The sequence below is a fragment of the Rhineura floridana genome, chromosome 2 (genome assembly GCF_030035675.1).
Source record: "Rhineura floridana isolate rRhiFlo1 chromosome 2, rRhiFlo1.hap2, whole genome shotgun sequence".
Lineage (NCBI taxonomy): Eukaryota > Metazoa > Chordata > Lepidosauria > Squamata > Rhineuridae > Rhineura > Rhineura floridana.
In genome coordinates, this window is record NC_084481.1 from 167,320,664 (window position 1) to 167,392,752 (window position 72,089).

Consider the following 72,089-nt stretch of genomic DNA (forward strand, 5'->3'; position numbering starts at 1 on the left):
TTCAAGGTTCTAGTTTTGGTGTACAAAGCCCTATAAAGCTTGGGACCAGGATACTTGAAAGACCATCTTATCCCTTATATACCCAGTCGATCACTGCGCTTTGCAGGTGAGGATCTCCTGCAGATACCATCTTATCAAGAGGTCCGTTCTGCACAACATAGGAAATAGACCTTTAGTGTAGTGGCACCTACCCTGTGGAACTCCCTACCTTTAAACATTAGACAGGCACAATCTCTGTTATCTTTTCGCCACCTATTGAAGACCTTCCTTTTTCAACAAGCCTTTTAAGTTGAGACCTTATCCCAGTCTGCTTCTATGTTGGAATTGCTTTTTAATATTTTTTAGACTTTCTTTTTTTAAAAAAATATGGTTTTTAACCTTTTTTAAAGATGTCTTCAAAACTTTTTTTAAAAAAATGCTTTTTAAGATTGTTTTGTTTTAATGTATTTTAAATATGTTTTTATGGTGTTTTAAAGTGTTTTTAGTGCTTTTGTTTGCCGCCCTGGGCTCCTGCTGGGAGAAAGGGCAGGATATAAATCAAATAATAAATAAATGAACAAACAAACAGGTGGAATTCCTATTTCCTGATCTGCCTTCTGACTGAGCAGGAGCACCTCTCTCTTTTCTGCATTAAGCTTCAGTTTGTTTGCCCTCATCCAGTCCATTACTGATGACAGATACTTGTTTAGAACTGATACAACTTCCTTGGATTTAAGTGGGAAGGAAAAGTCAAGTTGGGTATCATCAGCATACTGGTGGCCGTGGACCCCATAGCTTGGATAATCTCTCCCAGCAGTTTCATTTATACAGTATGTCAAATAGCATGGGGGACAGGATGGAACCCTGAGGGACTCCACAGACCAATGGACAAGGAGTTGAACAGGAATCCCTCAGTACCACCGTCTGGGCTTGCCCCTCCAGAAAGGAACAGAGCCACTGTAAAACAGTACCTCCAAGTCCCATCCCAGAGAGAACAATACCATGGCTGATGGAATCAAAAGCCACTGAGAAGTCCAGCAGAACCAACAGGAACATACTCCCCTGTCCAGTTCCTGGTAAAAGTCATCCACCAAGGTGACCACAGCCACCTCTATCCAGTAACCTGGCCTGAAGCCAGATTGAAATGGACATAGATAATCTGTCTCATCCAGAAACCACTGGAGCTAAGACTGTGTCATGTATAAATGTAATAAATAAATAAATAAATAAATAAATAAATAAAACAAAGCAAGTGTGTATTTTTACTGGGCTTTCTGCTTCAGGTTACATTAATCCGTGCTGCACTTCCATGCATAGATAATTTAGCTGGGCTATTGCTCTAGAGACTGAAGGCAAAACACATTGCCAAATTTGTTGCAATTTTTCCATCCAGAAACCATCCATCCACAGAGAGAGTTAGAGAGCATCATTTTCAGAAGATAGCTCTGTTGAGCACACACTGGGTCTGCCTTCTCTATTCCATGCCTAACCCCACCCACCCCCTTCCTGTTACTTGGGATGGCCTTGTTCTAGCCACTCAGCTTTTGAAACCAACCTGTAATTGCAATGGGTTGCATGTCTGGAGAGCACATTTAGATTCCATCTCTAGAGTAGCACATAAGGTTACCTAAACCTGTTATACAGGTATGATCGGATGAATTTTCAGCAAGTGATTCCTCCAGTTTTGAAATAATTGTGTATGCAAAAATCAAACTCGTATCTGATTGTCATCACCCACACTCAGTTCTTGGATCCTGTCATCAAGCACTGAAGGAATTAACAAAAGCCACTTCTCTTGCACCCTCTGCTAGCAGATTCACATGGAGTTTGCCACCTGTCCTATGTTCTATTGGTTATTATGCCCTCACTCTAGAAGCTCCTACCTAACCAGAGGTAGGTGCATTTCAATGAATTACTTACATCTATTCTTGGTAACAATTTATATTGTTCTGATGGAATATCTGTGATATTAAATACCACATCCAAACAGAAGAGGAACAAAATCTTCACATCTCCAAAATTCATTTTTACAATAGACCTTTCCCTGTATGACAAAAACATCAGGTCCAATCCTGTGGAGATTCCAGCTAGCAGAAGTGAGGGAGGCTATTTTTGCCACTGTTAACCTCACCCCCTGCAGCTTCCAGTATCACCTACCACACTGTTCTGGAGGGACTGCCAAGAGCAGGATTTGGGGGTGTGGGGGAAGGGTGGGATATCACCTCTCCCCCACCCCCACTTCCACTGGCCATAGCTTCCATTGGAACAGGAACATCATATTTTAGAAGAATAGAATTAAGAGATCCCACCCCAATACTGATACTTTGACATGAAAATATGAACACTAAGTTTCAGCCAGGGAGATCCATGCATGGAGCCAGATGAGGAGGCAGGTGTGCATTTATGGCATCTCCATTGGTATAACTATGTTCATCCTTTCAGGCTCAACAGATCAGAGCCAGTATGGTGTAGTGGTTAGAGAGTCAGAATAGAACCTAGCAGACTAGGGTTCAAATTCCTATGCAGCCATGAAGCTCACTGTGTGACCTTTAGCAGTCACCAACACTCAATGTAAACTACCTCATAGGGTTGTTGTGAGGGTAATATGGAGAGGAAGAGAGCCACATAGGTCAGTTTTAACTTTTTGGAGGAAAGGGGGTATATAGATGCAAAAATAAATAAACAAATGTGTCTTGATGAAAAAGGTGACTCTTGAACACATAGCTCCAGCCAATTTAACCTGGGAGAGAGGAAATTAATTCCTGAGCCAAATCTGCAAAACACATGCATAATGCATAATGTATTCCAAAAGAAAACTGGAAGGGGTGGATACAATAAGCTGGAAGGAAAAGGAACACCTGTTCTCATGCCATTAGCCATAGCACCTTTAAAGACATTGCACTGTGACACTCGTTCCAAATAACAAAGTAACGAAGCAGGAGGGAGGGATTCATATCGTTTTAGATGCAAGAGGGTGTGTGGCTCTGAATCACTTTTGGAACAGCTGTTTATCCACCTCTGCTGCTTTAAAGTCTGAAAATGTGTGGGAATATTGACAGTCTTACCCTTAGCTGCTATCAAGAACATTTGGCCTGTACAAACCTGCACAGAATATACAATGGAAGCATATGGTCGTTTATCAACTCTGGTAAGCATCGTGGATATTCCTGTTCCGATAGGTGGAGCAAAAAACAAATTGTGTGTTCTTTTCTGTTGTTATATGAATGTACTGTATTCATTGGTGCATGTCAATGAATACCTACACTACAAACCTACATTGGTTTTGTACCAATTCACGGGAAACAGCAGCAGGAGAAAGTTTTTGCACTCATGTCATGCTTGTGGGCTTCCCATAGGGGAAGCACAATGCTGTGGGAAATACTAGATAGGCCTTTGGTCTGATCTAGCAGGGCTTTTCTTGTGGCTGAAGATTCTGTTAAGAGGTTCCTTCCCTGTCCTCCAGATTACAGTTTCCAGGATTCCTTTTGTTTGTTCAACCAGCTCATGCTCTAAGCCCCATAGCATTTCCCATGAAGATGCTGGATTTAACTTCAGTTCTTCTGTCTTTGTTCTTTTTAGTTTTTATTGTATTTTCTTTGTATATATTTTTATATTTTAAAGCCATTAGCATCATGTATGAAAGGATGGGGTACAAATAATAGATAAGGATAGTGGGGTTTTTTCCCTCTTGACGGTTGGAACAGAAAGGATGTAAAAATGCTGGGTTTGAGTGTGACCTTTAAACTGCTCAATGGTCTGAGCCTAGAGTGCCTGAAGGAGGAGCTCCTCCATGAATGCCATTCTAGCTTTGAGATCTTCAGGATGGCTCTCTTTTGGGTGACACCACCATCAAAAACAAGGCAGACTCGGCTGCTGCTTTCTACAGGGTTTTTTTTGGGGGGGGGATAGTTACAATGTTTTCTTTTTAGGAGGGTTTAGTCCTGACTGTTCATGATCAGTGCAATCCAAACTCAAGATCAACCGGGCTGAGTGAGTTTGGATCTTGGGCTGTCCAGCCAGGGATATCCCTGCATAAATCCTTCATCCAAGATCAATCAGGGAAATGCTGGCCTAAGTCCCTCAACCCAGATCAGCCAGGGCTATGTTGGCTCAACCGGGGCTCATCCAGGGCAGCTTAAACTGGCAGAATGTATGTCAGCAAGAAGAGTGGTGTAAGTCAAACTCTATTTTCAAGGCTTGTTTCCCCTCTGGCTCAGTTGGCAGTAGCCCTGCTCCTGAATGGAGTTTGAATAGGAGTAACCTACAGCTTCCTATACTTAGGATTGCTCTGTAAGAGTGTTTCACAGATGCTGTGAATTCGCAGTTGTTTCTCTGGTGTTCTTTTTTTTTTAATCATTTTTCAACATTTTAACATTTTGTTAACTGACATTAGAGCTGTTGGTGGCCTATTGGCAATATACGTTTTAGAAATTATTATAATTCTAATTTAAGAGAGTGTAAGAGACAAATGTAGTGGCAAAGATTTCAAACCAAGCACCCTTTGTTGTGGCTCCTGCCCTTGTTATTTCTAAAATGTTAATTTGATGTGTGCTGAAGGGTACAAACAACAATGATCTGTTGAGTGACGTTACTCACTTCGTGAAAGGCAAGGTTATTCATTGCATTTGCTATTCCTCCGCCTCACTCTAAATACTGTATTAAAGCAGCGTTTTGATGATTATCTCATAATTGAGGCATTTGTCTTTCCTAACTGCAACCATTAATATGTGGATACGCTTACTTTTGAGCAGTGTCTTACAATGTCATAGAAACTTTGATCCTGTTCAGTGCTAGTACAGGCTTTCCTACATCACAGTCCAGGGGAAGGAAAATTACTTGCACTCAGTCCTCAGCTATATAGGAAAATGTGCATTCATGCATAAGGCTGCAGTCTCCATGGGATGGGATTTCTATAAACTAGGCCAGAAGTCCCCGACATAGTGCCCTCCAGATGTTTTTGAATTCAAACTCCCATCAGCCTCAGTCAGCAGGGCCAATGGTCAGGGGTGATGGGAGTTGTAGTTCAACAATGTCTGGAGGGCAACATGTTGGTTGCTCCTGGGCTAGCCTCTCAGAAGTATGTTGAGCGCAATCTTTCCATGATAGCTGTTCAAATATCTGGGGAGCTATCAACCAGAAGATGGAGCAGACTTGTCCTCTATTGCTCTAGAGGGCAGGTCTGGAATGAATGGGCAGAAATTGCAAGGAAGTAGATATCAGCTTAACATTACCAGAGGCGTCCTAATGATAAGAGCTGTTCTGCAGTGGAACAGATAGCCTGGGGAAGTGGTTGACCTCCAGCACTGGAGGCTGGAAGGCCATCTGCCAAGGATGCTGTAGCTGCATCCTACTTTGAGCAGGGGGCTGGAGTGGATGACCTCCAAGGTCCCTTGAACTCTATGGTTCTGTTATAGAGTTGTAACACAAAGCTATTCCCAGATAATTCACTATTCAAGATTACTCACATCATATGGCTAGCTTTCTTATGTTTGAAGGGAATGAGACTATTGTTTGGATATTTAATTTTAAAATTTGCTGGAGATGAGTCAATTCTCTGCTTTTAATTCATATTTTCATATTGTCTTTTGCATGCCATTATTATGCAGGCAGAAGTATCACCTTGTTATCTGCTTAAGGTAAGAGTGATCAGAGCAAGGAATCTCCGGCGAGCAGATAGCTGTGAGTAGCTTTACTATTGCTTTCTCCACAGAGGTGGCAGTGAGATTATGGTGCCTGATGAGGTTTTACCAGTTTTGCGTAATTTCCTTATAAACAAAGGCAAATGGAGAGTGGGATCCATGGAAATTTCACAGGTGGAGGTGTGGGGGGGTGGCTCAGAGGAAGCCTGTCCTTTGAAGCCATTCCTCCCTCTAACCCTTTAGAGCAGAGGTCGCCAACCTTTCTGGACCAGAGGGTATATTTCAAATTTTGAATGAGTGCAGCAGTAACAAAATGGCTGCTATGGGGTGTGACATAACAAAATGGCTGCTTTGGAGAGTGGTATACCATAAAATTAGAGAGTAGTGATCTGACTAGGGTGATGCATGCCTTGGTTACATCCCGCTTAGACTACTGTAACGCGCTCTACGTGGGGCTGCCTTTGAAGACTGTTCGGAAACTTAAATTGATACAAAGAGCTACAGCCAGAGTGCTAACCGGGGCTGGTTACAGGGATCATACAACCCCCCTGTTACAACAGCTCCACTGGCTGCCAATTTGTTTCCGGTCACAATTCAAAGTGCTGGTTTTGACCTACAGAGCCCTATACGACTCAGGTCCAGGCTATTTGGCAGATCGTATCTCCCTACATGAACCTGCCCGGGATTTGAGATCTTCAGGTGAGGCCCTTCTTGTGCTCCCCACACCTTCACAATTACATATGATGGGGACACGAGATAGGACCTTTTCAGTCGCCTCCCCTAGGCTATGGAACTCCCTGCCGAGTGAGGTGCGATTAGCTCCTTCCTTGCCACTTTCCGGCGACAAGTAAAGACTGTTTTATTTCAATGGGCATTTGGGATAGAGAACGACTAGGATTAAGTGTCCTAGGATTGGTGACTACATTATATGGTTTTATTATTTTAAATTGTCTGCTGTTTTTAACATATGTTTTATGGTTTTAATTTTTCTCAAAATTTAATTCTATTTTTAATTGTATACTTTGTATGTTTTAATAGTGTGTTGTTTTTAGTTGTAAGCTGCTCTGAGTCCTATTGGGAAAAGGGTGGGGTAAAAATAAAGTTGTTTATTATTATTATTAGTGACTGTGAAGCTTTTCCCATAATTGTATTTCTATACTAGAAAAGCCTTGACCTATTGAATTTCTGCCTGCCATACAACTGCTAAAGGTACAAGAAGCCTGTTTTCTCCCAATGCCAACCCTAAACCAAAGCCTAGGCTGCAAACAACTCAGTTATCAATCACAGCCCTGACTTTGCTTATTGTCTAATAACACTGACTGGCTGGAGGCAGCTAGGCTGTCTCATTTCACAGAAATGTTTTAGAAGAATACTTGCCCAGTTTGCTCCATAACTTTCTTTCTCAGAGGGCTAGAGGCTGCTAACGTAGTGGCCACACTTCTGTCATCACGGCATGTCCATGCAGAGGCAGAACATAATCGCAGATGAGGGGTGAGAAGCCTGTAACCTTTTAGACGTTGCTGGGCTACAACTCCCCTAATCCCTGATCATTGGCCATACCGGCTGGAGCTGTTGGGAGATGAAGTCCAACAACATCTGGAGGGCCACAGGTTTGCCCAGCCCTGTGCTAAAATATTGACTTGCTACGATATTCTCAATTTTGAAATTCTAATTAGCAAAATCTGGATGCCACACTTTAAAAAACAGGAGAAGTTGTAGGCCAGTAACATCTGGAGGGACACAGGTTCCTGAACCCTGTTCAAACAGAAAAAATAAATTCAAAGTATACATGTCAATGAATGAATTCTGTACATATAATCAACCCATTGCACGCCTGTTACATATAACTGCAAGGTATATTGTATCTGCTATCACATAATTGGTTGTAGAGTGCTTTTTTCTCTCTCTCTCTCTCTCTCAACAGTAAACCATACCGATTGCTATTTGATCCTATGGCTACCAACGGCTTCTTCTGTACAGTTCCAAACAAAGACTGTTCAAAATTCTAAAGACCCAGTCTGGAATGAAACTTTCCATTTCACGGTCCAGAGTAAAGCCAAGGTAAGAAACTGATAATCACTTCTTACTGGTGGACCAAAATGTTCCCTGAAACATTCATCTCCTTGAAACTGGTTTCTCAGGAATTTGAAACACAGCTTGACCTTATAAGCCAGGGGTGGGGAACCTTAGGCCTAGGGGCCAAATACAGCCCTCCAGGTCTCTCCATCTGGCCCTTGGAATTTTCTGCAGGCCACACCCCTCATTGGCCCTGCTTTGCACCCCGGCTGGAATTCTGTTAATACCTCTTGCTTATCTGGGTGGAGAATAGAGGTGTGTGTAGAAGCTAGCCTGTACAAAGGTAGGATTTACTGCACAAATATAAAATTTACATTGCTTAACCATCACTGGCATTCAGCCCCCAGAAGGTTACCCAGAAGAGAAAGTGGCCCTTGGGCTGAAAACGTTTTCCCATCCTGTAATAAGCCATGGTTGAAAATGATCTGGTCACAGAATTGAGCAGTAGAGCCCCAACATTTGTGTCATTACAAACCTTGGTGTAATAGTGCAATCGGTGTTGCTGTACCTATTATGGCTTTATGCTGATTGTAATATATACATGCAGTCATCTTACGAGTCTTATTATGGGTAGGTGCATGCTTCTTTGGAACGCATCTCCCTAATGTGTTTTCCATGAGCAGGGATATTCTGGGCAATTTCCTATGAGTAATCCCATGCATATTGTAGAGGTGGCACAGGGCTATAAAAACTGTACTATGTATTTGCATAAATATTTGAATTGGCTTCCACGACTGAATTAAACTTGGCAATAGAAGCTGCCAAAATGCACTTACCTATTCAGCTGATCCATACAGCTGGTGTAAAATGTAAAATGCCTTAACTCATGCTCTGGCTACATGCATGCAATGTCTTCATATAATCTGTTTGATAATGTTGTTTGTCTATGAATGGGCTGGGTCAGTTCATGTGGCGCCTCCACACTACATGCCTGCCACCATTTATAGAGCAGCCCTTAGATATGCCCCAGGTCAAGTGGGGACAGAGTAACTCAGCAATTCCCTAACACAGAAGTAGTCCACGTGGCGGTGGGTAGAGATGTAAAGGCCTAGGGGGGGATGGGAAAATAGGGGGGTGACCATGTGTATTTTATATGTATGCATTTCAATTTTTTGGAAAAACAAAAAAGGCTTTGGGAAAACAGGAGGAAAACTCCCCCTTCCATTTTTCCTTCCCCCCCCTGGGCCTTCACATCTCTAAGCAGGAGGTGGGGGGGATTGCATGCCTCACTGATATTCTCCATTATCCACCTCTTTTCTAAATTAAACAGCCCTAAAAATTTTAGCCTCTTCTTGCACAGAAAGTTACCATGCCATGGCTATAATTTTCCCTTTTCAACCTGGGCTATGCAGAACTATACACAGCTGTAGAACTTTTATTTACTGATCTTTCTCCTTCTCCTATCAGAACATCCTGGAGCTGGGTGTCTATGATGAAGATGCCTGCCAAGATGAACATCTTTTCACAGTGTGCTTTGATATAGCTGGACTCCCACTAAATGAAAGAGTTCTTATGACCTTTCACTCCAATCCAAAGGTCTGTATAAACAGAAATAACCTTCAGCAGTGCAATGCTATGCATCTTCACTCAGAAGCAGGTTTCACTAACTTCAGTGAAAGTTATTCTCTTACAGATGGGTTTAGCCCAAGGAGCACGTCAGTACTATTATTCAGAGGAATGTGTCTCTGAGTAAATATGTTTAAGACTGTACTATGAATAATATTTGTTGCCTAAAATAACCAGGTCCCATAATTCATCGCCTTGATGGATAATTAAGCAAAAGAAGAATTTGCTGCCACGTTTGCATTATTTAGGGATGGGGGAGAAATTAGATTTGGTTTTCATTTTAATATGAACCAACCTGATCTGCATTTCCTGAAACAATATGAGAACTAAAAAGCAACTATCCTTTGAAATTCACATTTTCTGGAGAGCTAGATCACAAAATTCAATTAAAAATGGGTTCAAAAATATGTATATCAGGGAAAGGGAGGCAATGCATTATGTTAGGGGAAATTGCTTGCAAAAATGTGTATTTTGGACAAAATTGTGTCTGTTAAGAGTAATGCACACTAAAATGTTGCCAAACTTCATGGTGAATATTTGTTTTTAAAAAATCACAAGGTAATACATAAATAGGGCAAACTGAATATAAGATTGGAAAAAATTAGAAACTGAAATTAGCACTATCCCTATTTGTATTGCACATAGTTTGGTAGCCACATTCACATGGAATCTGGTTTTCCTAGCTGGAAGAGGAATGAGCCAATGAGGTGTATGCGGTTTTCCCCTCTAATCCAATTTCCGGGGCTGTACACATTTATACCTTTTAAAAAGCTAAATTCCCAGCTGTTGGCCCAAGGAGTAGAAACCAGAGCTGAATTCAGTCATTAATTTACTACAGATCTTTTTTCCCACCCTGATCCATCCCTGATCCCACCTTTTCCCACCCTGATCCATAGATATGGATTATGTTAAAATGACTGTGTGACCAGACCTAGTTACTCCATTCATTCATTCATTCATTCATTCATTGGCGATCACTTGTGGCCGAGTAAGATTGTCTTCCAAGATAAGGTATTTAACAGTGGGTCCATAAGTGACAGTGGAGGCCAATTCTAGATCCACACAGCCTCTCACAATGACATAGGTTTCCAGATGGAAGATGGTCGCAATGAGGATTTGTTGGAGGTGTCTTCCGCTTAGCTCATTTGTCCATTCGCCCTGTATTTGTGCTTCTCCATTTGGGATGTTCATGGGCCAAGACTTCCCAGTTCTCAATGCTCATGTTACATTTTTTTAGATTCACTTTAAGAACATCTGTAAACCTCTTTTGCTGTCCACCGATATTCCGTTTTCCATCCTTAAGTTGGGAGTAAAGTAGCTGCTTTGGAAGACGGTGATCAGGCATTTGAACAACATGACCAATCCAGCGAAGTTGGTGTTGAAGGATCATTGTTTCAATACTGGTAGTCTTTGCTTCTTCCAAAACGCTAATATTAGTCAGTCTTCCCAAGTAATTTGCAGAATTTTCCAGAGGCAGCGTTGGTGGAATCTTTCAAGAAGTTGGGAGTGGCGTTTATAAATGGTTCATGTTTCACAGGCGTACAGTAAGGTCGGTGGTACAATGGCTTTGTAAATAAGCATTTTGGTCTCCCTGTGAACATTCTGATCCTCAAACACTCTACGCTTCATTCGGGAGAATGCGGCACTTGCAGAGCTCAGACAGTTTTGAATTTCAGCATCGATGTCAGCTTTTACAGAGAGATGGCTGCCAAGATAGGGGAAGTGATCAATGTTCTCCAGAGTCACACCATTAAGCTGGATTGATGGTGCTACAGAGAGACTAGTTTGCACCTGTTGATGAAGCACTTTGGTATTTTAATTTTTTAAGTGAGAGGCCAAGCTTTCCATATGCTTCTGCAAAGCCATTTAGGATAGTTTGAAGATCTTTCTCTGAATGTGTGGAGACTACATTGTCATTGGCATTGAAGTTCTATGACAGAGGTTGACATTACCTTACTTTTTGCTTTCAGCCTACTGAGATTAAAAAGCTTTCCATCGGTTCGATATATGATTTCCACACCAATAGGAAGTTTCCCCTCAATAAGGTGTAGAATCATAGCAATGAAGATAGCAAATAAGGTCAGAGCAATGACACATCCCTGTTTTATGCCTGATCCGACACTGAATGGATCGCTCTGAAAGCCATTGTTATCCAAAATTGTCACTATCATGTTGTCATGAAGGAGTCGCAAAATATTCACAAATTTATCAGGGGATTCAGTTTTCAGTCGGGTGGTCTAGAGAGCAGTTCAATTCACAGTATCAAACGCCTTAATCAGATCAATAAACGCCATAGATAAAGGTTGATTCTGTTCCTGGCATTTTTCTTAAAGCTGTTGTGCAGTGAAGATCAAGTCCAAGGGCGGAAACCATTTTGAGATTCAGGGAGGACATCCTTTGAGATCAGTAGGAGGCAATTTGTGAGGATCCTTGCAAGGATCCTGTAGCAAGAAGAGAGATACCTCGATAGTTCCCACAATCTGTTCTATCACCCTTCTTAAAAAGGGTGATAATTATGGTGTCCCTAAAGTCTTCCAGGATATCCTTCCTCATCCACAGACCTGAGCTTACAAGATCTGAACAGGGTGGTTCATGACAGATGCTCTTGGAGGCCACTGATTCATAGGGTCGCCATAAGTCGTAATCGTCTTGGAGGCACATAACAACAACCACCACAAGGTATCTCTGATAAGATTGTGTCCAGCTGGTTATAAGATTTTTCCTTGATGTCTTCATCAGCATCTAATGTTGGTGCATAAGCACTTAGAATAGTTGCCTGCTGGTTTTTGGCAAGTTTTAATCGGAGAGTTGAGAGTCATTCATTAAGGCCAGTAGGAACTTCTGACAAGAGTTTCACAAGATTATTTTTAATAGCAAATCCTACTCCATGTATTCATCATTCTTGTTCAGACAGTCCTTTCCAGAAGACGGTATAGCCTCCTTTTTCTTCCTTCAGTTGTCCTTCTCCTGCTCTTTGAGTTTCTTGGAGTGCTGCTATGTCAATATTAAAATGTCTCAACTCCCTCACGACGATGGCAGTTCTGCGTTTAGGACGTTCACTATCTGTATTGTCCAGCAATGTCCGTATATTCCATGTTCCAAAGTTCAAGTGTCTTTTGCAACTGCTAAGTGGTGACCCCACTGGACTCTGTAATCCAGTCAGGGAGAGATGAGGCAGCCTATGTTTAGGGCACCTTTTCTAGCCCCCTCCCCATACAGGGTGAGCAGAGTGGATCCTGAATAGGACTGCTCAGTTGTGGATATAGCTGCCGAACTACTCAACTGCCTCAGTCCTTGAGCCAGGATGACTGAGTGTGTATCCACCGCCCATGTGCTGGTCCATGACTAGGGGTTTCTGGATTTCACAGTCCTGCCCCGTCACCATTTGCCGATCGCCATGGGACTTTTTGTTTGGTTTGGTTTGGTTGGAAGATGCCTGTGTGTGAATTTGTTTTATATGGGGAGATCGGCACACAATGATCAACACACAGTCTTGATAGAAAAAAGCTTTGATCCAATGGCATGGATACCACGATGATTGGAAATCTTTTATCTGCTGCAGCCTTCATCCGCGTTCACAGCCGTTGTAACATACACATTATTATGTCCTGCCATTGAGGACTTTCTTGGATCGTTCTTTGTCTTGTTTCTCTCCCTCGACCTTTCCACCATGAGTGACCCTGCTAGAAGTACATACTCTCGACGGCATCGCTGATAGAGTTCATTGGAACACACAAGCCCACTCACCACTGCAAGGTGATGATCTAGCGAGGGGGGTTACTCCATACAATACTATTGGATCAGGATAGTTTAGGGGTACAAAGTACTAACCAATGTAATGTATGGCAAATCTTTCATTGATTTTAGTGGAACTGGATTGCCCCTAAAAAGTTGGTGAATGCTAAGTAAAAGTGGAAAACATTATTCCCATGAATTTTACCTTTTCTCCATTTGATCATATCATATATTTACAATTGGCAAGCTTTGGGGTCTTACTGGTTTGTATTACATAATCTGAAGAGCAGCAATACAGGGGCTGTTGTTAAATGGGTAAATGGATTTAATTCACTAACTGTCCTCTTATTTCAGGATCATGAAGAGCTGGATGTGGAGTTTGAGTTAAGGAATGCGTGAGTACAGTCAGAAACTACTACAGAGTATCTAAAGCAACATGTCTAACTCTTTTTATAACCAGAATGTGAATCCATGAAAATGAGTCCATTATTAAAACTTGGGGAGCATTAGCAACATTTTCTCCGAATGACAACAAGAGACATGTGTAGTAATGCTCAGGTGTGGCCCGCATTGTGATAAGGCCACATAAAAAAGGAAATCTCTTAACTGTCCCATGCTATTTTTGGCAGAACAATCCTATCAGCTCAGGGGAGGAAAACCAATGGTAGAGGACCCATCAAATCCAAAGCCCTGCTGAGTTCATGCTAGCAGGATGGAAAGTGGTTGGCGCATTTTTTTCTCCTTCTGTAAGCTTTTAAAAGAAAAATATTTAATAGAATCATAGAATAGTATAGTTAGGGGTCTATATGGCCATCAAGTCCAACCGCCTGTTCAGTGCAGGAATCCAGCTTAAATTGTGCCTGACAGGTGATTCTTGACAGCTGCCTCTTGAATGTCTCTTGTGTTGGAGAGCCCACCACCTCTCTAGGTAATTGGTTCCATTTTTGTACCGCTCTAACAGTTAGGACGTTTTTCCTAATGTTCAGCTGAAATCTAGCTTTGCTTACCTTGAGTCCATTATTTCATGTCCTCTGCTCTGAGACAATTGAGAAGAGATCCTGGCCCTCCTCTGTGTGGCAACCTTTCAAGTCTTCCTTGCAAAGATGGGATGCCCTACCTAAGTTGGTTATTTATTCCCAAGTATAGGAGGGCATTCTCTCTGGCTTGATTTAATGTTTTACCTTCCAAACTTCTGGATGGCAGATACAAAAAAACTCCAAGCAACAACAGATGTTGCCCCTGTGATAATGTGAAGTCTATTTCACATGTCTTTTGTAGTTATTGTAGTTATTACGAAGGGGGCAGAAAAGACCTAATACATCCTATTACGCAGTTTTTCACAGGCAGTTCTTCTGAGTCCCTTCTGATTGTTTTACTTGAGGGTTCAGATAAGGAAATTACTGAGCAAGTGGCAAAATTCCTGAACTTGGCCATCTTGACCAGACCCCGTATGATTGTTAATGGCAATTAAACTAATGGAGTTGTTTTTATAATCCAGTATGCTGTATGTTGTAGTTGTGTTATTACGTAGTTTTTGAATCTCATAACATCTAATATTATGTTCTGTATCTGTGGTCAGTTGACTATAAATAAAGATTTGATAAGTACTTGAACAGTACTATCATATCTCCCTTCAGTCTTCTCTTCTCAAGGCTAAACATGCCCAGTTCTTTCAGTCACTCCTCATAGGGCTTTGTTTCCAATCCCTTGATCATCCATGTTGCTCTCCTCTGAACCTGTTCCAGTTTGTCTGCATCCTTCTTTTGGGGAGAGAAAATAAGTATGCCAGCATATTCCCCCCCTCATGTTCCAGGACCCACCTGGAATGCCCCCTTTCCCCCCTCTCCACTTATCAGGAGGTCCATTCTGTACAATATAGGAACTGGGTCTTTAATGTTGTGGCATCCACCCTTTGGAATTCCCTCTCCTTAAATATTAGACAGGCACCATCTCTGTTATCTTTTTGGCACCTGTTCCAACAAGCCTTTTAAGGAAATATCTTTCCCAGTGTGCTTCTGTATTGGAGATGTTTTTAGATGTTTTGTTTTATTGACAGCCAGTGTGGTGTAGTGGTCAGAGTGTTGGACTATGACCTGGGAGACCAGGATTCGAATCCCCACACAGCCATGAAGCTCACTGGGTGACCTTAGGCCAGTCACTGCCTCTCAGCCTCAGAGTGAGGCAATGGTAAACCCTCTCTGAATACCGCTTACCATGAAAACCCTATTCATAGGGTCGCCATAAGTTGGGATCTACTTGAAGGCAGTCCATTTCCATTTTCAATTGTTTTATCACTTGTGTGTTTGCCCTGGGCTGCTTTAGGAGGAATGGCAGGATACAAATGTAATGATAATCATGGTGGTGGTGATGATAATGATAATAATATATGTATATTCCATTTATTTTTTTAGTTTGAGTGCTCCTGAAACCATAATTACAAATGGAGTTCTTCTGGTAATTCTTTTTTTCTGCCTTCTTTCTTGTACCTTAGATATCTAGTGCAGGCAGTACAAAGAGATTATAAACTATACCAAAGCCAGCAATTGAGTGTTGCCCTTCTAAGAGAGGGATGGAATAAAACTGAATATGACTTTTCTATTGAGCCATCAGACACCTTCTCCTGCAAGGGATGCTTAATTATCTAAGGGTTCAAGTGACCTTTCCAAACACCTTCTGATGTTAATAGAGTAATACAGATAGTTAAATTTGATTTATCTTCTGAGCTAGCCTTCTGTTCTGCTTCCTCCTACCCAGGGCTGTGATACTCAGGTAGTATCCTGTGACAGATTACAATTACACCTCTGTTTCATGCAGGTACAAATGATGAGAGCAGGAGAACTAAGGCTATCCATAATTATTTCTTTTTCTGACTTTAATAACACTACTATACAAGATCTTGTCACACTGGGCTCCTCTGGAGGAAGGTGTGGGATACAAATGTAGTAATAATAATAATAATAGCTGCAAAACTATACCTTCCATATAGGACTGTTGTTTGCATGTTTTTAGCTAGTCATCTGTTTGTACATTTGGTGGGACACATTCTAGTGGCATCTGATCTGCATAGCAAAGGAAAGGGTAAACAGTTTATTTTTTCTACCTAGAGTGACCACAGTATGGATATCATCATGGATAGTCCATCCTTCTCTAATACAAGAAATATGATGCATTGGGTTATTGATGTTGATGCATTTTTAATCCCTTAATGTTGCCTGCACAAGATACCTAAATTCAGTAGGACTAATATGGGGGCAAAATGAATAAGGCTGCAATTCTATGAACATGTCCCATGTTTCTATTTATTTGGGAATAAGTTCCACTGAAAACCAGCATAGAGGCTTTATTGTGGTCCCAGTAAAGAATTTGAAACATGAAGCTGAAAAACATGTCACTAATGTGACAATATAATGACAGATAAAATTACTATTAATAATGCAATCAAGAGTGGGGGATATGTCATTTGTAATTTGTCATTCCTAAGAAATGTATTTTTCATGGGCTGAGTTGAAATGAAACACTCCATAAAATTATGAGCCAGGTGGAAAGCTGCTGTAAGAACTTTTCCTCCTTTCCTTTTCAAAATGCCATTTTAAAAATTAATAAATCATTGCATTGGATTCAAACTTAGTTCTATCAAGAGAAGGCCCATTAATTTCGATGGGCTTAATCTAAGTACGACTAAATCTGGATCAAACCCACTGTAAGCAAACCCTATATGAAAAGATTTTAGAATCCTTATTTTTCAGTAGTTTTCTTCAGACATACATTTTTTTATAGAGACGATTACTGAGCAAAGAATTCTGTCTCTTATATTATCCTGTCATGCAGGTAGTGCAGAGAGTAATAGGGAATTTCAACCAGATTCTTAACTCGAAAGGTTCTTCTGTTGTGTTTCCCTATATTCCTACAGTCTCGCCAAGTTTGCTCTTTGGAATTTGATGTGCAGAAGAAAAAAAGACAAAATTCAAGTAAGATAATGGTTTCAATAATTGTGGTTTTTGTCTAACACAGATGTGGGGAGCCTTTGGCCCTCCAGTTGTTGTCGAACTACAACTCCCTGACTATTGGCCATGCATGCTGGGGTTGATGGGAATTGTAGCTCAGCAACATCTGGGAAGTCAAAGTTTCTCCACACATGCTCTAACATATCACGGTTTTATATCAGCAATAATTCTTGTGAAGAATATTTAAATTAAACATTTCCCATTGTTTCAAATACATTGAATACCTAGTAAAACATACTTAATTTTACATAAAACCTGATCCCTTTAAATTGGCATTTCTTCTTACTGTCTGTTTTTTCGATGTTTTCTGATCATTATATTTCTGTTTGATAGGTCACTCTGCACACCCCAATTTTTCCAAGGCTATGGCTGCAATCCAATTCATGTCTACTCAGAAGTAAGCTCCATTGGGTTCAATGGGACTTACTATTGGATTGCAGCCTAAAATATCCCAGGCATATTTCTCTTGATCCAGCAAGAGAGCACTGTATACAGAAGCAAATATATATATATATATAATTTGCACACAGCACATGCAGATGTGCCTCTAAGACTGCAATCCTATGCATACTTATGTGAGAGTAAGCCCCACTGAACACATAGGACTTATTTCTGGGTATACATGAATAGGACTGAACTGCAAGTATAAATTTGCATTCACAGAGTAGAACTCATATGCTGGATGCATAGTTCTGATGGAAGGGAATGTACTGAGCTAAGCAAGTTGGACCAGAATCTGTATGAATATTTCATCATTCGTATTTGGTTGCTTAAAAATATTGTTATTGCTCTGAGCCTTAGTATGGTGAAATAAAAATAGCAAATAAACACATGGAGCAAGTAAAATATAAATGAGTTACATAGATGATTTCAAAAAATAGATCCAATTTTTGCAAAGATCCTCTTTGCACTTAGCACAGAAAGTTCCTGCAAGCAACAGATCTTTGTTTGCCTTCTGTCTTTTAGAACATGGACTATCCCTTATGGTGAAAGGATCCCATGAAGGACACCAGGAGTATAGTTTTGGCTCTGACTCTTGCGTGAGACCCTCATACCAGTCCTCATTCCACTATATCAAATATAAGCACCCCGCACTGGATGTGAAAATACCGAAGAAGGATCTAGATTATGCCTTTGTACGTTGTTCATCAGCCTAACGCTAACCGTAAAAGGATTGTTTTTTTCTTCATAGCTATATTTTTGTGGGGTTTTTTTAATTGTGTGAGAATGCACATTTTAAAAATCAGGTAATCAAAATATGCATAGGGCAGAATCCAACTTTCAGGAGTGGACTTTCCTCAACTCTCTGGAGCAGATTTTGAAGGTCCTTGGGGACAGAGCTGCGGAGGGGGGGAGGAGAGGAAGTTGAAATCCTGTTGCACAAGCAGAAGTCTGTTCTGGTCATGCACAAACAACGTTGGATAAAATTCATGGACATGCAAATTTGTCCTCTTTTGGGTAGAAACATATATTTATTTTTCCAGGGTCCATGTTCCTATAACAAAGAAAAAAGATCCCTCAAAGTGGAAATCAATTCAATTCCTACAAGCAAGAAAATAGTGCTAACAGAGGTGAGCGTCGATTGCTGCTGTCTTGCATATTGCTTTGAATGGCTTCTATTGCAAGAGGAATGGCTAAGATTGTTTTCTCTCATAATCTATAGAATAGCCAATTTATCATTGTCATTATTATAATAATTAGACAGACTACGGACAAGGCTTAGATATTCTGCGTCATGGACAAGGCTGTCATATTTGCGCTGTATCAAAAAGATTCCAATGATGCTCCAAAGGAATCTATATTCTGCAGTCTGGATCAATTATTGATTTATTGCTTATTGAATCAATTGGTAATTTTGTTACTTTTGAGAAATAATTAATTAATGCAATGAACATAAAAGCAATGAACTATGTATGCATTTTACTCTGTCAGTTTTAAATCTTTTAACAAATGGTGTATTGAAAATCCTATCTGAAAGCTGTCTGCTTGGAAGGACAGAGGATAGACTCAGATGCTTAGATTCAGTGATCTCCTGCATGACTGTAAATCAAGTCTACTTATGCAAAAGAGGTGAATCACCAATTTGTTCTCCCTGTTGCAGCCCTTTGCACTACATCATGTTCTGTTCAGAAACTGCTTTGGATGGGGGGACAAAATCAGCAATACCTTGTGCATAAGTAGAAGCGTCTTCAACCCCCACAGTGGAAATTTTGGATGTAAGCCACTGGAATCATCTCAGAAACTAACAATCAAATTCATAAATCTGAGAAGGTCACTGCGTTGCTTAATTAACAAATATGATAAAATTAATAAAAAGAGGTTATTTTATCTAAGTTGTGAGAAGTTGTTTAAACAAAAACCTTCAGAAGTAACTTCTCCTAGATCCCTAGAAAGGCAACTAATCAACATGTTTTAATAAGTGGATGAATATAAATCTAATCAAATAATTAATTCATGAGTCAATCAAAACAGACAGTTTATTGAATAACAGTCTTAAGTGGTTGAAACACACAGTCTACTGTAAGGTTTCATTTGGTCTGCATTTTTCAGGGGACCAGCCTAATTTGCACCTCCTGAACTAACACATTGATCGGAATGTGATTATCCAGATGTTGCAATAAGTACACAAAAATGTGCATTTTAGGCTAAAATATGTTTTAAAATGTGTGCACTAAAATAATATAGATAAATATTTTTATTTATTTATTATTTGATTTTTGTCCCGCCCTTCCTCCCATCAGGAGTGTTTTGTGACAAAAGACATATTTAAACATTAATTTTAATACTGACTTTAATGGAAATATTCAAATTAATACAGAAATGGAATGGAATGAATTTATGAATGATCCCATGTGAAAGTAACACAGATCAAAAACAGACTGATCCATCTATGTTGAAAAGTTGGTTGCCTAGCTTCTTGAAACAACTGTTAGAAATCTAATATTTCTTGTGATCCCTTAACCAGCTCTAGTCATGCATAATCGAGATGTCAGCATTTGCTGAGCTATCCAAGAACTAGAGATGGGTGAGAAATTTGATTCAATTTGCATTTCAAGCCAAATCTAACAAATTTGCACGTTCCAAAACAATATGAGAACTGAAACAATATCCATCCTTCGAATTTCACAGTTATTTGAATTTTGCAACGCGGTTCGCCAACCAAACAATATTTACAAAAAGGCATACACCAGGGGAAAGTGTGCATAAAAATGAATGTATGGGTGAAAATATTATACAAAATGCATTATATTAGGAGAAAATGCTTGCAAAAATGTGTACATTAGTAAAAACCACATGCAATTTTTTTTAAAAAATGCACAGTGCTACAAAAATGTGGAGAAACAAATTTAAGATTGGAAAAGTGAGAAATGGGGAGAACCGAAAGTGACAGATCTTTCCATCCCTAATGAGAACATACATGGGGATTTGCATCACATTGGAATGAGTATCCCATTCAAAGTAACAAAGTCTGTATAGAACAGGAGTAGGGAACCTCAGGTTCAGGGACAAAATGTAGCCCCCCAGGCCTGTCTCTCTAGCCCTTGGGGCTCACCTCAGGTCACACCCCTCATTGGCCTTGTTCTAGAACCTCCTCAAGTGTTTTTCCTTATCTGGAATGTTTTCTAGAGCTTAGAGGATAATGCCTTTTGCTTACCTCGATGAAGGATGGAAAGGGTTTCTGTGTGTGTATAAAGAAACTGCTGACTTCTGCGTAATATAGCATACTGTACAAAGACAACAGTCATATCCATTGCTACATGCACAGTTTGCTTCTGGACAACCAGCCACTGGTATGAGGCCCCTGGTAGGTTGCCCATAAGGGAACGTGGCCTTCAGGCTAAAAAAATGTTCCCTACCCCTGATTCCTCCTTTCAGTATTTATCTGAATCTGTGTCAAATTTATGCCCAAAGTTTCCAATCCAGTCAGTGATATGTGTGAACGTTAAAAGAACCCCACTGAATCAGACCAAAGGACCATCTAGCCCAGCATTCTGCTCTCACAGTGGCCAACCAGATGCCTATGGGAAGCTCCACAGCTGGGAATGATAGGTGGGAAGAGAGTGCTGATGTCCTGCTGTCGGGCTTCCTATAGACATCTGGTTGGTCTCTGTGAGAATGGAACGCTGGACTAGATGGGCCATTGGGCTGATTCAGCTGGCTGTTCTTCTGACCTGAGTGCAACAGCACTCTCCCTGCTTATTATCCCCAACAACTGGTACACTGAAGATAAATCATAGCCATAATGGCTAATAGCAATTGGTGGCTTTTTTTTTTGACATAAATTTGTTTCATCATCTTTTATAGCCATCCAAGTCGGTGGCTGTCACCACTATATCTTGTGGAAGTGAATTCCACAGAGAAGTAGTATTCTATTCTGGCTTTCCTGAATCTTCCAATTTAAACCAATTTACATGCATGTATATTCAAAACTGAGTCAGGGAATCTGTGTACTATGCTTCAAAGAGAGACAATGGATTCCTAGGAATGAAAAACATCAGTAACACAATGAAACTTATATGTCTATTCTGGATTTTCAGAATAATCAATTTGCATTGCATGTGAAGACAGAAGACTGGTAAGAGATCCTTCCTGTCTCGGATGGTAATAGCTATAATTTTAACTATTTCTCTCCTTGTCTGTCTGTTGGAGAAATGTTCTTACAGGTGGTTAACCATGTGTGCACCTATTGAAAGCAGGATATTAGTCATTTTGGTGGAAATGGAAGCTGATAATCTGTATGTATGGGTGCAATATGAATACTGTACCTATAATCAGAATCATTTATTAAACGTACAGAGGTTACATAAATTTAACAAGAGTTTATAGGGAGAGCGCCGTGTCATTCTCTGTAGTCTTTTCAATCAAAAGCTCTGCTGTGTGAAAACACTATAAATGTTTGCTGCCTTGTAAAAACACATGACTGAGTACCCAGTGATTCTTCTCCTGCTCTGCATTTCATTAATTGGTCAGTACAGGATCATTGGAGCAATATCTCAAAACTTATATTATTATATTTATGAATCTCTTCCCATGAGGCATCCCAAAGTGATTGACAATATAATAAACTTGACTATTGCAAGACTTGTTGATAATATGCACTTCAAAAAATTTTGAAACAGGTTTCAAATGGCGAGATATAATATGCCTGTATTCTCTCTCTTTTGCTGTGGGTATTCCAGCCAGACCGGCCTAGATGTGCGCTTGGAATACGGCCTTTGCACACAGGAGCAAGATTTCCTGAACAAAAGGAAGAACATTGTTGCTGGTGCTTTGAAGAAAGTTCTCAGACTAGGAAAGGACTTACAGGACCATGAGGTACGTGATGCAGAACTAACTATCCCTGACGTATGAATTATCACAATAAGTGGAATAAAAATCTCTTTGGGTTGTAGTTCAGGACACAGCATCTGTTTTGCATGCAGAAGACCCTAGGTTCAAACTTCAGCAACTCCAAGTAGCTCTGAGAATGTCCCCTGTCTGAAATCCTGGAGAGCCACTGTCAGTGTAGACAGGAGTGAGATAGACAGACCAATGGGATCACTCAGTATAAGGCAGCTTCCTTTGTTCCAACGTTCCTGACATATTGGATTTTTCAATAAACATTTCCATGTCAAGCATCAGTGTGAGGCTTTTGTTTTCTTCCCCCCCCCTTTTGGGGTTCCTTGTTCTGGCCCCTTCCTTTTCGTGTCCTGCCAATCTCAACGACTCTAATGGTGGAAGACATGATTCACTAGAAAAGACAATAATGCTGGGAAAAACAGAAGGGAGTAAAAAAAGAGGAAGGCCAAACAAGAGATGGATTGATTCCATAAAGGAAGCCACAGACCTGAACTTGCAAGATCTGAACAGGGTGGTACATGACAGATGCTACTGGAGGTCGCTCATTCATAGGGTCACCATAAGTTGTTTTATTTTAATGTATTTTAAGGTCTGTTTTTATGATGTTTTAAAATGTTTTTACTGCTTTTGTTTGCCGCCCTGGGCTCCTGCTGGAAGGAAGGGCGGGATATAAAATAATAAATAAATAAACCTTGATTGACTTGAAGGCGCATAACAACAACAATCTCTCACACTGAAATCAATGAGACTGAATTAAAAATGAGGACTGCTAGGGGTTTAAATAAGTAGTCAGCTAAAGTTCTCATCAATTATGCTGTGGAGAACAATTTTATTTGTTGTGTTAATTATAAAAATATAACTTGCTTAGCCAACTGTGCCCTCTTTGAATTTTAATCAATGAAGGAAGAACCAGTTGTAATCACTAGGGTTAAGATTTAAGAGCACACTTAATTTTTTTAGGGAATTTTGGCTCTGGTATTCTAGTATAACAAAGAATGAAATTATTGAAAGTGACCTTTCCTTTGTTTACTAAAATTGCAAGTTATCTCACACTTCATTCAGCATCTTAAAAAAAAACCTTTACCAAGGTGTTTGTGATGTACAAATATCTTTACACTGAATTGATTAATCAGTTCACTGGTTAAAAAGCAGATTCTGGAAATTATTTTAAAGGTTCAGTGTATTGTACATTAGCCTGCTGTTCCACACTGCCATCTCTAGTTTTCTTAATATACTGTAGACATATATCCTTCATGAAAATTAATTGGGGAGGCATGCATATCATAAGATGTGTGTTCATATAACAATTACACACTTCAGACAGCTGTCCAAATATGTATACAATAATGCCAAACTTCATATATCACCATATATAAGATTTTCTATGCAAATATTAAACTATCTGTATGAAAATGTTATGTATGAAAACACTTATGTTGGGGAGGAGAGGATGTGAGATAGATAGGGATTTAAAGCATTGAGTAGATTAAATAAATAAGTGATGTGAGAGAGACTGTATTTTCAGTTAACCTGAAAATGGAATGCTCTGGGATGTGTAATGGCAAAAAGATAAATAAAACAGCAGTGCAATTGGGTATGAATCAACTGTTTACTAATATCACATACTGGCAGAGTATCTGCCTTTGAGGTGCATGCTGAAAAATAAAAAAAGCTCGTTCATTTTTACAGTTGTAATTTATTTGTATTATTGTTTATCTTAATGTTATTTACCACCTAAAAAAGGCAATGTAGAGGCTATAAGTTTAACAATGACAAAGATATTAAGTATCCCCTGTATCTTTTTCTCCACATCAAGGCTCTTCTTCTCTTTTAAGACAAAATCACCCTGATGCTCAAATATGTTATCAGTTTGAGTCTTTTCCTGCCTCTTTCCTTCTTACTGATTACATATTTCTTCTTTGCTGGTAGCATTTTCTAATCCAGAAATGGATTACCTGCAGATCTACTTTGCTAGATCCCATCATACAACAGTGGGGAAGCCAGATCCCTCAATGGATCATGGGGCTGCCATCTGCACAGAGGTCATCATGGTGTCTGTATAGCAAGCATTCCCTCATCTCTCTGTGCCTTAGCTGGCTTGTTTATGTATTTCAGGTTCCAGTAGTGGCAATTACAACAACAGGGGGCAGTACAAGATCAATGACTGCATTCTATGGAAGCCTGCGAGGTCTTCAGAAGTTAAATCTGTTAGACTGTACTACATACATAACTGGTTTGTCTGGCACAACGTGGTAAGAACACAGACATTAGGTTATATTTGGAGTTACAGAAGTTAGCCTTGATTGATCTATATGTTGCTTAACTTCTTGGTTGAATATAAAATGGAACCACTGATCTATTTCACTATCAAAGCTGTGGCATGCTATCCTTTGTGAGTCTCTGGCCATACTTACATTAAATACGTGGATCTCCGGCTTTTCAGCAGCCCCCTCAGCCACGCATGCGTGATTGACACACGCATACGTTGAAGGCTGTGGCTGGCCGCCTTCCCGCCCTTTCTCAGTCAGGCAGGGACTGCAGAGACAGGAGGACGAAGCGGCTGCCAGCAGGTGCCTGAAGCGCCACAGTCGTTCCTGTGCTTTAGCAAGGCCCAGCACGTCTAGCCGCCGCCCCTGCAGGGACCCCCCCCCCCGCAGCAGCCCCTTCCCACTGCCGAGCGGCACACAGCCACAGCTGCAGCAGCAGCAGCCCTGCCGCACACACAGCCACAGGTGAGGGTGCTGGAGTAGAGCCCGCAGCCGCCTGGCCGAGTGAGGGCAGCCTCCTGGCCCTCGTCCGCCACGTGGGCACCTTCGGCCAGCCGCCTCCCCTGCAGGGACCCCCCCCCAGCAGCAGCCCCCATGGGAGCGGTTGCTAGAAGGTGGCATCCAAGCGGCCTGGCAGCCTCAGCAGGAGCCGTGAAGAGGCGGTGGCAGTGGAGGCCAGGCTGGGCCGGCTCCTTCTTAGCCCCGGCCCGGAGCCAGTTCCCCTGCTCCGGAAAGGACGGCTGGCCGCTTCACCCCTCATGCTGTGGGCGCCACTGGGCGGCAGCAGCCGTGATGGAGCTCAGCAGTCTCTGGCTGGGGGGGCCATCGCGGCTGCTGCCGCCCAGCAGCGCCCACGGCATGAGGGGTGAAGCGGCCGGCCGTCCTTTCCGGAGCAGGGGAACCGGCTCCGGGGCTAAGAAGGAGCCGGCCCTGGCCGGCCTCCACTCCTGCTGAGGCTGGCAGGCCGCTCGGACGCCGTCTCCTAGCAACTGCTGCCAAGACAGCACCCACATGGCCTGGCAGCCTCAGCAGGAGCGGTGAAGAGTCGGTGGTAGGGGCCGTCTCTCTCTCTCTCTCTCTCTCTCTCTCTCTCTCTCTCACTCACTCACTCACTCACTCACACACACACACACACACACACGATTAAAAGATTCAGGCACAAAGATTAAAACATGCACACATGCACAAATGTAAACTTAACTTCTTCAGTAACACACAACTATCATACTAAGAAAACTAGAGGAACAGTTCTTTCCCTTAGACGTGCAAAGTAGCACTTGACAGTTTTAAACATTTATCAAAGTATTATTGAAATAAGGTTAGGCCCATCATCTTGGCTGCTAGCATTCAAGACTTTGCATTAAGATTCAGTAGCAGCAACCTATACAACTTTTTTTCTGCAATGACAAGTTACTATATTTCAGCTGATCAAGGTCATCATAAGATTCTCTCTCCAAAGCTCTGCTACTTCTTGGTACTCACAGTTTATTTTAACTATTTCAAGTGTTCAAAGTGCTTCACGTGCACCATTTCAGTAATCATTACACCACGTTAAGGCAGAAGCAACTCACCCAGTGGAACAGATCTACAATGCCAATATCTTAATGCCTCATCAGTCGCTGAAAGCCGCAGCAAAGCTGCTGCTAGAAAGTTAGCATTGCAGCTCCACCCCACATGGTGAGCCGCTTCTGCTGTGAGGTAGGCCACAATAATCATTCTCATACTGCAGATGGGGAACCAAGAAAGATTCCATCAGCTATGAGCTTGGAAAAGTTACTTTTTTGAACTACAACTCCCATCAGCCCAATCCAGTGGCCATGCTGGCTGGGGCTGATGGGAGTTGTAGTTTAAAAAAGTAACTTTTCCAAGCTGAAAAGAGACGGGAGTGCATGCTCTCCCCTTCTCTGCTGAACAACCAGCAACTTTTGGCTCCTCCTGTTCTTGAAATCTTTCCATTTCAGCTGGTGATTACAAGAACTCAAGAAACAGTAGCAGTTTTCTTTCTTTTTTCCTCCAAATCCCTTTTTCTTTTGTGGCATTTCTTTTTAGATAAGGGATGGGGAACTTCAGGCTTCTCTATCTGGCCATCAAGACTCTCCAAGTCATACTCCTATCCAGCCACACCAATTCTCCCAGGCCACATCCTTCACAGGACCAGCTCTGCACCCTCTGTGAGTGTTTTAGGCTGGCTGAAATATATCTTTGAACACTGATAATAATTCTTGCTTGCCTACATGAAGAATAGGGAGGTGTGTGAGAGTGCAGAAACTACCCTACTGTTCAAAAGTGAAGTGCACATTCAGTACTCTGCCCGCTTTTGCCTCAGCCCCACCCATCACTGGCATGTAGTCCCCAGAAGTGAATGTGGTCTTTGGGATGAAAAGGTTCCCCATCTCTGCTTTAGATTGTAGGCCTGAGGGCAGGGACTGTCTTACATTTGTAAGCCACTCTAGGCGTAGTGGTTAAGGTGTTGGACTATGACCTGGCAGACCAGGGTTCAAATCCCCACACAGCCCTGAAGCTCACTGGGTGACCTTGGGCCAGTCACTGCCTCTCAGAGGAAGGCAATAGTAAACCACCTCTATCTGAATACTGCTTACCATGAAGACCCTATCTGGGATCAACTTGAAGGCAGTCCATTTCAATTTTGCATCACCCTAAGCTTGTGAGAAAGAATGACCTTGTCACTTCAGATGGACCTAGGAACACCCTATTTTAGGTAAGATTTCTATTTTAATCTCCAATCAGAGAATTTTTTTGAATGGTATGCTCCAAGCAACTGTGGTTGATACAATGTATCATGTTTAATGACATCACTAGGGCCCGCCCATGACATCACTGGGGCCCGCCCCGTGACATCACTAGGGCCCGCCTCCATTTTCTCAGGTTTTTGGATGGTTCCGACCTGGCAACCCTATTTTCAATGTTATTCTAACTTGAAGAAGCAAGAGCCAATGTAGTCCTTTATATACTGGGCTGGATCTAGACTTACTCATACTTGCAATAGTCATACTTGATATCAAGGGAGGAGCTTAAAATAACCAACATAAATCCCATTGATTTCAATGGGTCTAATTAAAGCATGATTATGACTGGATCCAACCCACCATATATACTGTGTATACCTGTGCCCAGGAGATCTGGGTTGAAATCCTGATAACATAGATCAGGGGCTAACATCCTCCAGATGTTCTGGACCACTACTTCCATCATCCCTGACCATTGCCCATACTGGCTGGCAATGATGGGAGTTAGGGTCCAACAACATCTGCAAGGCTCAACATTGGCTACCCATGGCATAGATTCAGTGAGAATCCTTAGTCAATTGTTCTTCTTCAACCTCATTTTATCATCTGTGAAAGCAGACCTAAACAGGAATCGCAGTTCACCCCCATCATTTGGTAGGACTTAGAAATGGTGCAGGAGTGATAGAGATTTATAAAATTATGAATGATGTGAACTAGAAATAGAGAGAAATTTTTCTTGTTGTGTTTACTTACCCCCAAATAGGAGTATATAACCTGGACCATATTAGACCAGGATCTGTAGTGGCTCTCGTAACACTAAAATGTTGGGTTGCCCAATTAAATGTATTGGTGGTAGGTTCAGGACACACAAAAGAAAGCTCTTCTTCACATAACTATCAATAGCTACTAGCTATGATAACTTAATAGAAATTCCCATATTGAAAGGAAATATTGGGATACAAGAGGAAAGATCTTGTGGACTTCCTAGAGGCATCTGTCTGGACCCATTATTGGAAATAGGATGCACTTATTATCATATTGTCCATCTACATATTTCCTTTCTCAGGACCATGGCAAATTTGTACAAAGAAGCTTATTGGTCAAAAAAAGATCTGGATGAGCAAATCAATGAGGTTAAGAGGCACGTGACCAAAAGCAAGCTGGACAGCTTTTCCATGGAGCGTTTGAAATATTACAACAGGCAGCTGCGTCAGCGGAAACAAGAGGGACAAAAGACATCCTGTATAGATCTCTGGGGGCTCCTTATTGAATATTTGTTAAATGATGGGGTACAGTACTTTTGTTACTTCTTGTATTTATTTTTAGCCCGTCGAATGGCACACATCCATGTGCTTAGTCACACATAAGAACAATCATCCACACATACATGATATAGCTTAGACATTTATAAATCCAGGCCTTTGCGTTGGGGGTTGGGGATGGTAGCATGCATAAGAGATGCTGGCAAGAACTAGATTTGAGAGAAGTATTGCTTCCCATAATTGTATATTCACTATTTCTTTTGTTACATGGTCCCTTCTGGTCAAATAGGTTTTGTGGATATTTGATGTAACACAAAAATCAAACACCTACAAAGTGTGTTTACCAGGGACAAACCTTGAATGAATGCATACAGTGTGAACAATTATCCCTATTTCAACTTTCACTCACTGAACTTCCTAAAAAAATCATCTACCTCCAGCCTCAGCATTAAAATTTACAGAGGATATGTTGGCTACATGGAGCCTTGGTTTTATTTTAAAAAATGGTGTGCATCGCTGCCGGAGTCTATGTGGCCCACAACTTCATGTTCTGTTTCTTTACCTTCAAACAGGAGGAGATAGCCAGGACTACATTAGACTACTACTCCAGAATCTGTAGTGGCTTTCTGGAGTTCTCAAGCCACAATTCAGTGTGCTGGTTCTGATTTTGGACCTTTAGACCTCTTGGAACTTAATTTCTCATTGCTAGAGCCCATTTTCGAGCCTATCATGTGGCATTTTCGAGCCTATCATGTAGAAGTGCCTATCAAAGGGCACTTCTCTGCCACCATTGCGTCTGCTCAGTGTCGTCTGGCGATGCTTTTCCGGGTGGTCTGGGGTCTTTTGGGCTCTGGCCCTACATTAGACCCTGAGCCCTCAGTCGCTCGCTGTGACATGTTTGTGAGGCTATTTGCATTCGGACTGACTTGGACTCCTCATTAACTACAGTTGTGCCAGATGTCCCCGAAGTTTCCTCTTGTCATTTTTCTATGGATACTTTTCAGCTTGTAAAGCCTGAGGATGTGGACAGGATTCTGGGAGAATCGAGGGCCACTACTTGTTCCCTTGACCCTTGCCCATCCTGATTAATCAAATTTGCCAGAGGGGGAGTGGCTGACTGGTTGGCATATTTAATTAACACCTCCCTAAGGGAAGGTTCTATGCCAACATTGTTGAAGGAGGCTGTGATAAGACCTTTGTTAAAAAAGCCTTTGTTAGACCCTGCGGATCCTCACAACTTCCACCCAGTCTCTAATCTCCCCTTTCTGGGCAAGGTGATTGAGAGGGTAGTGGCTGCTCAGCTCCAAGTTTTCCTGGATGAATCGGACTATCTAGACCCTTTTCAATAAGGCTTCAGGCCTGGTCATGGGACAGAGACTGCCTTGGTTGCCCTGCTTGATGACCTACGCCAGGCATCAGACGGGGCGAGTGCATCCCTGTTGGTACTGCTGGACCTCTTGGCGGCCTTCGATACTATCAACCATGGTATTCTTCTGGACTGTCTGGCTGGGATGGGAGGCACTGTTTTACGGTGGCTCCCATCCTACCTGACAGACAGGACCCAGAAAGTGGTGCTGGGAGACTACTGCTTGACCCCCTGGCTGTTGGCCTATGGGGTACAGCAAGGTTCCATTCTGTCTCCCATGCTCTTTAACATTTATATGAAACCACTGGGAGAGGTCATCTGGAGATTTGGAGTGCAATGTCATCAATATGCTGATGACACTCAACTCTATCTCTCCCTACCACCTGGTTGCAGGAAGGGAGTGCTCATCTTAAACCAGTGTCTGGAGGCTGTGAAGGGCTGGATGTGGGCTAACAAACTGAAACTTAATCCAGACAAGACGGAAGTACTGTTGGTCAAGGGAAAAACTGCATCAGGGACGGGGTTGCAACCTGTTCTGGATGGGGTTGCACTCCCCTTGAAGAAGCAGGTCCGCAGTTTGGGAGTCCTCCCGGATCCTGCCTTGCTGCTTGAATATCAGGTGACTGTGGTAGCCAGGAGTGCTTTTGGCCAACTCAAACTGGTCTACCAGCTGCGTCCATTCCTGGAGGCAGTTGACTTGGCCACAGTGACACATGCATTGGTGATATCAAGGCTTGATTACTTGATTACTGCACTCTATGTGGGGCTGCCTTTGAAAACGGTTCGGAAATTGCAGTTGGTTCAAAATGCAGCAGCCAGAATGTTAACTGGAGCACGGCGCAGGGAGCATATCACCCCTGTGCTTTATTGACTCCACCGGCTCCCAATTTGTTTCCGGGCCCAATTCAAAGTGTTAGTTCTGACCTTCAAAGCCCTAAACGGCCTTGGACCAATGTACATGAAGGACCGCTTACACCCATATGTATCTACCCGGGATTTAAGATCATCTGCCTCTCGTCTCCTCTGCATGCCTGGAGTAAAATATGTTAGATTGACAGGCATGCGGAAAAGAGCTTTTTCAGCTGTGGCCCCCAAGCTTTGGAATACTCTACCCCAAGATGTTTGCTCTGCTCCCTCCCTGTTGGTTTTCTGGAGACTTCTGAAAACGATCTTGTTCCAGAGGGCCTTTGGGAGGGACTGAAGGTAGAGCCTGACATTGATTTTATGCCTTCTACGTTAAATTTTACCATTGTAGTCCCGTTAGTACCAATCCCTATATATATGTGAACATAATTGTGATTAACCAAACAGAGGTTATGTGTATATATATTGCATTTTATGTATTTTAATTGTATTTTAATTGTATTTTATGTATTTTAATTTATTTTAATGTTTTTGTGATTTTACTGTTTACAATTTTATTATGTATATGTTTGATTTTATTTTTGTAAGCCGCCCTGAGTGCCCTATTATAGGGTAGAAGGGCAGGATAGAAATATTTTAAATAAATAAATAAATATTGCTAATTTTGTCTTGGCTGAAAGAATGCCATGTACACACTATGTTTGAAGTGGAGATGCACTACCAAAGCATCAGTTCTTTGCAGTGATTGAAAGTTTGTGTATATCTGAACTTGAGACTCTGGGGATTAGCTTCCAGTAGCTGAACCAATTTAGTAAGTGCTATTTTGTAGTATAAGAACCTAAGAAGCTGCCTTTTATTAAGTAAAGCCATTGGCCTTTCTAGGCCTTTCCAGACCACTGTCTACATTTGCTATTAGCAGCTCTCCAAGGTTTCAGCCAGAAGACATTCAGATGCTGGAGATTTTGCCTGGGACTTTCTGCATGCAAAATTGTTGCTCTACTGCTGATCTCTGGCCCTTTGAGTTTGTATTTTATGATAATTGTTTCATCTAGAGGACCAGAGATTAGAATGAATAACTCAGCCAATTTCTGCAGGGCAAATGAATGAAGAATGGTAGGAATGTGATACCGCTTTTGGCATTTGCTTGGCAAATTAAGTGCTCACTCATGCCTGGGAAATAATACCATCAGTGCTGAAGGCTTCATCTCTTGAGCACTGTGGCCAGTCACACTCTGAGGTAGTAACATTGAAGCACTGCAGGAAACAGGCAAGCAGCTTCCTTGTCTGGCAGGTTACCATCGTGCTGTATAGAGCATAAAACACTGTTCTTGCTGCCAGTGTCCCTAGTTTGAGGCCTTCATGCCTTACACCCAATTGCCTATGGGGCTGATTGCCTTCCAAGTGACTGTATTGTCATTTGAGGTCTGACGGCTCCAAGAGAAGGAAACTGATGAAAAGCCCTCACTCCCCCTGGCCTGCTTCACATTATCTGTCTCTGAGCCAGTCTGGGGTGTTGGGTGCAGAGCAGCCCCCAATAGGGTTCCCTTTGCTATATCAGCTGTACTAAAATCTTGTTTTATGAGTAGACTTCTGCATTTGCTGCACTCTTCATTCCAAAACAAGTTGTGCATTCTCTCCTTGTATAGTATTCCACAATAAGGTAAACTGAATGTTGTTTTCACCTATTTTCACTTACTCTGAGCCAGTCTTATATTTATTTGAATCATCGCAGAAAGACAACCATAAACTGTCTGATCAACAGCAAGCAGTGAATGAGGGTCAGAATCCTTTACCAATCTACACTGCAATCAACGTGAAAGAGAAGTACAGCACTATAGATTTCAAAGGTAGGAGATCTTTGTTTTTAAAACTGCAGCTGGGCCCTCATCTCCAAATGCTTTTGTGCAACATATAGTGTAACAGATTGGTAATGTCTCATATATTCAAAGCCACCTTGGCAAACTCTGTAGAAAGATAGGGTTCAAATGTAATAAATAAAGTCCAGGATCATGAAGCCCTTGGGCACTAGCTTACCCCAGGACCACAGCACTGTAGCCCCAACACCCCCTCCCAATACAGGCAGCACAGGGCTTAAATAGGCCCACCCGCCCCACCTATCTGCCACGTCAGTGAGCATGCCCAGTGTGCCACACAGCACACCTCTCAGCTTGAGCTCACCCAAAGGAGGGGCCCCTCAGAGGCTTTCCTGGGCTGCAGGGGTCTCGGTCAGGGTTCAACCTGGACACGTGCTGGCACCGGGCCTGTCCAGGATGGATATTATTTATTTATTTATTACATGTATACCCCGCCTTTCTTTTCATGATAGAAACCCAAGGCGGCTTACATATGGTTCCCAGGCGGTCTCCCATCCAGGCACTGACCAGACCTGACCCTGCTTAGCTTCAGTAGGGTGCTGGCTTCATGTGCCTTCAGACTATAGCATGGGACCCATTGGGATATGATGTTATGTTATGGTTTATTTCTATGCCACCTTTTGGCCGAAAAGGCCCTCAAGGCGGCTCACAAAAAATAAACACAAATACATACACATCAGAAAAGGACAATACAGTGTACAACAATTTAAATAACAAAATATTAACATTGTTAAAAAAGGATTGTTAAAAAAGCATCTTGCAGCATAGATAGTGCTAACAATAAGGCTGCACCTGCTATTATTACTATATAAGGGTTCAGGTTCAGCTTGTTACCTGCTAGATGTGTGGTTATGAATATCCCACTGATGATGCTGTCCTTGCAGATGTATAGATGTGAGTATTGTCATAAGAGATCACTCTATCTAGCCTACAGTTTGGATTCATCAGCTAAGATCTTCAGAATTATAGTACAATGGCCCAGTTTGAGCATCACATTAAGCCATTAATGTGAACGAGCAGTGTGCTGTTACACACTGTGAATTCTTGGGATAGGGTAAACAGGGCCGGATTAAGGCCAACTGATTTCCTAAGCACAGCCCAATATGGTGCCCCCTTCGGCCCTTCCATTGCTTAACTGACAAGACATTAAGACTCAATAAGTGCTGAAGGTGAAATAAGAGATTGAAAATTCAGTTTTCTTCCAGGCCAGATCCCACAACTATATTAAATAAAAACTGGTTTTTTTATTTTATTTAACACTAAATAGCAGTAAGCAATATAAGCAAATTATTTACTTATAACTAGGTTAACAGAAAAAATGCAAATTTTTGACACTGTTGTATGCATTTCTTAATAAAATTATTATAAGGGAAAAATGCAAATAATTTTTTTTATTGAAAACAATTTTTAATCATCCTCCCAAACATTATAAGGCAAAATAAGATTTGATATTATCTCTACTGAAATTACGTGATCTCGACAGCATACTTTTCAATTTTGAAAATCCCCTTTCTACAGAAATCGATGTTGGTGGACAATTTTTTAAAAAGATATTCTAATGGAGAAATATTATTTGTATGAAACAAACATCTTTTATTCCATTGCTTTCTAACCTTGAAGATACATAGCATTTCAGCATACATGGATCAAAAGATGCAAAATAATGCTTATTGACATTGTTGCCTACTTATAACTTTATTTATACTTTAAAAAGTTTTCTCCTAGATTTTTAATTGCAAAGACTTTGATCAAGTCCTCAAAACTAATCTGGCTTAACAAATCTGCTTCTATACTTAGCAGAGACAAGGCATCCAGCTTGTCTTGTCGCATAGTTGTTCTGTTGGGATTTTTAATATGCTTGAGCTGAGAAAATGAACGCTCAGCTGTGCAATTTGTGACCATTAATGTTAAAAATATACACAAGTTAATATATATATATTTATAATGATTAGAAAAACACTGAAATTCATGCAGAAAAATGTTGGTAACACAGTCAAACATACTGAACTCTAGGTCTATGTCTGACACCTTCAAACTTTTAAACTTTAGTCATTCACCATACCAAAGAAAACTTTTTTTAACAATTCATATTAAAGTCGAACACGGCAGATAAGGAGAATTACAAAAAATTCAACTAAAGTCAAGTGTGGCAGTGAAAGAGTTGAGAGTTAAGGGCATGATAGCTAGGGGGGGAACTCTATGGTGCCCCCCTTCCCTTTGTGCCCTAAGCACGTGCTTATTTTGCTTAATGGTTAATCCAGCTCTGAGGGTAAACTGTAAGTGTGCTGTGCCCTCTTGGGATATGGTGGAGCATAAGTCAAGCTAAAGAAGAAAACGTGTATATCTTAATTCATAAAACCAGAGAGAGAGCGCTTTATTTCGTGTGTGTGTGAATGTCATTGTATCTGCAGAATGGGTGGAGTTCACACCCTATGAAGTGGGGATACTAAAATATGGAGCTTTTGTCCGGGCTGAAGATTTTGGAAGCGAGTTCTTTATGGGACGCCTGATGAAGAGGCTTCCAGAGACTCGGATCTGTTACATGCAAGGTTATTATTATTATTATTATTATTATTATTATTATTATTATTATTATTATTATTATTATTATTACTATTACTATTATTACTATTATTACATTTGTGTGGCGGCATTATTTCTGATTCCTGCTGTTCTCCCAGATCTCTAGATCAGTACTTGAGCCACAATGGCACAGCAGGCCATAATGGCACAAAGCCTTGATTCTATTGTTCTATTGCTAACTTTTATACATTCTTTCTCCCTTTATAGGCATGTGGAGTAGTATATTTTCCCTGAATTTGCTGTATTTCTGGAATACATCTCACAGCTCAGAGGACTTCTGGCACAAGTGGACACAAGACCAAATAGCTGATATTGGTCAGTTGTTCTCCTACTTGACATTTTCCCTTTTGTTCATGTTCTAAAATGATCTGTAAACACTGAAAGTTGGCACCTGTCTATTGTAATATATCTCATTGTTGGTACTTTTGCTTTGCAGATGAAGAGCCTCATCTACCTACTAGACCACATGAGCAAAAGACACATCTGTACACACCCGCTGGACCGCTATCCAGTGCTTTTAGAAATGTGCTTACTGATCGCCTATCAGTTGCCCAGTATCACAATTTTCTCAGAGGTCTTCAGCTCAACAACAGCTACCTAGAGAATGATACGTTTCATAGATGGAAAGGTATTGGCATTTGGGGGTTTTAAATTAACCTTCTAATGCAGGAATAAGCCGCTTGAGATCCTCCTCAGATAGCATGCAACTTTCCACCAAAATGCCCAATGTTACATTATGGTTGTGGTGTGGGTCTGTGTACACATGCTAGATAGCGCTGCAGAACTTTCTATTATCAAGATGGCTTTGAATGCATTGGGTGGCAGTGGTTGTATGCTAATTGGGATTGAATGGGTCTTTTCCTAGCACCATGTACGTTAGAGATAGCCAACATGATGGTCTCCAGATGTTATTGGACTACAGCTCCCATCAGCCCCAGCCAGAGTGACCAATCTGATATTTTAGGCTAAATATTCCAGGCACTGAGCACATGGTGACTGCTTGAAAAACATGCTAACTGTTTACATGTGGCAACTAAATAGCATGCAGCTGCTGCCACATATGAGATCCAGCATTTCACACAGCACAACAAACACATTTTTGGGATTGTGTCTGGTAACATGCAAACAGCTCAACTGGTATGCGAAGTCAACAATACCAGTACCAAGATACAGAGCAGTTTCAAATCACTACACCCTATGTGGCAGCCTTCCCCAAGCTGGAACCCTCCAGATGTTTTGGGCAACTGCCAGGCCTGGCCATGCTGCACTGGCTGGTGCTGATGAAAGTTGTAGTCCAAAACTTTTGGAGGGCTCCCGCTTGGGAAAGGTGCTATATGGCAGTGAGAATTGGAGTTAACTCTGTTTCAGTTACTGCTCTTTCTGTTTTGCTGTTTAGATACTGTACTAGACTCTTCTTCACCCAATCAGCTGACCCAAACAGAAGATTACTTGTCTCTAATAGATACCGGATTCTTCATCAATACTAGCTCTGCACCTCTACTGAGAAAAGAGAGGAAGGTGGACGTTATCATACATTTAAATTACAGTGCGGGATCACAATCGTTGGTGAGAAATGTGGCTTTGCCACTCTTGCCCGTCATCTCATGCAGTATTGTAAATCATGGTATGCTGTGGTATATCACAGTCACTTTGCCAATGGCCACATATCCCTTTTCTCTTACTCCTGTTTTCTCAGACACCCTCTGACATGTATGAGGCAACGGTAAGTTTTAGACATGGGGAGAAGAGAAAAGGACTTGGGAACAGGAGATTTAGGACAGAAAGTACGGAGGAAGCTGAGAGACCAGGAAAGAACAAGATGCAGGAATAAGAAAGGACTAGGAGAAAAGGGTTGGATACGCTGAAGGTTAGGGTAAATCTGACTGACTGGATCCTGTCCTGATACTACATAAGTTGCCACAATGTCACAGAATATTCAGGAGAAACCCCCAAGGGACACATAGGTTTGGGCAGGGCAGGCTGCGCAAAGGGAAGGATGGAAGAATTTCCCAAGATCCCTCACCTTCATTTGGATCCTTTATGTTGCCTCCAGGTAGCATTTGTAGGGGAGAACTAAACAGAGTTCTCTTTGGGAGAACAGGTGCAACATGCGCAGGTGTCTGCTCTTGGAACGAAAGCCTACAGAGTGGTGAGGAGAACGGAACTTAGATTAACCTTTCCACAATTTTTTGAAGACTTCCCCTTGTCGTGCTTCAGAAGTCAGCATCCTCTTCACAACTGCCATTGTTAACCTTATTTTTAAAATAAGGATTCCATGTTGTCTCGTATTTACCATGCTATTGTATTATCATTTTTTCCATTTAGCCCCTGAAGCAATCCTGCAAGTACTATGCAGAACAAGGAATCCCATTTCCAAAAGCTGTGCTGAGTGAAGATGACAAACATTTGAAGGAATGCTATTTATTTGATGATGTCGAGAATCTAGAAGCACCAATATTAGTATTTTTTCCACAAGTGAATGACACCTTTCGCTACTACAAAGCACCTGGTATGCTGTCATCATCATCACTATTATTACACAGTCTGTGTACACCGTGATGTATAGAGTCACATTTAAAAAGGCAATTCTAGTTAGTTAATAGCAGATGATCATCTTTGCTAAATATAGTTACCAGTTCTTTATTTTATACATTAATATGTTTATTTTATTTAAATATTTGTATCCTGCCTTTTCATCTCAAAGACTCCCGAAGACGAATACAATTTAAAATCGCATAAAACATTTTTAAACAAAAAATAACATGTAACAGAAAGTTCACAATAACAACGGGCCACAGCAGGCTGCTAAATATTAATAATCAGCATGAAACAGCAGCTTTAAACAATAATCAGGTTCCACTTATTCCCAAAGCCTTCTGGAACCACTAAGTAGCTACTAATTGCTAGAAGGCAAACAATCTTGGCGCTTAATGAACCAGCTGTAGCTCTGAAATGATAAAACCCTGATAATTGGACTCTGTAATCTTCTAAAGAAGCACAATTGAGGATCTTCTTTAGCACAGCTAAGAAAGTTTAGCTTCAAAGAAAGTATTGCTGATGCCAATCTGGTCATGCTAACTCGTGCTAACATTGGCAGTACCTAAGTTGAAGTTGAGTGGGCCAGCCTTCTAAAAGCAATGGTGACTAGGCAATTTCACAAGGAAATCCTGCATCTGTCTGTCTGTGTTGCTGTTGAATGTGTTTGTATGAGTTTGATTTTAATTAAGTCCCATTGTTACTGCAATGTTTTCTTAGGTGTAAAACGCTCTGAGTCAGAAATGAAAGAAGGCAAAGTTGATGTCTCCAGTAACTGCACCCCTTATTCTACTTACTCACTGACATTCAGTAAGGAAGAGTTTGATCAACTGGTGGAGCTGAGTGAATACAATATTCTGAACAACCAACATCTGATCATGCAGGCTTTGCATACAGCAGTGGAACGGAAAAAAACACTTAAGTAATCTTTTACTGAGTCCTTCTCTGTATGGAATGAGGTGCTGAAATGTGGTCCTAAACTCTCTGGGTGTTCTTAAGTCTAAGTGAATTCAACTTTGGTTGCACCAAAGGGCTGTACCAGATAAGCCAAGCTATTTGATTTGGGGCAGCAACAGAAGTCATCTTTTTCCGGCACTTGTAGTTCTTTTATGAATGACTGGTATTCTAAATCAGCATGTCACACACCTGTAAACTAGACATCAGCTGTGCTGATTCCCCAAAGCTGGTTGCTGTGAATCTATTTATACTAAAAGAATCAAGGATTATTACATTCATGTCTTACTTATGGGCTTCCCATAGGCACCTGGTTAGAAGGGACGGAATGATTGGTCACTTTTGGTTCTCTCAGTTTCTCACTATTCCAATCTTAAATCTAATGGAAATACTTCAGCATTTTAGTGTGAATTTTTCCTAACAAATACATGTTTATATGCATTTTTAACTAATGTGCATATTTTTGCAAGCAATTTATTCAGATATAATGCATTTTGTTTGTTATTTTCACAAATATATTCATTTTGTGCACACTTTCCCCTAATATATGCATTTTTGTCAAACATTGCTTGGTTGGAGAACTGCATCGTAAAATTAGGATAAGTGCTAATTTCGAAGGATGGCTGTGTTTTGGTTCTTGTATTGTTTTTGGAAAGTGTGGATTTCATAAATTTGGCTTTAAATGTGAACTGAATTGAATTTCTCGCCCATCCCTACTAGTTAGCCACTATGAGATCTGGATGCCAGACTAGATGGACTTTTGGTCTGATCCAGCAGGGCTACTCTTAAATTCTTAACTTAGGAACATACCAATTGTCCCCCCAAAATCAATAGTATAGCTCCAAATCAAAATCCAAATTGGTTTCATTTTTGGATTTGTTGCTACTGTTGGGGGCTATTGACATTTGGAAGCAACTTACAGTGATCTGCCAGCACAACCCTATGCATATTTACACAGAAGGAAGTCTCACTGTGTTCAGTGGCACTGTCAGGAAAGAGCTTTACCCGTGTATTTGATTGTTGCAAATGATTTGGAGAATCTCAAACAATGATCAAGAAAAAACGATAAGAAATAATCAATGGGGGAAATACGATTATTGATTGCTTACACTGGTAGAAAGGTTAAATTAAGACCTACTACACACCATTCAACTTTAAATAATTTTGAAGTTCACCACCACACAGTAGGCACGGTTATAATGTCTTACTCATGCCTGATCAGCCTCGCAGCACATCTTTTGCCACTTGCGCTCTAGCCGTTGTCCAACCTGTTTCATTACCCTTAATTCACTGGTGTACCAAGGTGTGAACCAGGCTTCAAAATGCCAGAGACAGCACTCAGTGGCAACTGTGTTAAGAGTCCGATGCATCTTGTTGTTCCACAGCATGACAAGAGCTTCAACAGAGTCACCTGCTCTATCTACTGGAAACTCCCCCAAAGCATTCAGGAATCCAGTGGATTCCATTAGTCTCCAGGGATGGACCATATTAACCTGTCCACCACCCCTGCAAGGGAGGATTGGAGCCGTAAGTCTAAACTTCACCAGGAAGTGGTCTGATCATGACAATGGGGTTACATCCACCTCCCTGTCTCCAGACCACCCCTTCCTCCATCTGGAGCAAAAACCAAGTTGAGGGTATGCCCTGCCCTATGTGTAGGACTGATGACAACTTGAGATAGCCCCTTGGTTGTCATGGAGGCCATGTAGTCCCAAGCCAGAGCACTAGAGGCAGCATCAGCATGGACACTGAAATCACCCAGAACTATCATTCTGGGTAATTCCCTTAGCTTTATTCCCTCCCCAATCTTAGGTTGCTTCCAGATGGCCCATTTAATGACCATTCAGCCTGACTTGTCTGCAGAGAGATTTGATGTTGTAGGCTATTTAATGAGCATTTGCCTTGTTTGTGACACAATTAGACAATGGCTGCCTGAATTTGCAGGGTTGTGATTAAATCCCACTCAAAAATAGTGACCATCTGGAAGCACCCTTATTGTTGCTTTGGGTTCTCCTATTCTCCCCTTAGTGGGGATGTGACAAAAATTGATCCAGTTTGCATTTAAAGGCATATCTATTTAATTCACACTTTTGAAACAATATGCAAATTGAAACCCAGCCATTCCTTTTGAATTCACACCTTTCAGAATTTTGCAATGCAGTTCAAGTAAAGTATGCAAAAATGCAATTGCAAAAATGCATATATTGGGGTATCGTTCCAATTTTAGTATATGTGCTGCCGAAAAATTATATATTCATGAAAACAAGATACAGCACATTATATTATGGAAAATTGCTTCACAAAATCAAGTACATTAGGAGAAAATTATACTAAAATGCTGATGAATTTTCATGAAACTCAGAAAGTAGTGCTGGGAGACTTCTGCTTGACCCCCTGGCTGTTGGCCTACGGGGTACAGCAGGGTTCCATTCTGTCTCCCATGCTCTTTAACATTTATATGAAACCACTGGGAGAGGTCATCTGGAGATTTGGAGTGCAATGTCATCAATATGCTGATGACACTCAACTCTATCTCTCCCTACCACCTGATTGCAGGGTGGGAGTGCTCGTCCTAAACCGGTGCCTGGAGGCTGTGAAGGGCTGGATGTGGGCTAACAAACTGAAACTTAATCCAGACAAGATGGAAGTGTTGCTGGCCAAGGGGAAAACTGTCCCAGGGATAGGGTTGCAACCTGTTTTGGATGGGGTTGCACTCCCCTTGAAGGAGCAGGTCCACAGTTTGAGAGTTCTTCTGGATCCTGCCCTGCTGCTGGAATATCAGGTGACTGCGGTAGCCAGGAGTGCTTTTGGCCATCTCAAAATTGTCTACCAGCTGCTTCTGTTCCTGGGAGCAGTTGACTTGGCCACAGTGACACATGCATTGGTGACATCGAGGCTTGCTTACTGTAATGCACTCTACGTGGGGCTGCCTTTGAAAACGATTTGGAAACTACAGTTGGTCCAAAATGCAGCAGCCACAATGTTAACGGGAGCATAGCACAGGGAGCATATCACCCCTGTGCTTTATCGAGTCCGCTGGCTCCCAATTTGTTTCCGAGCCCAATTCAAAGTGCTGGTTTTGACCTTTAAAGCCCTAAATGGCCTTGGACCAGTGTACATAAGGGACTGCTTACGTCCATATGTTCCTACCCTGGATTTAAGATCATCTGCCTCTGGTCTCCTCTGCGTGCCTGGAAAGAAAGAAGTTAGATTGACAGGTATGCGGAAGAGAGCCTTTTCAATTGTGGCTCCCAGACTTTGGAATTCCCTGCCCCAAAAAGCCTGCTTTGCTCCCTCCCTGATGGTCTTCCAGAAACTTGTAAAAACTATTTTGTTCCAGAGTGCCTTTGGTTGGGACTGACGGGTCAGCCTGACACCGTTTTAAGTTTTTTATCTTTTATTTTTATTTTTTAAGTTCTTTTATTCTCACTCTCTTATATGTGTATGCACATATATACATGTATGTATGTTTTTATGGCTGTGTATGTGTATGCATAATGCATTTTATGTATTTTAATTGTATTTTATGCATTTTAATTTACTGTAATGTTTGTGTTTTTATTGTGTATTTTACTATATATGTGTGCTATTTTATTGTAGCCGTCCTGAGTGCCCTATTGTAGGGTAGAAGGGTGGGATAGAAATATTTTAAATAAATAAAATAAATATACTTTCTATTTCAAGAAATCCCTATGCGGTTTTCATGCTGCTAGATTCCCATCAGCCACAGTCAGCTTGGCCAATAGTCAGGAATGATGGGCGTTGTAGTCCAACAATATATCAGCTAGCCCAGGTACACAGCATGAATCTGTGCAGAAAGTCAATGAGACATATTCTCTCTCTTCCCTGCACATGCTGTAAGGATGGCAAATCATTCAAGGCAATTTAACTGCTCTGCAGAAATTTCACAGCTCCATCAATTGGTGACCGAAATCAGTAGCACATCCAAACTTGCAAGTACAACAATAAATTTTGCTCTGTGGTTAAGTTCACATATGAAGGCAGGCTCCTCTTATGTGTGAAACTGCCTTGCTAGATGCTTTAAGGGAATAAAAAAACCACATACACACTTATACTGAGTACTACATGTGCTCTAATCATTGCCCTGTTTGACAGGCATTAATTAAATGATGTCCCAGTTACAGCCTGCTGTGAAGTGCCAATGGCCCATTTAGGGAGTGAGAAATGGGATCCAGACCCTTTTCGGTTCTACAAAGGCAACTGGCGCCATCAAGAACTCTGAGCCATCAAATGCAGTGATGTCTATGCAAATTATATATACTTTTTCAAAGGTATCCATAACAAAATGTTGAAATTTTGATGAGTCACAGAAATGCTGCCTCTGGAATGCAGCCCTCAATATATTAACATTTATCACTAGGTAGTTTTGTACTTTTCTTTTATGTAAACTTCCCTGGGGATTTCTATTGAAATGGATTTTTTAATAAACATGTTTTTTAAAAAATCAACCTGATTTTATGTATAATTTATATATATAATGAAGACAGATTATGGGAGTTGGAGTCCAACAACATCTCTAGGGCCATAAGTTTTCCCTCCCTGCTTTAAAGCATGTGGGCTCTGTGTGTCTGCTCTGCTGTGATTCCAAGAGGGGCATTATAAGGGGAAATGGTGGCCATTAAGTGACTTATAGTAGCTCTGCTACTCCAAGGGACAGCAGCAAATACTATTTTTGAAAGAAAAAAGCCACTGCTACCACCACTTCCTCCAATAAGCTCCTAGCCCCCGCAACCCGCCTCCAGATTTTCTCCCATCCTTGAAAACAATTGCCAAAATTCAGGACATCAGAAAGGGGCAGCAAATTGGGAGGGAGGTTGGCTCAGTTCCTCTCCACATACCATTTCCTGCTGGAGATCAGGGGAGGCTTGCAGTTTTAAAAGAGTTACCATTGCTAGCTAATGGAAGGCCTGGCAAGGCCTTTTGTGTAGCCGCCCTGCTTAACTTTCCAAATATAAGGGTGTAACGAAATCAGAATTATTTATGTTTAAAACTGTTTTGAAATTGTGTTCAAGTAAGAAAGTGTTAAAGAATGTTAGTAGGTTCAGATGAGGTATGGCTGACAGGTGGGAGGGGATAAGAGAGTGAGAATTCTGTGGGGAGTTTTAAAGAGAAAAACCATTGGAGTTTGACTCCAAAGTAAAGAGTTAGATAGGATTAGGGATCAAGAAGTGAACATCTAGTTAGAAGGGTTGGGGTTTGGGGGGAGGATTTCATTGGGATTGGTGGGGTAGAATAGGTAGGTAGAATAGGAACAATGACAACTTATTCATTTACTATCACATTTAACATCTTATATATTATACAGCCACAAGAGTGGCTGTATACTATAGCCAGCGGGGATTTTTCACATTCCACAATGTTAAATTGAAAATACCCCCCATGCCATTCTGATGCTTCCCATAAACTCATTTCAAAACAAAACCTTACAAAACTTATAGTCCTGAACTCGGAAACATGTGCTTAACAACCCTGTCAATTTTCATGGTGATACACAAAACAGTCACAGAGAATAGACAGTTCAAAGTGTAAAAAGAGAGAAAAAAACCTCAGAGCCCTTTTGGACTTTTTTCTCTGAGAATTCTCATAATCTGTTCAAATTCATTAAAATCAGCCATGTTCACAGAGTACCTGTAATTCTAATACTGACGTTGCCCCATACTATGACCTTCATCTGCTGCAGTTTAAAAGTTTAAAAAATGCCTGGCTGATTTTTAATTAATTTAATAAATTTTGGCTGGGACCCAATGATAATGCGGAGCATGCTCAGTAAGAACCAACTGTCAGAGTTCTAAAAGCCACACAGCTGCTGGGCTTGGCTAATCGGGGCCACATCCACACCAGACTTTGATTTCACTGAAGACAGTCATGGCTTCCCTCAGAGAATCCTGGGAAATGTAGTTTGTGAAGGGTGCTGAGAGGAGACTCCTGTTCCACTGAGAGAGCTCCAGCAGCCAGACTGGTTTAACAGTCAGCCACTCTGATTGAAGTCTGTGAGAAGAACAGGGCATCTCCTAGCAACTCTCAGCACCCTTTACTAACTACACTTCCCAGGATTCTTTGAGAGAAGCCATGTCTGTCCAAAGTGAAATAAAGGCCTGGTGTGGATGTTGCCAGGGAAAGCTTTGGTTTAAATTTGGGTGGGAGGCAACATGTGCCTGCTGTAGAATAAAAAGGTGGGGGAAAGCCTGAAAAAGAATGATACTGTTCACAGTGTTTTCCTTTTGGAAAGGAAAGGGGCTTCCCTTCTGCCCAGTGCCCACCCACCCATCCAATCTCCCCCCCTCCTCTCCCTGCCCCTGCCCTGGGTCAGTGTTGGACTATGACCTGGGAGACCAGGTTCGAATCCCCACACAGCCATGAAGCTCACTGGGTGACCTTGGGCCAGTCACTGCCTCTCAGCCTCAGAGGAAGGCAATGGTGAAACCACCTCTGAATACCGTTTACCATGAAAACCCTGTTCATAGGGTCACTGTAAGTCGGAATCTACTTGAAGGCAGTCCATTTCCATTTTCAAACATGATTGCATAGAAATAAATCCCATTGAACTCAAAAAGTATGCAAATGATCAAACCCACCCTCCCTTCTCCCTCCTATCCCCTCCTCTTGCCCCTTCCCTCCCCCTTCTTTTGCCCCTTCCTACCCATCCCCACCCCACCCCTTCCAATCCCCTCCTTCCCTTTCCCCTTCCCCCCTCCCCATGATCAGTTTTACCTATCTTTAGCATGATTGCACAGAAGTAAATACCATTGAACTCTATAAGCATGCAAATGATCAAACCTCCCCTCCCCCTTCCTTTGCCCCCCTCCAATATGCTACTTCCCCTTCCCACTCCCACCCCTCCTCCCCCATGGTCAGTTTTTCCTATCCTATCCATGATTGCATAGGAGTAAATCCCATTGAACTCAATAAGCATGCAAATGATCAGACCTGCTTTCCCCCTCCTTCCCCTCTCCTCTCCCTTCCTCCTCCCCTCCTCTCTTCCTTCTCTCCTGCCCACTCCAGCCTTTCCTCCCTCCCCCGCTGGTCAGTTTTACCTATCCTAAGCATGATTGCACAGGAGTAAATCACACTGAATTCAATCAACATGCAAATGATCAAACCTGTCCTTCACCCCTCCCCCTCCTGCCTGCTCCCATCCCAGCCCTCCCCTCTGCATTTCCTCCCCTCTGCATTTCCTCCCCTCCCCATCCCCTGTGGTCAGTTTCACCTATCCTAAGCATGATTGCAGGGGAGTAAATCCCATTGAACTCAATAAGCATGGAAATGATCAATCCATTCTCAGCAAACTTGCACAGGATCCCATTTCTTCCCTCCCGGATTAAAAAGCAGAGAAATTCACTAATAGGCAAAAAAAACCCTTGTGGTTTAAGAACGTACTTATAGCCCACAGCTATTCTATCAAACTTTAAAAAGCAGGGAAATTGGGCAGCTATAGTGAATGCACCAGGGGAGCAGGAGATCTGACCTCCTCTCTGAGATATTGGACTGCCCTACAAATTGGTCAAAATGCAAACACCATTTGGGTTTCACAGTCTTTCACAGTCCAATCCACTTCCTGTGTAGCTTGGAAGAATTTGGTAACATGTAACAAATAATATAGGTTATTTGTTTGATTCAAAATCCCTTGTGCCAGCTTGGTCAAGAGTGCTACCATACTAAGTTCCTGTTCTGTATCTATACCTATATCAATTTTACAGACAGATTACACCGGTAGTCACCGTTTGGGGAAAAGTTGGCGGAGCTGAAGCTTGTGGTTCAGAGGGCATATCTAACCCAGGCTGCGGTGGACTTCCTGGGGATTTCGTGATCCAGGCATTTGGGAATCAGGAAGTGGTAATGCACAGGAATGCCACAAAGAGCTTTTGTTTTATTGCTTGGGAGATATGGGCTTTTTGCTCATTCCTGTTGATTGCTCCAAAAACCCTTTGGAGTGTCCTCAACATTCAACAGGAATGCTCAAAAAGTCCAAATAATGTTTGGGTTTTGCTAGAGGTGGTGCTTTGCATGTCACTGGCATCAGCTTTCTTCTGTCTTCCAGTTATATGCTTTTTCTAATTTTGTCATCCACTTGAGTTTTCTTCATGAATTAGCTGCAATAATACAGCAACTAAAAAACTGACTCTGTCCTGAAAGTATCAGCTAACCACTGCCAAGTAAAATGGAATGAAATCAAATCCCGTAGATGCAGGTATGCTTCCAATGAATAATGCTGAATGCAGCTCAGAACACATTCTCTTGCACAACAGAATCTTACTGCTGTCTCATGTTCATCAGTCAGCATAGTGGTCTTTTTAACCTGCTCAAATGTCTAGTCAATCACCCACTATTTCCTAATAAAATTTGGTGAATATTTATGCTCTTACAATTAGCGACAAACACTGAAATACAGATCTCTGCTTGTTGTTGCTGTTGTTATTTGCCTTTAAGTCAATTACAACTTATGGCGACCCTATGAATCTTTTTTGGATATATTGTGATCTTTATTGTGTACAATTTTATTATGTATGCGTTCGATTTTATTGTAAGCTGCCCTGAGTGCCCTATTATAGGGTAGAAGGGCAGGATAGAAATATTTTAAATAAATAATAAATAAATAATATTCATAGGCTTTTCATGGTAAGAGGTATTCAGAGGTGGTTTACCATTGCCCGTCTCTAAGCCTACAGCACCCAGTATTTCCAGGCGGTCTCCCATCCAAGTACTAACCAGGCCTGACCCTGGCAAGCTTCCGAGATCAAATGAGATCAGGCTTGTTCAGGGTAATATGTATAAAGGTTTATATAAACATAAACAGAGCTATAGTTTCCAGGTCGAGGGAAGTAATAGTCCCACTATATTCTGCATTGGTCAGGCCTCATCTGGAATACTGCGTTCAGTTCTGGGCGCCTCATTTTAAGAAGGATATAGACAAGTTAGAGCGGGTCCAGAAGAGGGCGACGAGGATGATAGCCGGTATGGAGAACAAGTCTTATGAGGAAAGGTTGAAGGAACTTGGCATGTTCAGTCTGGTGAAGAGAAGGCTGAGGGGTGACATGATTGCACTCTTTAAGTACCTGAAGGGCTGTCACATAGAGGAGGGTACAGATTTGTTCTCTGCTGCCCCAGAGGGTAGGACTAGGTCTAATGGTTTTAAGTTGCAGGAGCGTAGATTCAGATTGGACATTAGAAGGAACTTCTTGACAGTAAGGGCGGTTCGGCAATGGAACCGACTGCTTAGGGAGGTGGTGGGATCCCCTTCGCTGGATGTCTTCAAGCAGAGGCTGGACAGCTATCTGTGGGAGACGCTCTAGCTGTGGATTTCCTGCTGTGAGCAGGGGGTTGGACTCGATGGCCTACAAGGCCCTTTCCAACTCTATGATTCTATGATTCTATATCAGGTATGAGGAATCTTTTCCAGGCCGATGGCTGCATTTCTTCCTGGCCAAACGTCTGAGGGCTGCATTATGCCAGTACTGGTTCAACAGATGTTGCTTGGCCCATTTTTGCCTTTGGGCCATCCACCACTGGGAAGGGCCATCATTCAGAGATAGATCATCTGCTTTGCATGCTGAAGGTCAAAGGCATCTTCAGTTCCCAGGCATCTCCAGGTAGGGCTCAGAAAGATTCCTGTCTGAAACCCTGGAGAGCCACTGCCAGCCACTGTAGACAATGTTGAGCTAGATGGACCAATTTCCTGATTTGGTATAAGGCGACTTTCTCTGTGACTACAGCAAGTTACATTACACCACAAAAAAAGCCAGAGGTTTTTACACACACTCCTCCATCCGGGCAAGCAAGAGACACTGACAAAATTGAAGGGCACGTTCCAGCTAGGCCAAAGCTTTCAAGGAGGGTTCAGAGAAGGATCAGTGAGGGGTATAGCCTGGGAAGAGGAAAGAACTAATGTTTCCCTGTAAATTGTCTTTGGAGGCTATTGAGTTCTATTTCAGCAAGAGTATATATAAACAGCAGGCACTGGTTGTATTTTCAGCTTTTGTCCAGTAATTCTGGCAGCTGCTGTTGCCATCATATGGTTCCTGCCCCAGCTTGAACATGTTGAGCAAGTGCTGAGTGATGTTCAGATGGTTGTTCCTTGAAGTCAGTGATAACATCTTGTACACAAAATTACATATTGTTGCATTTATGTGGAGTAATGTACTTCTCAGTGGGTGGAGTAAGTTACAAATAATACAATAAAGTTCAAAGGGAACTACGCCAACTGAAATAGAGAATTCATTATCATACGGATCTGTTTATCCACTTTGCTAGAGTAATACATACATGCACCATGTTGATGCAATGACAGGGAATGTGTCAGAGAGATCAGTGGATAATATGGATTCAGTTCATATTTTGGAAATTAACCCTAACAGATATTATTAGGGTATTATTTATTAACAGATAATAAAAGAGCCCACGGGCAACTATCTAGATGACAATGCTGTGATTAGTAGGAGCCAGCATGGGTTTGTCAAGAAAAAATCCTGTCAAACTAATCTCATCTCTTTTTTTGATCGGGTCACTAGCTTAGTAGATGGTGGAAATGCTGTAGATGTCATCTATCTAGATTTCAGCAAAGCATTTGATAAAGTCCCCCACGACCTTTTGATTAGCAAACTCGTCAAATGCGGACTAGATGGAAATACTGTCAGGTGGATTCACAACTGGTTGGAAAACCGTACTCAAAGAGTGGTCGTCGGTGGCTCTGCTTCGGACTGGAAGGAGGTTTTGAGTGGAGTGCCACAGGGTTCTGTCCTGGGGCCGATAGTATTCAACATTTTTATCAATGACTTAGATGATGGGGTGGAGGGAATCCTTATTAAGTTTGCGGATGACATGAAACTGGGAGGGATAGCTAACACAATGGAAGACAGGAATAAAATCCAAAGGGACCTGGATAGACTAGAAAATTGGGCTGAAATTAATAAAATGAAATTCAATAAAGACAAATGCAAGATTCTGCACTTAGGCCACAAAAACAAAATACATGGGTACAGGATGGGAAATACCCGGCTTAGCAGTAGTGCGTGTGAGAAGGACCTTGGAATTGTAGTGGATCACAAGTTGAACATGACCCAGCAGTGTGATGCTGCGGCAAAAAAGGCAAACGTGGTTTTGGGCTGCATAAACAGAGCTATAGTTTCCAGGTTGAGGGAAGTAATAGTCCCACTATATTCTGCATTGGTCAGGCCTCATCTGGAATACTGCGTTCAGTTCTGGGCACCTCATTTTAAGAAGGATATAGACAAGTTAGAGCAGGTTCAGAAGAGGGCGACGAGGATGATAGCCGGTATGGAGAACAAGTCTTATGAGGAAAGGTTGAAGGAACTTGGCATGTTCAGTCTGGTGAAGAGAAGGCTAAGGGGTGACATGATTGCACTCTTTAAGTACCTGAAGGGCTGTCACATAGAGGAGGGTACAGATTTGTTCTCTGCTGCCCCAGAGGGTAGGACTAGGTCTAATGGTTTTAAGTTGCAAGAGCGTAGATTCAGACTGGATATTAGAAGGAACTTCTTGACAGTAAGGGCGGTTCGGCAATGGAACCGACTGCCTAGGGAGGTGGTGGGATCCCCTTCGCTGGATGTCTTCAAGCAGAGGCTGGATGGCTGTCTGCGGGAGATGCTCTAGCTGTGGATTTCCTGCTGTGAGCAGGGGGTTGGACTCGATGGCCTACAAGGCCCCTTCCAACTCTATGATTCTATGATTCTAAGTGTAACATGGGAATTAGCTACTGCAACACAGTTGTCTAACTGTCACACAGACATAATTTGCCAAGAACCCTTATGGCTCAATATCCTATTTGGCTTAGTGACATTGCAGACCTTTGGCCCTGATAAAATGCTAGAGCTGCCAGTCACAACTGAAAACGTTGTCAGCAAGGGAAAAAAACAGGCTCACATAAATGTTCAGAAAAAGCAGTAACACTTGCTAGAAGGTAACACCACTCCTTTAGAGTTGTGTCCGTGGTGAGAGCATGAACGCAGCTCACTAACTCATGCAGTCCAGTGTGAGTGATAAGTATTTGGTGATTGTGCTATTTTGTATTTTTTTCCCCATTGTTTTTCATACTTTTGTTATATTTTTCTTTTGTATTAATGTTCACTGCTTTGGGGGCCTTTGGGCTAAAAAATGGTATATAAATAAATAAAGCCTAAGATAACATTATCCAGTTTAGCTGCAGTGTCTCTCTGGTCCCTTAATGTTGTCCCCAGTTTGTTCTATACCTTGTTTTATGACAAGGAATATGTAACAAGCCAGGTAAACTAACAAATGTTAGTTTATTGCCTACAACACTCTTTCTACATCACTTCTTTCTCCTTCCTCTGTTACCTTCTCTCTTACCTTCTTTTTTCCCCTTTGATGCACTTTCTCTTTCAGCTGAGAATGTTGGGAATTATATTCTCTACAGTCTTTTCTACAGAAGCATCATAGGTACAAACTTGCCAGCACAAGCATAGGAATAAACCTGCAGCTTTTTGGATATTATATTTCACAGGAAGAAGAGTGAATGTTTCACTCCCTATTTTAGTAAAATGCTATGTGTAAATGCCCTAACATTCTTCAGCGACTCAAAAAAATGCAGGTAAGTATGAGTGTGTTTCATCAAAACAACTTTAACATCAACAAGTATTCATTATGTTTTATATCAGGAGTCACCGGCTAGGCTATCACACAAAAAGGTGCCATAAGCACGTTTTTATGAATAAACAAATGGAGAAATGTTCATGGTTCCCTACCAGGTGTAGCTTGGGGGTGGGGTGAGGTAGAGAGAGATTATCTTACATTGTAAGTGATTCATATTATGGTACAGTAGCTATCCTCTGTGCCAGGGGAGGGGAGAGAGAGAGAGAAAGAGGTGATACTTAACTTGTTAACTTTACAGAAAAATTGCAGGAGTCAGAATAACACATCTCTCGCATTGTCCCAGAACAAGTCATCGCTGCCCATAGATTGCACATGTGTAGTACATTCAGGTTACCAGAGAACATTCCCAGCCACAGAGGCACTGTGTAGAGATTAAGGATGGTGGGTGAATTCCACAGTGTGCCTCCAGGCATGGATTTTCCCCTTTCCTACCCATTCTCGAATTATCAGGACTCAATTTCCTACTAACAAATGCCTACCTAGCTCGGTGATGCCCTTGGTTTTTTTAAGCTGCTGAAATCTATGTAATTAATCATGTTTTCATGTAACTAGTTTGTTGGTTGTATTCTAGTTTATGCAACATTCTTTATTCCTTCATTCCTTTCTGTGGTATCTGATGTCTTTTCTTCCCTGAAAGAGAGAGAGTGAAAACAAGAAAATGTAAAAGGTAAAGGTGGCCCCGCACTTATAGTGCGAGTCGTTTCCGACTCTTAGGGTGATGTCTTGCGACATTTACTAGGCAGACCGTATATATGGGGTGGGATTGCCAGTTCCTTCCCCGGCCTTTCTTTACCACCCAGCGTATGCCGGGTACTCATTTTACCGACCATGGATGGATGGAAGGCTGAGTGGACCTCGACCCCTTTTACCGGAGATTCGACTTCCTCCTTCTGTTGGAATCGAACTCCGGCTGTGAGCAGAGCTTCGGCTGCTTTACTGCCGCTTTACCACTCTGCGCCACGGAGGGCAAGAAAATGTACATATTCCCTAATTACTCGGTCATCCTGAGGTGATAGGGGCAGGAGAATCCAAACAAAGGGGAAAGGTATTCTTTTCCTATCTTGCTGCTGAACTGCCTTCAATCCTAGCCATATCTAGTCAGAAATAAGTCCTATTGAATTCAACAGGGCTTTCTCCCAGGTAATTGGGGCTAGGGTTCCAGCTGGGGAAGAGAGGGCCACGGAGCTTGGAAAAGGTAGGAATGCTTTTGATGCTTTCCTAACTACACCACAGTTTTCTGAATGAAATGTTTACGTGTTTAGGAAGAAAATAAATTGTCATTGAAGCAAAAGGGGAATATGATGATGTTCCATCTTGATCACTGAGATCTTCTGATGGGGCACTTTTGGTGATTCCCCATGCCCCTGAGGTATCCACCAGGGCCAGAGGCAGGCCCTGCCCTATGTAACCCCCTACCAATAGATGTTCAGCAGGAATCATCTCTTTTTTCTTTCAGGTGTCTCTTGAAAACCAAACTTTTTAGACAGGCCTTTCAAGATGAATGTTTTCTTCCAACCAATGCAGTATTTGTTGATGCTTTTATTACTGTTTTTAATGATGTTTTTATTGTTTTTTAATTTTATAACATCTTTGTACATTGTAAGCTGCCTTGATGTACTGTTGGGAAAAATGTGGCTTATAAATACGTGAATAAATAAATAAATAAATAACAACCTGTTGTTGAAAAAAAGGGAACAATTTGTGGTGTGCAATGCAGGAAGCGAACAATAATAGAACTGAAACAGCTCTTCCTTTAAAAAATACATGTCAGGACAGAAATTGATGTTTTACATCCCCAGTCACCATGAGCACATGGTTGTCCAAAGCTGAGAGCCTGGTACCTAATGGGATGTGTGATGTGGCATTTGTCCTCTGAGCCCCGCTCCAGAATTCTTTAATGAAGGTATAGCAAGACTTCAGCTACCTCCAGCTTCAGGGTCAGTGCTAGGCATGAGGGGGCCCTTGGGCACCAACCCTCTATGCAGTCAGCACAGACTTAAATAGGCCCATCCACCTCCCCTCTCGCATTGTCATGCTTTCACATGCACTGATGTGGAAACATGGGAGGTGGGGTGGCCGGGCCTATTTAAGTCTGCGTTGGCTGCATCAGGGGTGTTGTTGCCTGGGAGGGTGGAGCTCTCCCATCTATGACAACATCAGGTTGCAAGGCATAATTTGTGGCCTGAGATAAGCGGTTGACATGTACAGCAAAGCACACCATGTGACCCAATGCTGATGCAGAGCTCTACCCTCCCAGGGGCCCTTCTGTGCCCCACTGGCCCTGAGGGCTGTGCCCTACCTGGCCGCCTGCTGGCGCTGGGCCTGTCCAACTTCATGCTAGCTCCTCCCTACAGATGGATGAATCCATTAATTTCAGTTTCTCATTTTTCCATCCTTAAATACATTCAGAAATGGGGCAAACCAAACTTGTGGATTTTTTTTTTTTAAGTTTGCAGGAAACTTCATACATATTTATTTATTTATTATTTAATTTGTATCCCACCCTTCCTCCCAGCAGAAGCCCAGGGCGGCAGACAAAGCGCTAAAAACACTTTAAAACATCATAAAAACAGATCTTAAAATACATTAAAACAAAACAGCATTAAAAACATTTTAAAGAAACAACTTTAAAAAAGGGTTAAAAACATTATTAAAAAACATTAAGCAATTCTAACACAGATGCAGACTGGGATAGGTCTCAACCTAAAAGGCTTGTTGAAAGAGGAAAGTCTTCAAAAGCTGCCGAAAAGATAGCAGAGATGGCATTTTTGTACACAGTGTCGCCGAATATATGCATTTTTGCAAGCAAATTTTCCTAGAATAATATCATTTTATACACTACTTTCACTAACATATGCACTTTTATGCACACCTTTGGGTTGGAGAACTGTGTTACAAAATTCAGAAAAGTGCCGTTTCAAAGGATAGCTGTATTTTGGTTCACTTATTGGTTTGGGAATTGCAAATAAGGTAGGTTTGCCTTAAAACATGAACTGAATGAATTTCTCCTCCATCCTTACTTCTCACCATGACATTCACACACTCCAGATGATAGAATGTCTACCAAACAGTGGGGGCTACCAGCTGCCATTGCAAACAGCCAGCCTTCCCCACAGGGACAGTGCCAGTTCCCAGTTCCAACTGAGCCATATGCAAAGAGGACAGCAACTGCCAGAACAAGGGCGACTATAGAGGGTGGGATTTCTGCTCTCCTAAAGTTAAGAATCCTTCATCTTCCAAAACACTTGGAGAGGGGAGGAGAGAGAGAGGCAGCTGGAGTCCGGCGAAGAAAGAGCTCCACAAACAGCCAGTCCCAGGAAGTAGACAAGAGAAAAACTTGCCCCAGGTAGTGGCGGTTTCTCCCAGTGACCTAATTTTTCCAATTTGAATTCAGTTCTCCACATTTCTGCAGCAATTTGCAATGTTTTTAAAAACTCCTCATTAAAATTCATCAGCATTTTAGTGCAAATTTCTCCTCAAAAACACACTTTTGTATGCAGTTTTGACTTATACACATTTTAAAGCACATTTCCCTAATATTATGCATTTTTGCATACTATTTTTCTTATATAGGCATTTTAATGCACACTTTCCCCTAATATTTGTATTTTTGTACATTTTTTTTTGGGTGGAGAATTGCATTGCAGAATCTGGAGAAGTGTGAATTTCGAAGGGTAGCTGTGTTTTGATTCAAGTATAGGTTTGAGAAGCGCAAATTAGGTAATTTCTCATTCAAATTCAAACAAAATCAAATTTCCTCATCCATCCCTAACTATAACTACCATCAGACAATGGCCAATGGCCCGAGGTGCAGTCCAAGATATCTGGAGGACACAGCACTGGCTTGTCCTGGCATAAGGGTTTGCATGTGGGGAAGAAATTAGACTCAGAGAATATACTTCCTCTGCACTCAGTTCGATCCTTTCCCCAATGAAATATTTCATGGGTCCCAAGATGTTTCACCAAGTAATTTCCTATTTGCCTAAAATATTTGGCTTGGGACACCTGTAGTCTGGCTCTCTTTATTTCCTGAAGGGTGAAAAGTGTCACTGCAACTTCCCTGACCTTTCTTGTCAAGGGCTGAATTTTCAGTGACCTAGAATGATGGTGTATTAATACAGGAAAGGCTTGTGAGTGCCTATAAATGTCTCTGGGTCATTATGATGACTTCCCCTACCCTGAATTAGTATGAGTAACAAATTAGGAGTAAAGGGTTTCTATGTTGGCAGGGAAAAAGCAAGAGGTTCTTGAAATTCCTGTTTAGTGGGAGAAATGGTATTGTCTGTCAGTTATGATGAGTATCTGCCAAATGTCAACTCGTCATTTAGTTTTATTTATGTGTTCATTTGCATGTTGCTGCTGAATAAATATTTCATAACTTCCTAGACATTTTTTGTGTGTAACACCGTAATCCCAAGCATGTTTGCTCGAAAATGTGAGAGAGGTACATTTCATGTTAGGGATCATTAGGAAAGGAATCAAAACTAAAACTGGCAACGTTGCAATACCCTTTTACAATTCTATGGTGCAACCACACTTGGAACACTGTGCAGAGTTCTGGTTGCCTCACCTCAAAATGAATGCTGTAGAGCTGAAAGGGGCGACCACAATAATAAAGGGGCTAGAAGAACTCCCCTACAAGGAAAGGTTGCGACATTTGGGGATGTTTAGCTTTTAAAAAGGCAAGTAAGGAGGGATATGATAGAGGTGTATACAATTACATATGGTGCAGAGAAAGAGCATAAGACTTCTTTCTCTTTTATACATTCTGGAACCCAGGGTCATCCAATGAAGCTGAACAGTGGAAGATTCAGGGCAGACAAAAGAAAGTACTTCTCCATAAAGGGCATGTTTAAATTGTGGAATTCACTACCTCAAGTTGCAGAGAGACTCACCAACTTGAATGGCTTTAACCCACCTCCAGCCTATTACTGATTCCAAAAACCTGTTTAGGGCTAAAGCTAGAGCAAAATATTTGTGTGGGGGGGGGCTTTTTGCTCCCTTCCTTTCAGAAATCATTTGTGATTATCCTAGCAAAAGCAAAAATGTCCACCATCAAAACTTAAGGAGAGCACTAAGTGGGGAAGGGCTGGAGTAGTGTATGGCAACACTGCAGTGTAGTCCACAGTTGTTATTCAGGTTTTTTTAAAAAGAGAAATATGGGGCAGATGTTAAGTTGATTGGAGCAGCAATGGGTGTGCGTCTGATTAATTAATTTCCCATCTATGGGCAGAAAAGAGAGGGATTCTTGGAGGTGAATTGTTGCTCGTGGTATATTTATATGGCTATATTCATGTCCAGGGCTAAGTAAAAAGAAGAAAAGGGTTACTGACCTATGCTTAATATAATATAATATAATATAATATAATATAATATAATATAATATAATATAATATAATATAATATAATATAAAAGGCTGGTGCGCAACACAGTGAACCACGTGAGGCAGATGACTGTTTATTTTATTTATTTATTTATTATTTAATTTATATCCCACCCTTCCTTGCAGCAGGAGCCCAGGGTGGCAAACAAAAACAGTAAAAACACTTTAAAACATAATAAAAACAAGCCTTAAAATACATTAAAACAAAACAACTTTAAAAACATTCTTTAAAAAAGCCTTAAAAACATCTTAAATAAAAAGGGTTAAAAACATACTGTTTAGGGAAAAAATGTTTTTAAAAAAACATATTAAAAGCAATTTCAACACAGAAGCAGACTGGGATAGGTCTTAACTTAAAAGGCTTGTTGAAAGAGGAAAGTCTTCAATAGGCGCTGAAAAGATAACAGAGACGGTGCCTGCCTAATATTTAAGGGTAGGGTAGGTGCCACCACACTAAAGGTCCATTTCCTATGTTGTGCAGAACGGACCTCCTGATAAGATGGTATCTGATCAATCTGATCAATCTGATCAATAAGGGGTAAGACGGTCTTTCAGGTATCCTGGTCCCAAGCTGTATAGGGCTTTGTACACCAAAACTAGAACCTTGAAGTTGGCCCGGTAGCAAATGGGCAGCCTGTGCAATTCTTTCAGCAGCGGGGTGACATGTTGGCAATACCCTGCCCCAGTGAGCAGTCTCACCATCACATTTTGCACCAGCTGTAACTTCTGGACCAACCTCAAGAGTAGCTCCACATAGAGCACATTACAGTAATCCAGCCTGGAGGTTACCAGTACATGGACAACAGTGGTCAGGCTATCCCGGTCCAGAAACGGCTGCAGCTGTCTTATCAGTTGAAGCTGGTAAACGGCATTCCTAGTCATTCAGGTCACCAGGGCCTCTAGCGACAAAGATGGATCTAGGAGCACCCCCAGACTATGAACCTGCTCTTTCAGAGGGAGTACGACCCCATCCAAAGCAGGCAATCAACCAATCATCTGAACTCAGGAACCACCAACCCACAGTGCCTCCATCTTGCTAGGATTGAGACTCAGTTTATTGGCCCTCATCCAGTCCACCACCGAGTCCAGGCAACGGTCCAGGACTTGCACGGCCTCTCCCGATTCAGATCTTATGGAGAAATAGAGCTGGGTATCATCAGCATACTGCTGACACCTCACCCCAAATCTCCTGATGACTACTCTCAAGGGCTTCATATAGATGTTAAACAGCATGGGGGACAAGATGGTACCCTGCGGCACCCCACAGCATAACTGCCAGAGGGCCAAAAGACAGTCACCCAATGCTATTCTCTGAGAGCGACCTTGGAGATAGGATAGGAACCACTGTAAAACAGTGCCTCCAATACCCATCTCATCAAGTTGGCCCAGAAGGATACCATGGTCAATGGTATCAAAAGCCGCTGAGAGATCAAGTAAGAATAACAGGGTCACTCTCCCTCTGTTCTTCTCCCAATAAAGGTGATCCATCAGGGCGACCAAGGCCGATTCAGTCCATAAGTAGGCCTGAACCCAGACTGGGATGGGTCAAGATAATCTGTTTCATCCAAGAGTAGTTGCAATTGCTGCGCCACAACCCTCTCAATCACCTTCCCTAAAAAGTAGTTGTCTGTCGACTGTTGGTGTATTCCCCCCCTCTACCTCCATATATTTCTGCTGCTGCCATTTCCCTCCTCCTCTATCCCCACTGAATTTCCCCTACCTCTCCAGCCTCTGCTTCCCTCCACTTTACCCCCTCCTCCTCCTGCCTGCCTGCCTGCCTGCTGTCATCTTGGTACTCCTCCTTCCTCTTCCAGTCTGCAGTCATCCTTGCCACTCACTATTGCACACTAAGGAATGGGCCCTTGCTCAGAACGAGGCATTGCATTTGCGGTGGCCATGCAGAATACCTGCATCACTGCCACATTCTGCAGTGGTGGCAAATATTGTTTGAAATTTGACCATTTCTGTTGGTGCCCTGGTGTGTCTGCACTGCAATATGAATGGTACCCAACCAGCAAAAAGGTAAAGTAAAATAACTAGTGAAGTTGTTATATCAAAAAGGCAAACAATTAATATTGCAAAGATCATAGGACTTTTATCAGTAAAGAAAGAGAATGCACATGGACTGAAATGGTTAATTATGGTAATATCATTTTGATTAGAATTGCCAGCTTTGTAATCAGAGTACGCAGAAGGTAAATCAGGATCTGCCAGTAGATCTTTGGGTTGTCTGCAGTAAATCGTCAAGGACTTCTGATTTCTATTTATTTAACAGTAGTAGCAACAATGAAGAATGCACTCCTGAAGTGAAGAAAGCTTGGGGTAATGAGGAGCGGAAATTCATTTAGAAATACTATGAGCTCCATTGAGTTCTGGTACTCAGAACAAACTCCTGGGTTCAGAATTCCTTAATTCAAAAGTATATGACTTGTGTGCCAGGCTCCAGTTGGTGGATCTTGCGGTAACTGTAAAAAGCAAAGTAGATCTGGCAAGCATAATGTCTGCCCACCGCTGCTTTAAGATACCTCATGTCTCTACAACTGGCTGAAGAAGTGGGGATAAGTACTGCTCCACCAGTGGACACAGAGTACTCCTGGCAGGATGGTGCTTAATTCCACTGGAATTCCCTCAGTATGCAGAAAGCTCCAGCGGTGTATTCTAATGCAGGGATTGGGAAGCTGTGGCTTTCCAGATGTTGGACCCCAGCTTCCATCAGCCCCAGCTGGCATGGGCAATGGTCAGGGATGATGGGAGCTGTAGTCCAACAACACCTGGAGGTCCACCAGATTTTCCAACCCTGCCATAGAATAAAGTCCACCTTCATCAAGGCCTTATTCCTAAACTCATTATACTAGCTTCAAAGTGCCCTAGCACTTAAGGCAGCGTTCACCAATCTGATACCTTCCTGATATTTTTGGATGAGGATGCAGTGCCTGCCCTGGCACGTAAAGCCATTGGCAAACATGCTGATAGTGGGTATTTGTTGGCACGCTCCCCAGGTTCTGGTTTGTCATTGTTCGTGGTAAATTGGAGAAGGAAATCAGGGAGGATGGGGTTTCTGGTCCCTTTGATTCCTTGCTCTTGCCTAACGTAAGGATCTCTCCACTTGGGGTGGTCTCCAAGCAGGCCCAAGAGAATTTAGCTTCGTTCACCACTTGTCTCATCCTTGTGGTGAGTCGGTGAATGATGCAGTCCCTCAGCACCTTTGTTCTGTTCCCTATACTTCTTTCGACAGCACCGTTGCTGTGGTGTGGCCCTGTGGTCAGGGTACGCTGCTTGTCAAATGCGACATAAAGTCTGCTTTTCACCTTTTACCCTCAGGATTTTGATCTATTAGGTTTTTCTTTTGAGGGCAAGTTTTTTGTCGCTAGGGCTTTGCCCATGGTATGTTCCATCTTATGTGTGGCCTTTGAGACTTTCAGCACCATGCTGGAATGGGTGGTTAGGTGGAGGACCGGCTCTGAGAGTATCATCCATTATTTGGACGATATTCTCTTTGCTGGAGCTGCTGGCTTGGACAATTATCTTCAACTCATTGCTGCCCTGGGATTCTGCTGGAAGGAAGGGCGGGATATAAATCAAATAATAAACAAACAAACAAATAAATAATATAAACTCATGCAGGCCTTTGCCTCCATTGCTGAGGAGCTGGGTGTTTCACTGGCCTCTGAAAAATATGAGGGTCCTTCACCATTTTTACCTTTGGGGTATCGAATTGGATTCTGGATTTCAGTTATCCAGGCTCCCTGATAAGAAGCTTGCGTATTTGAGGGCGAGGCTGACCCAAGTTATATCTGTTAAGAAATTTACTCTGCAGGAGCTTCAGGTCCTTGTCGGCCATTTAAATTTTGATTGTAAAGTAATCGCTCCTGGGAGAGCATTTCTCAGGCATCTATGGGATGCTGCCAAAAGTCTTAGAGCTCCTCATCACAGAATCAGGGTCTCTGGTGGCATGAGAGAGGACCTGGGGATTTGGTTGTCCTTTCTGGACCAGTTTAATGGTATTTCCTTACTCCTACAGGCTGAGTTGCAGGTTCACTCTGATGCCTCTGGGGGTCTGGGCATCCATTTCAGAAGATTTTGGTGTTCAGAGTGCTGGTCTGAGGACTGGGTTGCTAGCAGTATCACTAGGAACCTGACATTTTTAGATTTTTTTCCCCATAGTGGTTGTGATGCACATTTGGCCTTGTTTTTTGGCCAATAAGTCAGTCAGGTTTTGATGTGATAACTAGGCAATTGTTTGGGTTATTAATTCTTTGTCATCCAGGTCATCCAGGGTTATGAGGCTGGTGCAGGTTTTTGTTCTCCAGTGTCTTAAATACAATACTCTTTTCCTGGCTTGGCATGTTCCTGACCTTTGAAACGAGATCGCAGATTCCCTTTCTTGTTTTAATTGGTTTAATTTGGTTCAGTTGGCTTAATTCAACATTAATAAAATGTTGCCTGTTCTTAACTCATATTCTGGATGTCTGCCTCATCATTTAGGGTGGGGGCGGGTGCAATAACCTATGATTCTTTCTATAGTCATCCAAACCAGACATCGGGCATATGAAGTTCTGAAAGTCATGATGACATATTCCTGCAGTAATCTGGGGAGAAGTTCATCATTGAATTTAGGGCCATGTTCATCAGAAGAATCTTAGGAATAGAGATGTCACCCAACCTAGGCAGGCAATTTGTGCTCATTGTTGCCAGTTCTTCTTAGAGCTTCCTATATGTGTTCCTAGCATTTAACCTTCATTTGTAGTCTTACAACCCAAACAAACTGCCTCATGTTCACTTTCAGGAGCAAAAAACAAGGTTACACAGGAAGCTGTCTTCTACCAATTCAGACCATTGGTCCATCCAGCGGCGTCACTAGTGGGAGTGCAGGGGGGTGCGGCTCTGGGTGTCACCCCCCCTCATGGTGTCACCCGGGTGTGATCTGCACCCCCTGCACCCCGGTACTGACGCCCCTGGGTCCATCTAGCTCAGTATTGTCCACACTGACTAGCAACGGCGCTCCAGATTTCAGGTAGGAGTCTCTCCGATTCCTATCCGGAGGTGTTGGAGGGCTGAACCAGGGGCCTTCTGCATGCAGAGCAGATGCTGTACCACCAAGCCATAGTACTTTCCCTTGTTTCCCCTTGTCTTTCTGGTAATGATACTCAATTGTGCATATTACAGCTCCACTTCTTTAAAATGCCCAGACATTTCAATCTTACATTACGTAACAGTCTGACAATTGAGCCTAATATACCCAGTGAATTGCCTTCTGTCTCCCCTGTTCCTTATCATGAGCAAACGAAGACTCCTCAGCTAACCATTTCACCTACAGTATTTCATCATGTATGGATCCAGCAGAGCTCAAGTGTAAGCATCCTTTCTGTCTGGAGTGGTTTTTGTGTGTTAGAGTTGAGCAGCTAGCATTAGAGTTTTCTGCACCTGTCATTGTTTTACTGAATTTTAATAGGGTACTTTATAGTTTATTTTTAGAGGCAGGTGCTTAAACGGTGATCATATAAAAAATAATTCCAATTTTGCTCAAATAGAACTGTGAAGGTTCCATCCCAAAGGCAGGGAAAGCTACAAGTCTCTGTAGCAGCCCCTCCCCATTTATGAATGCTCTCTCCAGAAAGGGCTACCTGACATCAACCTTGTCATTGCTTTGGTGCCAGATAAAGACATTTATGTTTTCCCATGCTTTTGGGATATGACTGTACTATTAAATCAGTTTTTAATAATATTTAGTTGATTTTATTGTTGTTTTTTAAATTTTGATCATAAGTCATTTGGGACTTGCTTTGTGGGAAGTGATGTACAAATCTAATAAACCTAACCTAAACTCATGTGCTGTACACAGGTTTCTTTCATGTTGCTGCACAAAGAGTGAACCCATGCAGTGGCATACATATCCAGTACAAGCAGCAGCTCTTTGTCACAAGAAGGAGGCATTACTGTTCGTGTTTCTGTTCTTTTGTTGTTTTCTGTTGCTCCCTAGCCAGCGGGAGAGGGAAAGGCCATAGAATATTGCCTCACCAGGAACAACAAAGACCAGGCTGCTGACTTGTTCCTCCTTTCCCTCTGTCAAGGATCTCTGTCCCTCCCAAATGAGACTATGCAATGGTTAGTATGACTAAATGCAAAGGAAAGAGAGCAATATTCCTTTAAGAACACAAAAATATAAGAACCCTGCTGGATCAGGCTAAGGGTCCATTTAGTCCAGCACTCCATTCTCACAGTGGCTGACCACATACCTATGCACATTTTAACAGCAGGGCTTCACAAGCAAAACAAAGGCTGTTTTCCATGTGACCCCACCATTAACGAGGAGCCTGGCTCTTAATCCTTTGTCACCGAAACCCTTAAGTTCAACCTTAAACTTAAAATGAGATGGACTACAAAGTCAATATTTAAAACATGCACACATGCTATTTACACAAAGAGAAATGAGTTTGGTGGCTCCTTGAAACTAATTTTGAAAAAGTTTCTGCTATTGTCTTTTACGAAATAGCATGAGCTTTCACAGATAACAACCTACTTCTTCTGATACTGAGCTGGAACTGGGGAAAGCAAGACATTTTCTTGTTCTTATTTACACATGTTCATTTCACCAGTATGGACAATCCAAAGTTAGGAGCTATCATTTTACTGCTCATTTTGAATGCTTTCATGCTTAGAGTAGGCCAACTAGAATCAGTGGGGTTACTCTAAACATGACGATGTCTAAATCTAATCCATTATGTCTTCCTCATATTTACCAAGAACTCAATGCACTGAGAAAGACTGTATTGTTTTCCACAGCACAAGGGAAAGTGCTGTCCTATAAATGGATATTCTTGCCAAAGGGTATATCATTTTAACTCTGAGTACAACAGTTCATTCAATTGTGAGGCAGGAATAATTTAACATTTTATTTTATTTTAGTAACAAGATTTATCAACACAAAACTCTAGCTAGTTTACATAAAATAGTATAAAATATTCATGGGAAAATGCTGATAAAATCAAACTTTAACAAATAGACACACTATATCAAATATGTAAATCAAACCAGCAGTTTTAAAACTTACAGTAATAAAACTAAAGTAATAATCGCATTACTTGTCTGAGTAGGCTTGCTTAAGCAGAAACATTTTTAGGAGGCACCAAAAACAACACAGTACAGCAAAGGTGCTGCCTAATGTTGACATAGGAAACTGCCTCTACGGAGTCAAGACTATTGATCCATCTATGTAGGTATTGTCTACACAGCTGGCCTTCAGGCTACCAAGGGGAATCTTAGCCCTTTGTAGAGACGCCAGAGATTCCATCTGGGCCCTTCTGCAAGCAAAACAGGCGCTCTTCCACTGAGCTACTGTACTGTTATTACATTTACTGATTTCACAATACTGGCAAAGCTAAACTAATTAAAATTATTGCGATGTGGGTGTGATATATGGGAGTGATGAGAAATGAACACATTTTGTTTCTTGGCCTCAGGAAATCTGACCTGTGCCACAAATTATTGTCAATTCTCATGTGTTTATGATGTGATTTAGAGCTGGAGTAGTTAACAATAGTCCCAAATATTGTATGGGTCCAACATTACAGTGACAGTGTGAGTTGGATCTGCAACAAATAAAATAAAATAAAATGTTGCAGTGTATAGAGTGTCCCTGGTCAGTGAGGCAGGCAGCCAGCCAGCTTTTTTCCAGGATACACCATGCCATTTCCCCACCCCCCACCCCGGTTTTATCTTCAATGCAACAGTCAATCCTGTCTACTGAGCATGCTCAGCATTCATTGGCCTGGACTTTTTGGATGGGTGGGTGGGTCCTTGGTTATTTTTTTTCTAGAGTTTCGGTACTTCTGAAAAAAATATTTTTCAGTCTGTTTGGAGTTTTCTCAAGCCCGCTGATCCCTTCCTCTTGTGCATGGATAATTCCATTCTAGCTACATAAGGTTTGGCACTTGGAAAACTGAATTTGCCGTTCATATATACAAGTATGGGGTCCTGCAACCAAACACTGCAGTTTTTTGTGTGTTACCTGAGCCTCTCTCATTGAGAAAACAAAAGTTGGCATGAAAGACGGGAGTTACTACTCCAACTTGGATCTTACCACATATGTGCATCCAGTCTTTATGCAACTCAATGGAGCACAATGCTTCTGGATGCAATAGGGTGCTTGATTTGGCCTGGGAGGAGGCCTGAGGGGGCAATTTAAGAAGATTGACCTTTGCCATAACAGGTAGATGGGGGATTTTTGAGTGAGAATCTAAACTGGCCTCATCCTCACCTCTGACTGCAATATTAATGATAGACTACACTGCAGGGCTACCGTAGGCTACTTTCTCTCAGCATAGCCTTCCAAGCTGCAACTATACTGCAGGGTTATTATATACTACTCTCCCACAGCCCAACCTACAACATAGTATAAAAGCAATGGATAATACTGCTTTCATAGTTGCTATAAACTACTTTCTCAGCTTCAGCTCAGCCCAGCTTCCAACCTACAACAGGGGCCCAATACCTTTTGATAACTCTGCAGGGTTGTTGTGAACTGTATTCAGTGTGCAGGGCTGTCATAACCCACTCTCTCTCAGCCACAACCCCTTCCAGTATGCAGCATGGGGACAATTAACTGAATTTGCCTAAGAATTTCCATTAGCACGTTTAATTTTTGATGTTTACAGTAAATAAGAATTTACTTAGAAACAGCAGTAACTCCTCTCTTTATTGTTACCACTTGAGTTTGAGGGAGGTGTGTTACATTAGTGCCCAATCCCACCTACACTGAAATCTGGGATTTTTCCATATGTTTCTATCAGCAGCTCTCACTTCCATTCCTGGAAAGTTTAAAAACAGCTTCTCAGTGTGAGCCAGGACATGACCTGCCCAGACAATGAAATGGTTCTCTCTTCATTCTACATAGTCATAATCCCATTCACGTGTTACAGGTAGGACATAAATGTGTACAGTTGAGAAACAGCATCACACTTTTGGCTTCTTCTTGATGTTGTGCCTCTGTTTTTTCAACCACATATTGCACACAATTGTATGAAAAGGAAGACCAACATGCCAGCTCCTGCTTGTGATTAGGGGCTCAGCACAATCACTGGCACAGCCACACAATCAGACATCCCATTTCCATGGAACCCCAGCAAGCAGCAACTCACACACTGGCCTTCTATTTCACACAAATGCATGAATCATGTGGTTGTTGAAAGCCAGTGGTGCAATGGTGCAGCTAAACTTATGGCTCTGTTTCTTATAAATACTTATGCCCTACATGTGATTAAATAGTCAGTCAGCATTCTGGACCTACAGAGCATACTCAGTCCTCACTTGGGCTTGGATTTTTTTCGAGGGGATTCCTCCTTAAGATTTTTTTTCCTAGAAAATTTTTTTGTACTTCTACAACCTTGAGGTTGCCCTGAGTCTTTCAGTATCTCCCTCTTGTGCCTGTTTTGGCTACATAAGTGTGGGCACTCTCCCTTGAAGATCAGAAACAATATAAAAATTCTTGTGTGAAAGTTGGGTGGGCTAGGGCAGGGATGGGAACCTGTGGCCCTCCAGATGTTGCTGCACTCCCCATCAGCTCAGCCAGCATGGCCAATGCTCAGGGTGGTGGCAGTTGTAGTCCAGCAACATCTGGAGGGCCACAGGTTCCCATCCCTGGGCTAAGACTTTCTTTCCTATATAATTTCAGAAGAGCATTAAAAGATTTACCCCTTTTTATGACTTAGACAGTCATTGATGCTCCTGATGGTTTTCTTTCCCATCACTTCAGAATTGAAAGCAAATTATTAAAGAGCACTGAGTTGCAGCTGGATTCCTGAAACTAGTTGCTCAATGGGATTATTCTGGAATAAATGGTTTCAAGATCACAACCAAGGTGCCTTGCTAAAAGTATGAGACATGCAGGAGGCAAACTTAAATATATTCAAGAAATCAGTGGATATCCCTTTGAAAGTGTGACCAAATAATATCCAGAGTTTGTGCAACTGAAGTACTTGCTTTCCCCCCACCTGTTTTATTCCCTTCCCTTCTTCTTTGTTGTCTGTTTATATTATTTTATTAGATTGTACGCCTTCTTCGTAGGGGCTTGTTTATATTGCTTTATTTTCTTTACAGTGTCATGTGCATTGATGGTGCTAAATAATTAAATAATAATAATAATGTTGTGAGTCACCCCAATCTCTGAGCGGTGAGAAATCTCCAGGGGTCCCTGTGCTTAACCCAGGTTTTGGTTTCCTTGGAAAGAAGGTCAGTGGAGACTGTGGTGTCTTTATGAAATATGGTTTATTTACACACATGCCAACCTGAGCTTAAGATGGAGGGGTTCAAAGTATCAGCAGTCCAATAAATCTTGCATTTTCTAGCAGGTTTACAGGAAGCATCCTAAAGCCATGGTGCAGAGAGCGAGCCTCTCTGCCTGTCTCCAGTTCCCATAAGCCTTTCTTAGGCCCCAGGAAGAGTTTCTCCTGAAGAGTTTCAATAACAATAGGATCTCCCTGGCCCATTCACCAATTAATGGGCATTTGGCAGACCCATTAGCCCACCTGGCCACTCTATTAGATGATGATGATGATGACAGTTTATTTCTATCCTGCCTTTTGGCCAAAAGACCCTCAAGGTGGCTTACAAAAAATAAACACAAATATAGAAATATATATCAATAAAAACAGTACAATTTACAAAAATTAAATAACAAGGTAATAACATTATTAAAAAGCAACAATGGGAACTTTCAATGAAAATACAATGACAAATCACACTTTCCTGACACTTTCCAAATAAATTCCTAACAATTAGACAATGTCTACTAGTTCTTACATCAATATGTTGACATCAAAACATGATACCACTGAGGTGTCCGGCTGGTGCTGTATCTGCCAGTCCTAATACAGGAAAAGGAGCAGGAGCAGTCCAGCTTTTTGCCAACATAGATGGTGTCCATGGTAAGCAGTACTTCAACTTGATCACGGGGATGAACAAAATTAACAAGATTAAGAAAAGAGACTAATCTGCCAGCGGAGCAGTTTCTCACCTCCAGGTGCAAGGTTCCAAATCAGAAGCTGTAAAGGGACTCATAGAAATCATCTATCTCAACCCCCAAACCCATAACACTAATAATAACAACTTTTAACACGATTCCAGCTACTAGCTGGTCATAAAATGATAGCTGGTTTTGGATGACAACATGGAAATTCATATGAACATAAGAACATAACAACAGAAGAAGAGCCTGCTGGATCAGGCCAATGGCCCATCTAGTTCAGCGTTCGGCTCTCATAGGGACCAACCACATGCCTGTGGGCAGCCCTCAAGGAGGACCTGAATTCAAGAGCACTCTCCCTTCCTGTGGCTTCCAGCAACTGGCATGAATAATGGAAGACTGAGATTGCACAGTTTGCAAAATGTGAAATTTTGTTCTAATTTTGAGGTTCCCTAAAAGAGGAACAGTGTTTCAAAACAGCTCGCAGATGTGCCTCAACTGAAATTGTTTTGAACCCTACACAGCATATCCATTCAGAATGACCTCTGTTGATTTCAGTATCAAAGCAATAAGCATTCTAGAGCAGGGATGGGGAGCCTGTGGCCCTCCAGATGTTGCAGGACTCTGACTGGTATCAGAGCCCCAGCCAGCATGTCTAATCATCAGAGATTATGGGAATTGTAGCCCAACAGCACCTGGAAAGCTTCAGGCTCTCCATCCCAGTCCTAGAATCTCATAACATCTTTAACCTCACACTATATAATATAAAATAATATCTTGTAATCTCATCCAAATCCACAATATTCTTACATGAAATAACAATTCATTTGCACGTTAGTACAGTAAAACCCTTCTAATGCAACTAGAAGCAAAATCCAGCCACAAAAGTACATCTAATTGTTTATGTAGGCTTAAGAAGACCAAATGTATGATGCAATGCAACACATGCATGCACACACAAATGGTGCTTCTTCTTCTTCAGGTAAGCAACTAATACCGTATATTCCGGCGTATAAGACGACTTTTTAACCCCGGAAAATCTTCTCCAAAGTCGGGGGTCGTCTTATACGCCGGGTGTCGTCTACCATCTACCACTTATTACCCCTCCTTACTTGTGTCGAGAGTGCGGGTGTGTGTGGTTGCTGCTGGCTTGGGATGGCACGTTCTTTTTGCTTGTGTGTCAATTTCCTTGTTAATTTCTCCTCCTTGCTGGGTGTGTGTGTGCGGTCTCTCGCCTCAGCGGCGGACACGGCTTGGACAGGAGCTGCGGCTGCAGCCTCCGACCCCCTTTTTCTCTACCGATCCTCCCTTTGTGCCCTGACGATCGGGAGCCTGAGGCTGCGGCTCCCTTCGTCTTTGATTTTTACGGGCGGCGCTTTAGTTCCCCGTCTGGAGCCTGTGTCTGCGGCTCTTTGCCTTCCCCTTTTGGCGGCTCCTCTTGCTTGGGCTGCCTTGCTCCTCGTCCGCGGTGCTTTGTTTCTGCCCTAGACAGTCCTCTCAGCCCGCGGCTGCGCTTTGCCTGTTGGTCGATTTTCTTCGGCTACGGGAGTTTACAGGCTGTACTGCCTCCTTTACGGAGTTTTTTCTAGCATATTTCCACCAGCCGCGATTAAGTTGTTCAGTCCTGCGGCCGTATTCTACCGTGGCGGCTCTCTCTAATTTTACAGTTAAAATTTCAGATGCCATTCTTTTCTGCCCGCCATTGCTCATTACGTTTTTTAACAGTTGTTGCTGGGCAAAATAAACGTCATTCTTGTTCGATTTTCCCGCTTTTTCTACGGGCGCCATTTTAATGGCCGTTTTTTCCCGTTCTCTCTGAGAGCCCATTAGCAGTGCAAACGGGAGGGTTTTTCTCTCTCACGGGCTGTGGTTAGCGGGACCCAGCTTTTTGTCAAGCTACCTGTGTGTAATCAGCTCCCTGTGTATGTGCTGCAGATAGGAAGTACTTCACTAACTCTCTGTGACTGACCCTGGCAACTATTCAGTTACTGCGCTTATCTGCACCAGTATAAAGACTCTTTTTGCTGCAACACTGCTGATACTTCACTGACTGTACACCAGGTCAACTGATAGTGTGTCAGACTGTTCACTACATACAAAGCTACCGGTATTTGGCTATATATCCTCCAAAGCTTTTGATACTGTGCAATCCTGTGCAATATTACCTTTTACGCCAAGTGTACATTCTGCCCCATCGTGACAGTGTACATCAGCCAGTGCATTCTGCCCCAGTCGTGTGCCGTGTACTGCGCCTGTTCTAAGACCAGTATCTGTACCTGTTCATACAGTATAGCACCAGTACATACAGTACAGTATACAAATGTCCAACAGTCAAAACCCCATCATGGCTCCACCAGCAAGAAGAAAGAAATATGAAGCCAGTTTCAAACTTAAAGTTGTAAACTTTGCCATGGAACATAATAACTGCGCTGCTGCAAGACAATATGGAGTAACAGAAAAGATGGTTCGGGACTGGAAAGCAAACGAAAAAGCATTAAAGAGTATGCCAAGGGGTAAGTGTGCATTAAGAAGAGGCACCCCACATTGGCCAGAACTTGAAAAACATGTAGCAGACATGGTGAATGAGCATCGCCAAAATGGTTATGTAGTGACACGAAATAAAATACGTTTGTTTGCACTTCAGTGGGCCAAATCTAACCCAGATCACAGCAACAGATTTAAGGCCACTGTATCCTGGTGTACTAGATTCATGGGAAGGCATAATTTGGTACTGAGGCAAAAGACGAAAGTTGCCCAAAAATTACCTGCAGATCTTGATAGCAAAGTAAATAGTTTCCATCGATACGTAATACAACAGCGCACTAAACATGGCTATGCGTTAAGTAGTATTGGAAATATGGATGAAACTCCAATGAATTTTGATATGGTTGGAAATAAAACTGTCCATCAAAAAAGTGAAAAAACAATTTTAATTAAAACAACAGGACATGAGAAGTCCAGTTTTACAGTGGTACTAGGATGCACAGCTGATGGCACCAAACTGAGACCAATGATTATTTTTAAAAGAAAAACTGCCAAAACTCAAGTTCCCTGTTGGTTGTTTTGTACATGTGAATGAAAAAGGCTGGATGGATGAAGAAAGGGTAAAGCTATGGCTTGATAATGTATGGAGCAGGCGACCAGGTGGACTTATTCAAAAACGTAGTCTACTGGTGTGGGATATGTTCAGGGCTCATTTAACTCCCAGCACCAAGCAAAGGCTTGCAAGACTAAACACAGATGCGGCAGTTATTCCTGCAGGATTGACATCGTTGGTACAGCCACTGGATGTGTGCCTAAACAAGCCATTTAAAGATCGCATTCGAGAACAATGGAATGAATGGATGGTTAGCGGCGAAAAGTCATTCACAAAAGGAGGAAACATGCGTGCTCCACAGTTGGATGTTTTGTGCAAGTTTGTCATAAAAGCCTGGAATGATATTGATGCAGAAACAGTAATCAAGTCTTTCAAGAAGTGTGGCATATCAAATTCATTAGATGGTATGGAGGACGACTACTTGTGGGAAGATGAAGAGGAAGCCGAAGCTGAGACCACACCATCTGATATGGAATTCGATCCATACGATGACTGCCTTACAAATGTATCACAAGATGTCATTGATGTACTTATGATATCAGATGACGAACAGGAGGATTTTGAAGGCTTTTAAAGGGAAACTGTTTGGTTGTCAGCTTAGAAAACAAACAGCATGGCAGCTCCCATGGGTTTATTGTCTTATCCTTCCTTTCAGCTTTAGAGTGAATTAGGAAAAGTTTAATCCACTTGCACTGTTTTATGTTTACATGTTTGATGACAAACAGCCTTATGTTTGTAAGTGACAGTTTTCCTGCTAAGTACCTGCATGTCATAAGCATTTGAATTAAAATTACCATATTGAAATCAAATCTGATGTTTTTTTAATTTTTATTTGGTGTGCGTTGGAAGAGGGGTAGTCTTATACGGCGAGTATATCCCAAACTCTATATTTTAACTGGAAAAGTTGGGGGTCGTCTTATACGCCCAGTCGTCTTATACGCCGGAATATACGGTACTTTTAAAGAAGTGGTATCATGAATTAAACTGATTTCAATGATGTGGTTGTCTTGTTTTGGGTTGTTTTTTTTGTGTGGTAGCAGTAGGGTTCTTGTCCCTCACCATCACGTCATAGGTGAATATATCCAATTTTAGTATCTCCTTTAATCTGCTGTGCTGTAACCTAGCCGCAATTATCATTGGCATGAATATTTCAGTCCTTTGTTCAGTTTTGCTCCTTAACACACTTGACTTAAGTAATTTTGCGGACACATT

The 72,089-nt window shown here is 41.9% G+C and overlaps 1 protein-coding gene across 3 annotated transcripts; it reads left to right on the forward strand.

Annotated features, from left to right (window-relative positions):
• The first annotated feature begins 2,870 nt into the window (after positions 1–2,870).
• On the forward strand, positions 2,871–43,235 carry LOC133377369 (cytosolic phospholipase A2 epsilon-like). Of its 3 annotated transcripts, XM_061611339.1 has the most exons (20): positions 2,872–3,127; positions 5,586–5,658; positions 7,543–7,679; positions 9,102–9,230; positions 13,350–13,390; positions 15,407–15,449; positions 16,906–16,963; positions 17,966–18,135; positions 18,484–18,570; positions 21,538–21,575; positions 22,180–22,315; positions 24,455–24,591; positions 28,420–28,642; positions 32,578–32,692; positions 35,131–35,268; positions 35,510–35,617; positions 35,739–35,930; positions 36,699–36,868; positions 37,628–37,811; positions 38,558–43,235. In XM_061611339.1, the coding sequence occupies exons 1-20, from the start codon at positions 3,098–3,100 to the stop codon at positions 38,761–38,763; spliced, it is 2,415 nt and encodes an 804-aa protein (XP_061467323.1). In that variant the 5' UTR covers positions 2,872–3,097; the 3' UTR covers positions 38,764–43,235. The 3 variants fall into 3 exon arrangements, with proteins under 3 accessions (XP_061467324.1, XP_061467323.1, XP_061467325.1); XM_061611340.1 differs by lacking the exons at positions 24,455–24,591; positions 28,420–28,642 and having other exon boundaries at positions 2,871–3,127; XM_061611341.1 differs by lacking the exons at positions 2,872–3,127; positions 5,586–5,658; positions 7,543–7,679; positions 9,102–9,230 and adding an exon at positions 12,949–13,016.
• The last annotated feature ends 28,854 nt before the right edge of the window (positions 43,236–72,089 follow it).

What these genes read in the sequence shown, in the direction of transcription:
- LOC133377369 (XM_061611339.1), top strand. Translation starts at nt 3,098, where the DNA reads ATGGAAGCATATGGTCGTTTATCAACTCTG. An exon ending in GGTTTGTCTGGCACAACGTG is followed by an intron (nt 24,592 to 28,419) that starts GTAAGAACACAG and finishes TTCCTTTCTCAG; the next exon opens with GACCATGGCAAATTTGTACA. An exon ending in GTGCGGGATCACAATCGTTG is followed by an intron (nt 36,869 to 37,627) that starts GTGAGAAATGTG and finishes TTTTCCATTTAG; the next exon opens with CCCCTGAAGCAATCCTGCAA.